The sequence below is a fragment of the Biomphalaria glabrata genome, chromosome 8 (genome assembly GCF_947242115.1).
Source record: "Biomphalaria glabrata chromosome 8, xgBioGlab47.1, whole genome shotgun sequence".
Classification (NCBI taxonomy): domain Eukaryota; kingdom Metazoa; phylum Mollusca; class Gastropoda; family Planorbidae; genus Biomphalaria; species Biomphalaria glabrata.
In genome coordinates, this window is record NC_074718.1 from 7,788,002 (window position 1) to 7,843,080 (window position 55,079).

Genomic DNA, 55,079 nt, shown 5'->3' on the forward strand with positions numbered 1-55,079 from the left:
TGGCCAGCACAACGACCAACCGCCTTTACTTTTCCCCAACTAATGTCAGGTACCCATTAGAGCTGGATGGACTCAAAAGTGGCTGACAAAGATCAGAAAATTAAAAATCCCAGGATTCAAACTCTCGAACTCGGTTCGGAAGCCAAGCGCTTTATCGCTCAGCCACAGTGCCTCCTTTTTTTTAAATATTTATCAGAAAAAACAAAACAAAAATAAGGTAAGGAATAATATAAAAATGTTTTATAGATATTTATTTTTAAAGTCAACACCTTTTTTTTCTATTTTGTTACAAAAGGCTTTTTTGTGGGTCCTGATGAAACCATGCTACACCACAACTCCAGTTGGAAAAGATTTACTTGCAAATGTCAAACATCCCTGCTTGACAAATTGACTCCTACACTGTGATGTCTGCATTGAAATCATCTCTGAAGAGCCACAATACATACTGGCACTTCTATTTTCTTTATCTTGATGACTGTTGACAGCTTTTTAAAAACTAAACATCTAGAAAATTCACTTCTGACATACTGCATCACCAGTAATTTTTTAAAGATATTCAACAGCTTCAATCAATAAATGATTAATTCAATCAGAACCAGAAGATCTATTCAATTGATTGGACTTGACAAGGATTTCTCAACAGTATGAATTCGCTGGTGCTTTTTAAAATTTTGAGACTTAGAAAATTCTTTTAGACATATGTGACATTTGAAAGGTTTTTCCCCAGTGTGAATTCGCTGGTGCGCTTTTAAATTACCAGCCTGAGAAAATTCTTTTAGACATACGTGACATTTGAAAGGTTTTTCACCAGTATGAACTCGCTGGTGCTTTTTTAAATTATAAGACTGAGAAAGTTCTATTTGGCATATCTGACATTTGAAAGTTTTTTCACTCGTATGAATCAGCTGGTGCTTTTTTAAATTTTGAGACTGAAAAAATTCTTTTAGACATACTTGACATTTGAAAGGTTTTACACCAGTATGAACACGCTGATGTTCTTTTAAATTATAAGCCTGAGAAAATTCTTTTAGACATAATTGACATTTGAAAGGTTTTACACCAGTATGAACACGCTGATGTTCTTTTAAATTATAAGCCTGAGAAAATTCTTTTAGACATGTTTGACATTTAAAAGGTTTTTCACCAGTATGAATTCGCTGGTGTTTTTTTAAAGCAGAAGGCTGAGAAAATTCTTTTAGACATGTTTGACATTTTAAATTTATTTCATTAGTATGATTTTGCTGGTGCTTTTCTAAATTATGATGCTGAGAAAATTGTTTTAGGCATATTTCACATTTGAAAGGTTTTTCACTGGTATGAATTAACAGGTGTTCTTTTAAATTATGAGGCTGAAAAAATTCTCTACCAGTATGAATTAGCAGGTGCTTTTTTAAAACTTGAGAGTGGGAAAATATTTTAAGACATATTTGACATTTTAAAGATTTTTCACCAGTATGAATTCTCTGGTGTTCTTTTAAATTTTGAGACTTAGAAAATTCTTTTAGACATACTTGACATTTAAAAGGTTTTTCGCCAGTATGAATTCGCAGATGTGCTTTTAAATTTTGAGACTTAGAAAATTCTTTTAAACATATTTGACATTTGAAAGGTTTTTCACCAGTATGTACACGATGGTGCTTTTTTAAATTATAAGACTCAGAAAATTCTTTTGGACATATTTGACATTTGAAGGGTTTTTCACCAGTATGAATTAGTTGGTGCTTTTTTAAAAACCGTGACTGAGAAAAACTTTTAAGACATATTTGGCATTTAAAAGGTTTTTCACCAGTATGAATTCTCTGGTGTCGTTTTAAATTATATGACTCAGAAAATTCTTTTAGACATATTAGACATTTGAAAGGTTTTTCACCAGTATGAATTAGTTGGTGCTTTTTTAAAAACCGTGACTGAGAAAAAGTTTTAAGACATATTTGACATTTAAAAGGTTTTTCACCAGTATGAATTCTCTGGTGTTCTTTTAAATTATAAGACTGAGAAAATTCTTTTAGACATATCTGACATTTGAAGGGTTTTACACCACTATGTATTCTCTGGTGCTTTTTTAAATATTGTGACTGAGAAAATGTTTTTAGACATGTTGGACATTGGAAATGTTTTTCACCAGTATGAATTTGCTGGTGTTGTTTACAACATGAGGCGTCAAAGTGTTCTTTTAGACATATTTCACACTGGTGATTTTCTATTTGATGGCAAGAAGAAAGCTGCATTTCTTTGTCTAAAGTAGCCTCGTTAGGATGGTTTTGTTTCGTGTCCTCCTTTTTGATAGTCATGAATGAACAACTTTCCGAATCCATTTCTCTTTTTGATATCATTTCCTGTATCTGCTTGAATAAACAAAACAAATAAGTAAGATATATAAAAAAAATACTTTTAAAAAACAAAATTAAGCTAAGTGTAATTGTATCAATTAGTTTGGATCAGACGTGTCCTAAAATTAATGTTATAGATCTAGAATCTAGACCAGGGGGCCACATGCGGCCCCGCAGAGTGTTTTTATGCGGCCCGCTGACACCTACAGAAATCAGGTGTGCCCACAGTATATACAGATTAAAAAGCAAATATATTAAAATAATATCTATATAAATTATTGAAACTGTCTCATTATAAAAAAGTTTCAAGTAAACAAAGATTATGCTTATTGGTTATACTTCAATACACTCAATTCAAGACAATCTCTTATCAGTATTTATTTAATGCTATGAAGAACTGTGTTGAATGTTGGGTGTGCTTGAAACAAGATGGCAAGTGTAACAACTGATGGAGCTCGATCTTTGATATAGTTTGTTTTTTGTTTTTATATAAAAAATATATCCCAACCATAAACTCTAAACAGGAAAGTTTGCACAAAACTGAATAAAATTTCAATATATTATTGACAACAATGACATTGTAATAAACCTCATTAGGACTAAGGGATGTTAACCAAAGGTATTTATTTAGGAATAAAATAATCCAATGTATCTGCTATCTTAGCTTAGGCAAGGCAAATGAGAAGAATATAAAATCTCAAGAAAGAAATTGTTATGTTACTTGAAGGACATTGACTGTGACTTTGTTACCAATATTTACAATAAAGAGTGGAAGACAGCTTTCATGTGTTACATGATTGCTATTGCGATGGGCTTTTTTTGCATATGAAATATAAGTACATGTTAAATCTTTTCAAACAAGGCTTTCCATTTCTACAAGGAAGCAAAAGATAGCAAGTAAGCAGATATATTTAGATTTGATGACCAAAATATATTTGTCTACTATGAAGAAATACAGCAGACTAAAGCAGCAGTTCTCAACCTGCAAGTTGCAACCCCTATGCAGTCGAATAACAAAATGCCAGTGGTCCCCTAAGACCATCATAATTTATTTTTTTTTACTATTAATTATATATATTAAAACATAAAATAAAACTGGACATTATGCACATTTTATTCCATTGACAGTTGCTTTTTTATTAATTTTTTCAATATATAATTGTATTTGAGATAAGATCAAAAATTGTGTTTCAAGTAAAATATAACTGTATTTGAGATAAGATCTCAAATGAAACAAGGGCATGCGACTAAGATTGAATTACTTAGCAATTGGGAAACATTGTGTGTAATTTTTAATATGTAAAACAGGTGCTTATATGTAAGAATAATGCAGGTGAGCAGGAAACCTGTGCTGGAATAGAATGAGGAATGGTGGGTAGAATGATCATTTGGTCTTAGAGGGAAGCAGCTGTTGTGCTTCTTTATATATAATAAGATAACATGACGTCTTTACATTATGTTGTCGTAATAAGTAATATGAAAATATGTTCTACTTATCCTACTTCAACATATGTAAGAATATATTTTGCCCAAAGTAGTATGGCTGAGTTGATAGATTGTCATGCTAATCACCTGAATGTTGCTGGTTTGATCATCATACAAGAATCAGGACATCATCAAATAAACACTTTTTAGATACCTGGTACATACATAGTAAATAGTGCGATTGCATCTTTTTACAGTATGAAATTAACAATAAGTAAAGATTTCTGATCTTGTTTGTAGGAAGTTAATATTTACCTGACTCTCAGACACTTTGGTGACAGTGGTGTGTCCAGGCATTATGATAGGTACAGGGTAAAGTTCGTTGTCTGCTTTCGTTGACACTTCCAGTAGTTTACAAGCAAGGGTCCATGGTTCATTACTATCTGTACAATCATTCATTTCCATCTCTTGCTTTACAGTAATTCCCTATAAGACAAAAATTTTAACATTAAAAATTAATACAAAATGAGAAATGGGAACAAAAAAGTACGGCGGTACCAACACGTTTTGAAGAAATTGTTACTTTTCTTGTGTTTTAACATATATTATTAATTTTTAGCAGTAAAAAGTTAGGAAATCAACTACTGAGTACCGGCACCTTTTTTTTTTTTACAAAAAAAAAATGCTGTATATATAGATATGTATACGAACAACAAATCTATCATGCTATAGAACTTTCTACTTTGCCTAGGCATTGTCTAGAATGTACTGAGTGCTCTATTTTCTCTATTTTCTTCAACAAACCTGAACAGTTTTGTCTTGTTCTTAAAAGTGTAGAATCTAATTATCTAATCCATTTTGATTATGAAATACTATCTGAAATACTATTTTTGTGTGCTGGTTAACTTTTTGATATCAACTCCATTTGAAAATGAGCAATCTTTCAACTAAGAACAGGACACGAACCTCTATTAAATTACCATCTTAACACCGCGACCACCCATAAACTGTATCCTTTTTGCCCCTTCCTAATCCACCTTAGGCAGACCTTATTACCACTCCAGCCCAACATAACCAACACCCTGTATGGCAATGCTGAACAACTGAAGGAAACAGCATAGTTATTAAGAAGTGGCGCATAGATCAAGACAAAATCTAATAGAATTGAGTAGATTTAGTAGACCTAGTTGAGATCTAGTAATCTAAGTCGCACATAGAGGGTAGTTTCTAGGCCAAAAACTCACTTCCCGACCTGAAATTTGATCGACCATCTAAATAATATAGACTAACATCAGTCATAATAAACTAGTCTATTGACTTAAGTCGACAGAACACCGTCAAGAAATTGGATGGCATTTCACCGACAAGCTGTGATTGCGCGTGCTTTCCCCTATAGCAATAGATCTAGTAATCTAGTAGGCCTAATGGAAGCCTCTATGCCCAACTAGATCTAGCCGCCTTGCTCGCGTTTTACCAGTTATGGCCTGAATGAAATTGGATAAAAAAAAATATTTTTTTTTTCAAATTCCAGACTTTTCCCAGATATTTAACAAAATTGCCTCGAAAAGTAGCAATTTTCCAGACTTTTTCAAGTCTGAAATCTGAATTTTGAAATTCCAGACTTTTTCCAGACCGCATACGAACCCTGTTATTACGAAATTTTAAAATGCCAATTTCTTTGATAAACTATGTAGTCGAATGCTGATTTAAAAGTTCATACAAAAAGTCTTTCAATGGGTGTCCTGGGCCTGATACCTTGTTACTTTTAATCAAGTATGTAGCTTTGAAGAGCAAAAAAATGACACTCCTTAAGGGCAAGTTTTGCTAGTCTGAATTGAGACTGGAGTTGAAAATCTAAATAGTGTTCATCCCCTTAGGTGAGCTACACAGTAAATCTTCACTTTAAAAGTTGCAATGTAGGGAAAGTATAGTGGAGAAAGTATACATTTTAAAACAGATGCCATTTTGTGTAGGTACTGCAACATAGTTTTGTGGACCATAATATGGTGATACACAAGAGGAATTCTTAAATGAAACATAGGGGTAATAATAAAATACCTGATGTCCGGAGTTTGAATCTGAAGTTTGAGCACAGGAACTGCTTTCTGATTGCTGTCTACACAGGGCTGATTGTTCTTCTTCAATCTTATCAATTTCTAGGTTTGACACCTTAAAGTATTGTTCTTCACATTGTTGTGCAAACAAATCTTTTTCATCCATTTCATCTTTCATTTGTTTTAATGTATAGCTCAGAGCAAGAGTAGCGTCACGACTTGTATCAGCCATCATGGTACTTTTAGTGGATCTCAACCTCTGCTTATTAATCTAATTGTCCTGGTGTAAAAGAAAAAAAAGTTTAAAGCTAATTTGAATTTTTTTTTAAATGTGTATTATCTATATATATATAATTCTTTTCATCACCCAACAAAACCATGCAAGCAGAGTTACCCCACATAACTTTGGCGACGACAGAGAGTGAGGCTCTGGGGAAAAAAAAAAAGGGGGGGGGGGTATGCAAAGTCACGGGTCGGCTCGTTTGTTTTAAAAAGTTAACAAAAAATTGTATGTTGTAGTCAGCAAACATTAATGTTGCATCATGGGTCTCCCCAGGTACCTTGTCGGCGGTAAATATGGTGGATATTTGGGAAATAAATACCTGGGGAGGACCAAAAAAAAAAAAAAAAAGTCACAAGACCTGGTACAGTGGCAATTTAAAGAACCACCAACCTGGTGTTATATTTATAGTACACAAAAAGATAGCTAATTGCAATATAAGCTGTTCACCTGTCAACAGCAGGATAATGGCTTTATGGCTGAAGATGCCAATATATTCTGAAATGTTTACTTATCATAATTAAAATACCGTCTGCTAAATGGTGTTTATTTTATTTGAGTCTATATGTTGTGGTGATATTACTCAGTAACCACAGTAGACATACGCAACAACAAATTTGGCGTGAATAAAAATATTTAATAAATACACGAATAACATTTTAATAATACCAGAAGAGGTTAAACCACAAGAACCACGCTCATTCAAATAAAAAACAGGGCGTTACATTTACTTTTAAGTCTTCTATCCTGATGGCTTTCTAAATTGAGTGATTTTACTAAAGGTGTTACTCTAGTCAAATGTAAATATTCGTTTGTTATGAATCTCACTGCTCTATTTTGTGTCTGTTTCAGTTTCTTAGTGTTTTCTTGATTGAGGGGTCCCAAACAGAGGATGCATTTCTATTATTTATTATTGGCCTAATTAACGTTTTAGTTTTATGTTCTTATTTGATTTATATAAATTTCTTTTAATAAACCCTAATGCTTTGTCAAGTTTGATTTTTTTCATAGTTTCATCAATATGGGGATTTCTTACAGTTTTTCATTTATTATAATACCTAAGCCTAAGTATTTTGCATTTTTAGTCAATGTTACTGGTTTACAATGAATAATATTTATTTTATTTTATTTTTTGTTACTCTTAATAACATCTAGTCTTAGATTATCGAGATATTCAGTACTCTTAGACTTAACTAGACTGAGGCACTCACTGCCACTGACCACTGACTCTTTGAAGAAAGTATTTAGCTATGTGAAAAAATAAAATGAAGTTCGCAAAAACGAACGACAATTTAGATTTAGCACTTTGATGTTTTTTTTTTACATAGGCAGCACGTGGAAATTTATTACACCTTTGAATTTTAAAGTTGTGTTATCGATTACTTTAGACAATAGCCTAATTAATGCTTTATGAGGAATTTTTTTTTAAAGTTAATTACATTTTTTTTTTACTTTATATTATATTGAAAATATCACTTTTTTGTTTTCACCAATGCAGAAGTTAGAATAGAGAACAAAGTAGGTTAATTTTCTTTTTCATATTAGATATCATGCCTGGCCATAATTCTACCAAGTTTTATCACTGTAAGTCTTTAGCACTGCTTACAAAGTGGAAAATGTCATTTACCAAACAAAGAAAATAATGGCCATGGACAGTTTTGGTGATAGAAAAATTTTGTGAACAAAAATAAAAAAATGACAGGCTTTGTAAAGCTTAATATATTCTGCATAATATAAATTCCATTAGTTTTTGTGTACTAAATACCTTAGCACGAATTGTGATGAATTTTAAAGCGTATTTGAAAAAAAAAAATAATTTTCAGACGATTCTGATCCTATTTCTTAAATATTTTGTTATTTTTAGCCATCAAAACGCTGTCATTTTGTCCACACCTCCCCGGGTCTCTCTGACATTTCTTGAAGCTTAAGACCTGATGTATAATTTGTTTATTTCATCAATGTTTACATTCTAAACAAGTGAAGTTCATAAATATAAATGAAATCAGATTTGTGAGCTAGAAATTTACTATTAATACTACATCTACTCTATTAAATTTCTTATTTAACAAGTACATCTATCGTCTACAAAACTCAATTCCAACTTTTAAACTTTTGCTCGGGAGGGGGGGGTCTTACCAGCTTAGCCAGCAACAAGCTCTCTTCTCTCTTGTTCCATGTTAACCGATGGTGGGTCAAAACGCTACAAAAAAAAATTCATAACTTTCTAACTGTTCAACATACAGTCATAATTTATACACCATTGGAAAGTTCTGTTAAAGTATTATTTTAATGATGTACCAATGAAAAATTATTTTTTTCAAAGATGAATTTTTATTTCACATCCCTAAAGAGTCTTAAGTCAGAAAAATATTGAAAGTCTTTCAATTTCTAGCTTTGTCAGACTAAGTCACTAATCTAAGTGTCACTAAGACACAAACGTCAAAAGACTAAGTAAGACTAAATAAAGTTAAGTCAAATCCAACTAGTAACTACTTGCTACTACTACTAGTCTAAGTGAAATCCTAGGCTAGACTAAGACTTCTGAAATCAATCTCAGAATCTGATAATTTTGTTTTGATTATCTTATATTAGTTAGATAAAATGTTGTAAAATGTTTTACATATTTCGGATGTTCCTTCAGAGTTGAAGATAGTTTACTTCCTAGTGACTAGTCCAAACCTCCCGCAGGACGACGGGGGATGGGAGCGGACAGGGTTTGAACCCTCGACCGTCGATAAATCCGAACGACAGTCCAGCGCGCAAACCGCACGACCAAGCAGCCATCCATTCTAGATCTAAATATGATACAGACGTTACTTCAAAAAAGAAGATGATCATAATATTGATAACAGATTAATCAAATAAAAATTATAAAATTTATATGCATGCACCAATGATTTAGTCATTTTAGTCATGCAGACCTTTAACTTACTTTACAGACTTTACTTTACTTAAAGTCTGCCAAGATATCTGATTAATCTTTTTTTATCTCACTCTACTCTATTGTTAATTTTATACTATAATTAAGATATAATCTAGAAATCTAGATATATAGAATCTAGAAATATATTTAATATTACCGTAACATCACATTTAAATAGACGTCAAGTCATCATTCATGCAGAATTACCTTCATAAGTGTAATTTAAACAACACAAATTTGTTATGAAAAAGAAGTAACTCTCCATCTAAGAAATAGAAAAGTAATAAGAAAAAAAAAAAGAAACAAGTATCACTGAACTAGATTTGATTTTTTTTCTCCCCTCCCCCACCCCGGCGAATTTTTTTTTATATATGTATTTATGTGTGTGTGTGTGTGTGTACATAATCTTTATTGCATTCTGACTCTTCATTCTTTCGGAAGACGTTTATTGTGCCCTAGAATAGGTTCTTCCATAAGTTAGTGGAAAAATTGTAGATTTCCCGCCAATACTAGCAAGGGGATCTGAGGGAGCACTATTTCTGATATTGAAAGCCAACAAAATGCATATTCTGAGGTATCTACAGTGCATTTTCATGCTATTAAAAAGATTTATTTCAAAAACCTAATGTGCTATTCTTACTGACTTAGACCCTCCCGCGCCGTTCGGAGCATTTGACATCAAGCTGTTTCCATAAAAATCTGTCACTGGTAATGTCTGAAGCTTCTTCCCACCTGCCATAAGGACCTCAATGAATGAGTGGCGTCAAGTCGTACTAGGATATCATTGCAACTCTTCTTATGCGTAATTCATTTTGTCGGAGAACATGACCCGCAAACCTCATGCGTCGCTCTCTCACAATCTTACTAAAGGGTCGACCTTGATTTAAACCCGATCTCTATAACTGACTCCTAAAATCTGTCTTAGCCATCTTTGTTGAGCCACATTTAGTGTTTTTCAATTTCGGCAGATGACTATTCACTGCAGTTTATTAAGGGAGCCCTGCCACTGGTAAAAATGTGTAACCACTCTTGAATACGCTCTTGGAATTAAGTGACTGTACTTTGCTTTAGATTTTATATCGAAAAGAGAAGTTTTATCGTCAAAATCATCTGTTCGGGGTTTTCCACCTCAAAATGCTCTGTAGGGGGATCTTAAACTCAAAACCTTCTGGAGGGGTTTTAAACTTTAAACAAACGCTATCTGTAGAAGAGGGGTTTAAACTCAAAACCCCCGATTGGATTGGCTACGCTCATATAATTTTAGTGTGTAATTTGCTTTTTTTTATATTGAAGAGGTATTTTTAGCATTAAACCCCTCTGAATGGGGGTTTAAGCTCAAAACCCCTTTTGGCAACGCTCATAGCATTTTGAGTGCGTAATTTCCTTTTTTTCTTACACTGAAGATGTATTTGTTAGCCTCAAACCCCCTGGCGGGGGGTTTAAACTCAAAGCCACTTTGGCTGCGTTCATAGATTTTAGTGTGAGTAATTTGCTTTTATTTATATTGAAGAGGTACTTTTTAGCTTCAAACTCCACTGGAGGGAAGTTTAAACTCAAAACCCCTTTGACTACACTCAAAACATTTTGAGTGTATAATTTGCTTTGTTTTTATTATTAAAGAGGTATTTTTTACCTTCAAACCCCGCTGAAGTGGGGTTTAAACTAAAAACTAAGTCAAAACCCATTTAGCTACGCTCATAACATTTTGAGTGCGTAATTAACTTTTTTTTATATTGAAGAGGGGGTTTATCGTAAATTTTGGAGGGGGTTTTTAAATCAAAATCTCCCTTATCTGTGCTCTTGGAATTAGGGGATTTTTGTTTGCATTTTTGTTTTGTTTTGTTTTATAGAAGAGGGGGGGGGGTTAACTGCAAAAACCCCAAGTAGGGGGTTTTAAACTCAAAACCCCTAGTAGGGGGGTTTAAACTCAAAACCCCTGGTAAGGGGTTTTAAACTCAAAACCCCATTGGTTGTTCTGGGGCAATTGATGGTTTAGTATTAAAATCGCACATAAAATAAACAAAATCAAAGCAAAAAATCATTCACTAAATTCCGACCCCCCCCCCCCCAAAGGGGAAGATTTCATATCGGGGGGGGGGGGTTGAACCTCAACCCCCCCCCCCCTGGCTACGCCCATGATATATATATATATATATATATATATATATATATATATATATATATGAATAGATCTATGAATACACATAAAACAAAATAAATAAATGTTGGTTTAATAATAGATTAAAGAAGCTTTGGAAACTAAGGCATAAAGAGTTTATAAAAAGTATATAAAAATTATTCACCTAACCCAAAAAGTAAACAGACAGCTGCAAAGTGAATACATAAACAATGTAATATCTAAAGATAACAACAAAACCTATGGTCATAAGAAAATGGAAACAACAGGCATATAGCGCCATTATAGGGAGAAGACAACTTAACACATAATGATAGTGAAACTTAAGCTAACATCCAAGTAGACAACATAGAAGATTTAGTAGTACAATAAAATGGAATCCAAAAACTATTAGCCAACATCAAACCAAATAAAGTGTCTGGACCTGATGGTATTCCAGCTAGCTTACTCAAAGAACTAAGCAATGAGCTAGCACCAGTGTTCAAAATACTTTTTCTTAACCAGGGCAGAGTACCAAGGGACTGGAAAGAAGCTAATGTCACACCCATACCCCTATTTAAAAAAGGAGAAACATCTGACCCAGGAAACTACAGATCAGTATCACTTACCAGCATCACATGTAAAATCCTAGAACACATAATATGTAGCAACATCATAAACCACTTAGACAAACATAATGTCCTCACACCTTACCAACATGGCTTTAGGAAATATAGATCATGTGAAACAACTAATAGGACTAATTGATGATTTTTCAAAAAGTTTAGATATATAGTGAACAAATAGATGCTATCCTACTAGATTTTTCTAAGGCTTTTGACAAAGTTCACGACCATAGTTTGCTTAAAAAATTAAAATATTTCGGCATTAATGGTCCACTGCATCAGTGGATTAAAGACTTTCTGATAGGGAGAGAACAAACTGTAATAATAAATGGCTCTAAATCAAAACCGATAACAGTAAACTCAGGTGTACCTCAAGGAACAGTCTTCGGTCCACTACTATTTTTAATTTACATAAATGATTTACCAAATTGCATTACTTCAGGAACAAAAGTCAGATTATTTGCAGACGATTGCATAATATATAGAACAATAAAAACAACACAAGACACAGATATTTTACAAAGAGAATTAGATGAATTACAGAAATGGGAATCAAATTGGAGCTAGTCTTTCCACCCAGAAAAATGTCAGTTGTTAAGAGTAACAAAAAAATTAAAACAAATTAATTCCACTTATCTTATTCATGGCAAACCAGTAACACAGACTAAAAACGCAAAATACTTAGGTGTTATAATAAATGAAAAACTGTCATGGAATCCACACAAAAAAATCAAACATAGCATTAGGATTTATTAAAAGAAATTTCTATAAATCAAATAAGAACATAAAACTAAAATGTTATTTAACCTTGGTTTGGCCAATAATAGAATATGCATCCTCCGTTTGTGACCCCTCAATTCAAGAAAACATTAAGAAACTGGAACAGACACAAAATAGAGCAGTGAGATTCATAACAAACGAATATTCACATTTGACTAGAGTAACACCTTTGGTAAAATCACTAAATTTAGAAAGCCTTCAGGACAGAAGGCTCATAAGTAAAGTAGCAATCATACATAAAACACAGAACCATAATCTTCAAATACAAAAACAAAATTTAATAAAATACTCAGAAAGACACAAAGATAAAGGCACATTCCTCGTCCCATATGCTAGGACAAATTTGTACAAATACTACTTCTTCCCTAGTGCTATTAGAGCATGGAATGGGTTGCCTGAGCTAGCCAGGAAAACCAGTGACTTGGCAGAATTTAAGTCATTGGTTAATATGCATGACTAAATGCATGACGCGTAGGACGTAATCATCTTCTTTTTTGAAGTAACGTATGTATTATATAAGATAAGAAGATCACCCCTTTCCCTAAATAAAGTATTCCTAATCAAATCTTGGCTTTTTGTTATCAAACAATTGTTATATTAATTACCAACACTTATTGATTGCCACACTACTAATTACCTACAATATTTGATTGGTACATTATCTAATTAGATCTACTTACATTCATTGAGCTATAAATTGTGTGCCAATTATTATTTTTTAATCTTCGTTTCTAGGACATTTATTATAAACTTGTTATTTTGTCCCTGATTGGATATTCTAACTCCACCACCCATAGCGACGTCACTAAAAACTTGACACTCAGACTTGACAGGTAGAAAGAGTTGTCTGCATTGATGGGCAGACGTCTGGTGACCTCATTCTGTTCCCTACGTGTTCAAGGTTATTAATGGTTGGAGATCTCGTGGCACACTTGGTGTTGCTTTGTGAGAGACATGGAATCTTTCCAACCTAATAGGCCTGATATTACGATACCGCTACTACAATAAATTTTAAAAAAATGTTTAAATAGATCTATATTTTCCGGAGAGGAAAAAAAGCGAAAATTAAATTTCTAACATGTAGCCTATTCTTATTACAAGTAGATGAAATATCCCCCCCCCCACCCCCAAAAAAAAAAAAAAAACAAGTCTAGATTCTTGGGGATCTGGAAATTTAGGCACCAGATATTTAGGCAACCGGAAATTTAGGCACCGGATAATTAGGCACTTTTTGACAAGCTCACCAGTCAACTTTAGGAGTTGGTGATGGAGGGAAGCAATGAGCGGAGAATCATCTCTACCTCCCCTCCCCTGAACCCTGTGATGTCTATATTATATATTATATAATGACTCAGCAGTCATTTTTTCCACACATTCTCATGATTGTCATTTTTCCCCATTTTGTCAGCTTTTCTTTAGTTAGAATCGTTATAGTTACTATTTATTATAACGTCACCGATAGTCAATAGCGGCGAATAGCCTAAGGATAAAATATACGTTAACATTTTAAAATTATTTTCAAAATTAAGGACGCTTATTAAAGAGTGCCTAATTATCCGGTGCCTAAATTTCCGGGTGCCTAATTGTCCGGGTGCCTAAATTTCCGGGTGCCTAAATTTCCCGGTGCCTAAATATTCGTAAATATGCGGTGCCTAAATATCCGGTGCCTAAATTTCCTAAATTCAGGTTCTTGACTAGATCTAGGTCCATAACTTAACACATAAAACTATCGTCCTCGCTTGCTATTTTTAAGATTCATAGTAAAGTGGATCTTGTTGCGTGCCCTTATATTTTTATCTTATATATTAAAAACATTACCTCAAAAAGGAAGATTACTACGTCCTACGAATTTCATGTTTGAATCTAGTACTAAGCGTCTGCAGTCAACCCCGCAGCGTGTCATACAGCCCAAAAGTCTCTCCGTGCTTCTACACAGCCATCGCGTGTGTCCATTAGCGCACGAGTTTCTCGTCAAAATAATGTCAACATTGGCAAGACTGCACTGGGTCGGAAATAAGGAAAGTAGTTCAAGACATAATAATAGGTTAATGAAGTCCTGCTGAGCACTGTAAAAAAAAAAAAAGTATTATCACAATACCACTATGTCCTCAGTGCTTGCAAAGTCCTTCCTTTAGAGAAAGCTACCAGGAAAAAGGAGAATATGCAGACAGAGAAAGCGATTAGGTTGAGAATGAAAGGTATACCTGACCCCCCCCCCCCCCCGCCCCCCAGTCCCAGTCCAAAAAGTCCGACACGCCTTTCCACAAAGGGGGCACGTGGCTGGAGTGGCGGTCCTTTGTGGCTGTTACAGAATAGGAATAGGAAGAACCCCCGTGGTCTGCGCGGTCTCCGCACGCTTTTGACTAGTGGGGTCTGAGAACGTGTGCAACTTATCTGGAGCTCCCGGGTCACGTGGTGTCCGTCAACTAATTAACCAATGTTAGCTTTGACGAAGATTCAATTCGTCCACAACCTTAATTAGTTCACCGGACAAGGTGTTTATCGACAAACAGCTCACGTGATAAATGGCGCGAAAAGCATACCGGGTCATTACTACGACGAGAGAGAGGGAGAGAGGGGGGGGGGGGGGTAAGAGAGGAAAAACGAGAGAGAAATAGGGAGCCAGTGGCGTGGCTAGGGTGGGAGAGGAGGTGTATTCACTATAAATATAACAGTGCCACTATACTAGGCAGTGTTAAATGATATTTTTATTCGTTATTTAAGATTTAATGGCACTGGAATATGTTATTTTGAAGCCACGTTTCCATTCAGTGTTTTCACTTATATATCAATATTATATATTTATATTATATTTATGTATACTGTAAGACAGGTACATAGTAATAATAAATCTTTGTAACTTCATTACCTCGTAGACTCTTCCCAGATATAGGCAAATGCAGGCCCTGTACAGGAAAATAATTTTTAAGGGGCCATACCCGATTCAATCTTCAATATTAATGCAATTAATAATATTAAGAAATCTAACAAGCATTTCATGTTAGCTAAGAAAGAAATAGAGAATTTGTAAATTTAAACTCAGTTACATATTTAATATGCATGTTTTGAAATGCAATGGACAATTGACTTCAAGATTAGAGCTTTGCATTTGTCAATGCATCGTAGGCCTACATTCATTTTCCACAGGTAGAGCCTGGTCTATAACAGTGTATATTCTTATACATTCCTTAGTTGTTGTTTTTTTTATTTTAAAAGAACTTTTGTTTTATCCATCTCTCTCTCTCTCTCTCTATTTCTCAATATATATCTATATAAATTTTTGTTAAGACCTAGTTGATTCATTCATCAGTTCCATGATAGAATGTCTTTCAGCGCCCTGAAGACCTTTCTAAATGGCCGTATAGTTTTAATTAACGTTTTCTAAACCTAGTTAGCAGGTCATCAAGGGGTCTAAATGCTGTAATTATCCTTTCTCTAATTTTCGTTTGTGATGCGGTGGTACCTAGGAACTTTCTGTAGCATCTCATTTGCACTGCAAGAATATTCCTCTGTAGCTCTGCAGTCAGTATTTAAGATTCACAAGCATATCAAAATAAACATAGTAAAACAAATGAAAAATGGTTCAAGTTAGACATAATTTTAAAAGCATGGTGGTCGAGTGGTAAAACGGTTGCTTCCGAAAAGAATGGTCCTAGGTTCGAATCTCAGTGAAGAGTGTTGTTGTTTTTTAATTTCGGGATTTGTTGAAAAATGTATTCTGCAACAACGGAGTTATGGTCTGCAGCAAATATTTTTGAATAACCATGATAAAAGACAAAACAACAACAACAAAGAAGAACCAGTAAAAAAACATGTATAGGCTATTATCCTACAAGAATGATACATTTACTAAGGGTGCCCTCTGTATCCTCTGGCAGTATGATAGTGTTTAAATTCGTCACCCATACTTTTTTCCATTGACGATTTAAATTGACGATCGTTTCATAATTTTTTTGGCAATAATGTTATTTGAGTAATGTCCCTTACCATTACCAATACTTATGTAAATCTATATCCACAATGGTACAAATACACTTGTTACAGCACACAAGAAACAAAAATAAAATTCCGATTAAAAAAAAATTCAATTTTACATTGGACTTTGGCAACCCCCGGCAAATGGTCATTCGACCCCCAAAGGGGTCGCGACCGACAGGCTGAGAACCCCTGCCCTACAAATACATAAAAAAAGGAAAACAAAAACTTTATAAAAACAACACTGAACGAAAATATCAGAACAACATAATTTTTTAACGAATTATTTTAAATATTTATTGAATTAAATAATTAAAGGCATGTTAGGTTTTAAAAGAATAAGATTGTTGTTGTTGTTTCATCATGGTTTTTATCATTTATTTGAATTTTTTTAATATGAGATCCTTAAGGTCCAGCTTTTATCCTCTCCACGTGTAGCTCAATGAGGCTCCAGCGCTAAAGCCTCCTCCTGAGCTGTACCCAGCGCTCACACCCGCTCTCCATTCTGCAGGCATAAATAAATCGAGATTAGAAGTGCCTCAAAAATGCATCAAAGCATGGTCTAATAGAGCCAGTAACTTAAATCTTGGCTTAATAAAGCTACCTTAAATCTTGGCCTAATAGAGCCACCTTAAATTTTGGCCTAATAGAGCCACCTTAAATCTTGGCCTAATAGAGCCACCTTAAACCTTGGCCTAATAGAGCCACCTTAAACCTTGGCCTAATAGAGCCACCTTAAATCTTGGCCTAATAGAGCCCCCTTAAATGTTGGCCTAATAGAGCCACCTTAAACCTTGGCCTAATAGAGCCACCTTAAACCTTGGCCTAATAGAGCCACCTTAAATCTTGGCCTAATAGAGCCACCTTAAATCTTGGCCTAATAGAGCCACCTTAAATCTTGGCCTAATAGAGCCACCTTAAACCTTCGCCTAATAGAGCCACCTTAAATCTTGGCCTAATAGAGCCCCCTTAAACCTTGGCCTAATAGAGCCACCTTAAACCTTGGCCTAATAGAGCCCCCTTAAACCTTGGCCTAATAGAGCCCCCTTAAACCTTGGCCTAATAGAGCCACCTTAAATCTTGGCCTAATAGAGCCACCTTAAACCTTGGCCTAATAGAGCCACCTTAAATCTTGGCCTAATAGAGCCCCCTTAAATCTTGGACTTATAGAGCCGCCGAACACCAAGAGTGTATCGGTGGAAATCACAAAGTAAACCACTGTATCGAATCTTATATAATAAGTATTGGTTAGGGATAAAGTTGATAGCTATTTGCAAATTATTCACAATAGATGATATTATTGAAGTAATATTTTAAGAAGTATAGTTCATTAGAATAATCAGAAATATAAACATGCTGATATTATGTTTAATATAATAATGTAGTTAACATACGTCTCTTAGACACTACTGGACGACTCTGGGAAAACAAAAGTTTTATAACAATTGACACAGCGCTTCATATTTTTATAATATTTACCAATTAGTTTAATAAAATATTCAATACAATTCATTAAATTTCGTTTTGGCGAATATATATATATATATATATATATATATATATATATATATATATATATATATATATATATAGGCCTAAATATATAATACCGTATATTGTTTAATGTATGTAGAATTATTGTGAGTAAAAAGTATATTAGCCTTTTATTTATCAAAGTTGACATAAACATATATTGACTATTGACATATTGATATGAACATATATATATATATATATATAGAGAGAGAGAGAGAAAGATAGATAGATAGATAGATAGATAGATAGATAGATAGAGATAACAGTATGTGCTGATTTATTTATATATTTATATTAAACTTTGAACTTACAAATTTAGTACCAAAACGGGTACGAGTAGGCAAGACTCTTCTGCTTAGATCATCGTCATCGGTTCCTTAACAAAAAAAAAAACATACTTTATTAATTATGTATTCAATTATTACTATTTTAGTTATTTATATATATATTTACCATCTGCGCATGACTTAGTGTCTCATCATTATGAGTTAACAATATCACAAAATATATTTTAATAAAATTCCTAATTTCATATATTGATGTTTATACATTTAAGACTTTTTTGATTAATTATTAGAAAGTGTATTTCTTTAATTACTATATATATATATAGGGTGAACCAAAAGGTGGTCGACGTAACAGAGGTACCCCACGGAAACGCTTTCAAGAACAGTTTAGGCGCCAACTTGCCTTAGCTGACAATTGTCATAGAAGAGACCACCTGTTTGCATGCGGCCTCAGAACGAGACTGCTGGATTTCAATCGCAAAATATGTAGGTTACAGCTGGGGCTGCGTTGCCACGGGAAATATTGCATACCACATTAATCTTCGGACTCGAAGACAAGCCTTATATATATATATATATATATATATATATATATATATATATATATATATATATATATATATATATATATATATATATATATATATATATATATATATATATATGCTAAGATTAATCCCTTATAGCACTGTCCAGGTTTAAGTTTTGGCTGTCTCCGTACAGGGCAAACACACCCGCAAGCACAATTTGTATAGGTCAGAAGATTAGTTGTATCGAATGTGTTATTGCGCACCCTGCATTCATTGAGGATGTGCTCAACTGTCTAGTCTTCCATGTGGCAGTGTCGACATCTGGGATCGTGATGCTATTTGGTCGTAGCCAAATAGGTTCTATCGGACAGTGTCCAGTGTCCGGAAATGTGCATAAGTAGCCTGATTCCTTCTGCCTAGCTGCTATCATTAGTTCTTTCTGTTTGGGAGTTTCAGGAACTTCCAGACTTCCACTCTTGTGATACAATGATGACTCTCGCCTCTTTATGATCCAGGCTCTCTGCCAGCTGCACCACACGACACAACCAGCTCAAAGAAAAGAACTTGACAATTCAGGGCCAAAAAAAAACGTAACACTTTAATAAATCACAGTCAATACTTGACTGAATGTACAAATATTTCTCCATTAAGAACCGTACTACCGTATCGACTCTTGTGCCGCTGTATCAAGCTCCACTCCTTTCTTCGCTTTGTCGCGGGCTTGAACTGAGTTTAAAACTGTTCAGAACTGACTTCACACACTTGACTCGGGGTTGATCGCAGATCTAGTTCAAGACGTCATCTCATACTCGCCAGTTGTCTTGACTCTACTCACCAGCGAACCGTAAAGAATCACACCGCTGAACTGGGCTGAACTGAACCAAACCAAGCCGTGTAGGGAACGGTCCTGTCTGTGACACCTTCGCTCTTTATATAGGTGCCCCGCTGGTCATTCAGACACCGACGGTACGGCACTAGACCAATTTGGTTGATCTTATGACTACATTTGACGTGACTGGTCTAAGTAGTGTTCACATTAGATGTTCCATGGAACTTCGCCATCATCTCGGTTTACCGTTGTCACTCTTCTTTAACTCTTTCTCTCCGTAATTATTTACCACATTTTGGTGGAATCAACGCTGGTATCGTCAGTTAGGAGAGAAAGAGTTAATGCTGGCTTGGGTGATTTAACCGAAGGAAATTTACGCACCTAATACTATTAACGTGTGCTTCAATCAAAACAATTTTTTTTTGTACATTTAAATTTTTGATTTACAAAAAGATATTAAAACGATTATTGCGAAAAAAACACAAATTTTTAGTAATTTTGAAATGTAACTGCTACATTTTTTTATTATTTAGTTTATTTGTTAAAGGTACACGGTAAGTAATAACAGTCTTTTTTTTTCATGTACTCTATTTGGAAGTATCGAAGTAATTAAATGTGACCTAGATCTTTGACTTTTATTTCTAGAGATATTTTCCCATACGCTATTTGGCATACAGTGTAATGCTCCTTCTTCCCTAGTGCTATTAGAGCATGGAATGGGTTGCCTGAGCCAGCCAGGAAAACCAGTGACTTGGCAGACTTTAACTCATCGGTTAACATGCATGACTAGATGCATGACGCGTAGGAAGTTATCATTTTTTTTTAAAGTAACGTCTGTATTATATAAGATAAGATAAGACAGTGTTAATGAAATGCATTTTATGCACTTACCAGTGACTTCCCATCTCTTGTTCAGACTGTTTCCATTGTTCGAGTCGTCCCTGTTGTAGGTGTAGATTGCCTCTGAAATACACCATCATAATGTTCACCTTATATCACCATCATAATGTACACCTTATATCACCATCATAATGTACACCTTATATCACCATCATAATGTTCACCTTATATCACCATCATAATGTACACCTTATATCACCATCATAATGCTCACCTTATATCACCATCATAATGTTCACCTTATATCAGGTAGTTTAATTGGATTGTGTTTGAGACGGGAAAATGAAGTCATTAATTTGGTGGTTCCTTTACTAAATTAGAATATATAGTATTTATGCAAAAATTAATCCCACGTTTAATTTTTTTTTCAGCAAGATGTACACATCCTGTAGGTTAAAAATTGTAAAATTTTTTCCCATCACAAAAAAATAAACAAGACCTGGTTGACATGTTATGTGGCTAGTAAAACGGCCGAACGGTTGGACTTTCCCATCGTATGCCAGGTATGAATTAACGTTTGGTGGACTCTGGGACGTCCTAAAATTCTGAAACTCAAACTCCAATTTTTCACAGGGATTACAACCGAAACTATTCCTTTTGGAAGACAATCTATCTTTATTGTATTTTGTAATATTTACTGTACAATTTCATGTCAAATTTCCTCAAGAATAATAACTATATATGTGTACAACTATTAATATATTATTGTATTTTTTCTATTACGTAATAAACGCGTGATTGTCTTAAAGGATGTGTAAACAGGATGTTTATTTACGCATTAGCTTTTATAGTTTTTTTTTGTGAAGATTCATTGGAGATAAAGACAAAAATCTTTTTTCGGTTTTGTAAATATTCTTTGAACTTTATGTTCAGTACTTTGGATATTTGTTACTGAAAGTTATATAATAGTGTATTTATAGTCTGTGATCAATTTTGTTTTTGTTTTTTTGGTTTGAAAATGAAAATGATATTGTTTTTTAATATACGTAGGATTTCTCTTTTTATTTCCATACATATAAATAAGTATCTCCAATATACAAGGTCGTCAGACATAAATTCTGAACAATACTGTTATAACCCTATACGCGACGCAAAAGGGTTCACTGTGTGTGATTAGCTAACATATGTGACACAAGCCAGTAATACAGTTTAGCGTGCTATATCGAAGGGCAAGGGACAGTACTGGCATTAACTTTGCACGTCAATAGCGCCCGTGTTATGGTCATATGATCATAAGCCTGCGCAGACCAGAGACAGTGTGTAAGAAAGCGGTAGATCAAGACCGGAGAGCGTTGAGACCGGGACTGTTAGTCGGCCATGAAGTCGGTCCTGGTGCAGTCCTCCACTGAAACGTACGAGTCCAGGAAGAGACGGTAGAGTTTATGAGTTTAGTACGGTGATATACAGTCTAACGTTGTAGTAGTTGATTGTGTTGTATTGGCTGTTTTATTTGACCCTTATTAAAGTACCAGATTATTTTGAGCCTTTTTGTCAAGTTCTTGATGCGTTGTGATGTGTTTAGCAGTGTTTACAGAAGGCCTGATTGGGAGAGAAACTTAACAATACATTCTAAAACATATATATCTCGCTAATAATTTGTTATCTACGTATTGGGTGTTTTTCTAAACTAATTTGTCCATAAAAATCTTTTGAGTGTATTGAATATAGTGGCTGCCTGGTTAAGCAGTATGTGCGCTTGATTGTCTTTCGGTCGTTCAAACCCTGCCCACTACCATCTTCCTTCGTCATGTGGGAGGTTTGTATTAGGAAGTGATTATCTTCAACTCTAAAGGAACTTCCAAAACAAGTAAAAAATTTTACACATTTGTTAGTGTCATTGCCCTGGGGACTTAACTGTTGTGTGCTGGTAGTTGGGTTTGATAATAAGATGACAAAACATAATATTTTAATAACTTTCGTTTTTTATAGGGAAAAATTGATAAATCTATTATTGTCATGATTAATATGCTGAAAGGCTAGACAAATCATGATCGTAAAAATTCTGCCTAAAATTCTTAGTCAATGGCAAGCAAAGGTTCGGATCAATAGACTCTGTGAGTATTGTTGGTGGGGGAGGGTGCGCACCACACGTTAGAAAGCTCATATGGCTCCAATGTCTAATGATGCTGGGCACCTATGATCTATAAGTTCGATAAATGCAGATCAAAGCCAATCATCTACACATTCAAATGATCATAAGTCATGGATTACATTAATTAAGTTAAATCAGGGGTTCTCAACCTGTGGATCGCGACCCCCTTGGGGGTCGATTGACGATTTGCCAGGGGTCGCCAAAGACCATTGAAAAAATGGATTGTTATTGTCTATTCTTCTATTGCTGTGTGTGTGTGTGTGTGGGGGGTCGCGGCTAAGTGGGGGATTGTAAAAGAAGGGTCGCCGAGCATAAAAGGTTGAGAACCGCTGAGTTAAATAGATGGAAGCAACTGGTGATATATTTAAACAGAGTAAACGCCTACAAAATAATGCTGTATCTTACCGGCTGTAAGAACAATTCCTTTTATAGCCCCAGCTGTGTATTGAACTGCTGCCACTAGAGTGTTGATCAAAGTCTCTGTGAATGAAATAAAACTCGATTTTAACCCTTACCAGTCTTTAATACTTTTTGAAGGAGCTGGCAGCCAGGTCTGAATTAAATTCGAGCTGATTCATTTAGTATTTTATAAGAAAGCAAATAAATCAAATAAAACATAATAGTTATTTATGACAAATGAAAACAGTTGTAAACGAAATGCCTGAATGTTTATTTTTGAAATTGTATTTGTGTAGGATACTTTTTGAAGCACTCACGCGGGTGCAATCCAGTATGACGTAACTGACCAACTGAAAGTAAGTTTCACAGTAATATAGCCTACTGTCTTACACCCACCTCCAGATGTTTTTTCTCACTGCAGCCTTAGTCTTTCTGCTTGGAAAGTTAGCTATGAAATGCTGTCTTTTGTTTAGTCTCTGGTTGGATCCCCCCCCTTTCCAACTCCCCCCCCCCTTCAACCCCCCCCCCTCCAATAAATGTGATTTAGAGATATTTAAAGACCGCATCACAAACCAAGAGAGACAGGTTTGCAGCAAAGATTGGACACCATGATAACCTGCTAACTATCGTAAAAAAGACCTTCCTTCAGGGAACAGTACCAGGAAAAAAAAAAGAAGAGGCAGACATAGAAAGGGAAGACAATATAAAAGAATGGACGGGCCTGTCATTGAAAGAGGTGCTAACTAAGGCAAAAGACAGAGAGGAATGGAGAAACACGGTCGACAAATCTTACGTGGTGCCCCAATGGTCCAACAGACTAAGGGATAGATTAAGGTAAAAGGTAAACTATCAAATAGGCCTATATTTTGATCCGAAAACGAGATTTGTTTTTTAGTCAAGTGCATCTACGGACATGCTGTTCCAAGTCAGGGTTTATGAGTTTACACTAAAATCAAAATCTAAAAATACAACAATGCTCAAGTCTTTCTGTATTTGGCGTATGGGAACTCAATCATGGGTAGAGCGAAATTTTATCGTTGTGTGGTCAACAGGGAGTATCTTAATTCTCGCATAGAGAAGGGGACTTCAAGTATATAAGACCATGCGATCTATAAGGCAGATGATGTAAAGTTTATCTATTTCTGTGGCCTACGACTAACGAGAGCGTCATGTGGCCAGCACTTTTGCCCAACTAATGCCAGATACCCATTAGAGCTGGATGGACTTAGAGGCGCCCAAAGATACTGAAATTAAAAATATCAGTCTTCCCAGGATTTGAACCCATCACCCCTGTTCGGAAGCAAAGCGCTTTACATATCAGCCACCAGGTATATACATTAATACTTAAAGTAATAATTATGTCGGGAAAATGATTAGTCTGCGGTTTATATGTCTGCCGGTGATCAAACCCCTTGTCGCTTATGCTCAACAGCCCAGTACACTGACATTTTGGCAGATTGCAACATTTGCCACACCTTGAAAAAAATTGATAAAATAATATATTCTTAAAAATAGCAGGTAATTCTAAGCCATTAATATTGGAACACAAATCTAGTTTAAATGTAAATGCCCAGTTTCTTACCGTTGTCTGCTTCCTTCAGCCTTCTGGACAGCTCGTTAAGAGTGTACAGTCCAGCGCTGACCTTTCGACCTTCTTGAACTAAGGGATCTGGATATGAAATAATTAGCATTGAATTGTTGAAAAAACTATCACTGACTGCACAATAAGTATTTTAAAAGAAATACACATCAAAATCTTTGTCCGTCAAATGGAAAGTAACGTAAGCAAATTGCATGTGTTTTAATTACATTTAAAATTTAAATTTGAAAATTAATATTTTTTTCAAAGCCGAAAAATAGTAATGAGAAGGTATAATTCGTGTTTTTCTGACACCATCATTTAAAATTAAAGATTGAAATTTATAGTATGAAATGAAAATTTGTCTACTCCATGTTCATGGAATATGAAATTGCCCAAGCATTGTCCAAGCTCTTGTGGAGCATCATCAGAGAATGCTGACCATGTCCTTAGAAAATGCGTACTATATCAAGAGGCCCGAAAAAGACTCTGGCCCCTAAACCCTCCTATACGTAGAACTGCCTGATCTGGAGATCACTTCAGTTCATTCAGTTCAGTTCATTTCAGATATAGGGTTTAGGATTACTTGCCTGAGCACTCCAACTTGAAAAATGAGAAAGAAGAAGAAGAAGTCCAAGCATTATACACACCGAGGATAAGATTGTCTCAGTTTCCTGTTTCATATGCAGAAACGTGCAATTTATCCAGCTTTGTGTACACAGAGTATATGATTGACCCAGCTTTTGTGTACACAGAGAATGTATTTGACCCAGCTTTGTGTACAAAGAGAATGTCATTGACCCAGCTTTGCGTATGCAGATAATGTCATTGACCCAGATTTGTGTGCAAAGAGAATGTCATTGACCCAGCTTTGTGTACAAAGATAATGTCATTGATCCAGCTTTGCGTACGCAGATAATGTAATTGACCCAGCTTTGCATACACAGATAATGTCATTGAACCAGCTTTGCGTAAGCAGATAATGTCATTGACCCAGCTTTGCGTACGCAGAGAATGTCATTGACCCATCTTTGTGTACAGAGAGAATGTCATTGACCCATCTTTGTGTACACAGAGAATTTCATTGGCCCAGCTTTGTGTACACAGAAAATGTCATGGACCCAGCTTTGTGTACACAGAGAATGTCATTGACTCAGCTTTGTGTACACAGAGAATGTCATGGACCCAGCTTTGTGTACACAGAGAATGTCATTGACCCAGCTTTGTGTACACAGAGAATGTCATGGACCTAGCTTTGTGTACACAAAGAATGTCACTGACCCAGCTTTGTGTACACAGAGAATGTCATTGACCCATCATTGTGTACAGAGAGAATGTCATCGACCCATCTTTGTGTACACATAGAATTTCATTGGCCCAGCTTTGTGTACACAGAAAATTTCATGGACCCAGCTTTGTGTACACAGGAACATGAGGTTGCGTAATTTTGATAAGACAATTTAGCTACTAATTTGGCAATACGTCTATAAACTCATAACTTGCTTACCTTCTAGAAACGTTGATAAAACAATTCCTTGATTGTATTTGGATGTGACCTCAGCCAATAGATTTACTATGTCTTGTTTCTCCACTGTAGGGAAAAAAAATGAAATAGTATTACATTATCTACAGATCTAACATTATCATAATGATTATCATAATTAGTAGGATATGACATAACATGACTCCAAAGAAAATTACGTTTCTTAAATATATAAAGACGCCAGAAAGCCACAACTTTTATTAGATCAAAACAAGAGAAAGAAGAATTACCCAAACGACAAGATTACCAAGAATTTTTTTTTTTTTCAATAAAAACTCAAAGGCGGACATTAATTGAACATTTTTTCGTGTTTGCTAATAACGTTAGATAGAAAGACACGTTTATATGTACCGATTGTACTACCGATATTGACCAAGGTCACACACTATTAGGTGTGATCAGTATAGCTTAGATATTACATTGTTTTGCTAAAAAATAGTTGTTGCTGTAGGACCGCTATTGTACTCGGGTTTTACGGAGGTAAGTTTCTTACTTCCCTTACCCTCTCCTGCCTCTTACAGTTGGCAAACCTAAAAGATAACAAACTTATAAGGTATTAATAAAAAATTTTTTTGTCTTACTTATAGTACATGATATCATACTATGCACTTATGCTAAATGCTATATTTAAGTGTTTTTCGTTTGTATAAGAAAGGGCTTACATATTTCATCTTTAAAAAATGGCCTAATATCAAATAGTAAAAAATCAACTGTTGCAACAAAACTTTTCAAGGTAGAATATATCCTAAAATACTTGATAACCTTTCTGTTTACATAATCATTATGTGACGGACTACATAAAACTCGTTGCGCCTTTCACCTTTACTTTTTTATCACTTTCTTTTTTATTCCTTATTTATCCCTTTTTAATCACCTTTATCCCTTTTTTAAAATCAATTTTTATATCACTTTTTTATCCCTTTTTATCCCTTTTTTATCACTTTCTTATCATTTATTTATTACTTATTTATCAATTATTTATTACTTTTTTATCACTTTTAACTAGCTAGATGCGTCAGCGAACATAACTATTACCGTATTAACTTGCTTTACCTTTGGCACCTTTTTCATTCAAATATTCATCCGCCTTATTTCTAATGTCATCCATTGCTGCTTCAAGTTCGGAAGCTTTAATTCCTGTTATAACAGAATGAAAAAAAAAGAAACAAAATGTTATGTTACATGTCTATCTTCATTAGATTATAGTACTTTAATCACAATAATAATGATCTTTAATTGTGTATCCCCGCTGGTTATTTTTTTATGCACCCAAATCAATACAGCAGTGAGAAAATATTTAGATCTAATCGCAAAATAAAATGAATTATAGTTGCTGCTTGTTTTGTTATGTTATTTCTGAAAAACATATTATTAATAATTTGTACATAAATATCTATCCTCCGTTAAGTGCTACTTATTGCGTGAACAATTTTAGAGAAAAAATATTTGTTCTGACCTTATTAAAAAGCTATATTTAAAAAAAAAAGAAGTCTAGGAATCATTCGCAAAGGATATTAAATAAATGTTACAGAACTAAAACCAACAAGGTTACAAAGACAGTTTGTGTGGAACCACAAACTCAATATCGGCCTCGGAAGTGGTCCACCCAGGAAGGTAAAAATGCAGGTTTCAATATTTTCAAAATAATATCATAATGAAATTCTATCGAAGGCAAATGACAGAGAAGAATGGAGAAAGAAGGTTGACAGATATTGTGTCCATCAGACCAAGGGATAGGTAAAAGTGACGGGGAAGTTTGCTAAAAAACCTGGCCTAACTCATGTAATGATTATCTTATTGATCTAATTGATTTGTAAAGGGTCAATCTCTTAATAATAAATCTGTGCGATTAGAAAAATTATCAAAGACTATTTTGGTTAAACGCATTTTTATGCTTTGTCCCTACGCTATGATACTGGCATTTGTCTGGACGAGTTGGGAAAGGAAAGAAAGACGTAGTTGTCTCCGTGAATGTTAGCGTGATCGCTTTTTTAATGTATTAAAAAAAAACGTTGTACGACTTCAAGTTGAACTCAGGGTTCAAATCTCCTCAAGGGGACTAATTCAACTTACACCACCACATCTGTCAAGTAAGATTTATTTCAACTGTCGATATCAAACAAAATAATAATTTCCAATATTATATTAACTAATTGCTTAATTTTATTTTTGTATGAATTCTCGAGCTGTCAAGTACAGAAAATAATTGTGCAAAATTTAAACTTCATCCGAGATTGGGTGTGAAAGAAATAACATGTATAAACATTTTACCAGACAGACGTTGGTTGATAAAAGATTTGTTTAAAAAAAAGTGTTGTAACTTCATGAGAAACTGCTTGCATAATGCATTTTAAAATACAACGGTTTACTTTAAGAAGATAAAAGTGTCATTTGCACAAAAGTTTTGAAATATCGAAAATATTTTGCTTATGAAGTTTCAATATTATTTCTATTTTTTGCGATCTTAATGGGATGGACGGACGGACCGATATATAACACAAAAATAAAATCGGCTTTTTTCGCATGGGTGAATGCTGAAAATTATATAAGCAATTAAACAAAATACATTTTTGCGAGGCAAATAAACATGGAAATGTAATCAAAAATAAGTTTAAACACGATACCCATGGTATCCCACGTCAAATGGAAAGTACGCTGGTAAAATATCATTTTACTTAGAACAATGTCAAACCTCTCATATTGATACATACCCTCCCTGGCCTTAGAAGTCGTCACGTCAATGGCTTGATATATAGATGTAACATCGTTTGGTGCAGGAGTTACATCTTGCCCATAAATTCCCTAAAATGTAGAGGAGAAAGTAGAAATCGTTAAGGTGTGCTATGAAGCAGTTCATTTAAATCCGTTTGAACCGTTTTAGGACAATCTAGAACGCGGCAAGGATGCATTCCTCTCCGCTCTTTATTAATCATATTTCTGCAGCATATTATGTTGGAAACTCTGTAAGTATTTACACATACAGTTCCCGACACTTGCGCTGGGTAGGGCACGTATCCCGTATGGGAGACGAACGTGTGCCAAAGGCAGTCTTTTTTGGTGAGCTAAAAGGTGGTCGACGTAACACGGAAACGCTTCAAAGACCAGCTTAGGCGTCGACTTTCCTTGGCTGACATAGAAGAGAGTACCTGGTTGCATGCGGCCTCAGAACGAGACAGCTGGAGGTCACTCACGAAGGCCGCGGGATACACATTTGAGACCAAAAGAAAATCTGCTGCCGAAGACAAACGCAGATGGCGAAAAGAAAATCTAAATTGACCACCAGCGGACAATGGTTATGCTTGCGCTGCATGTGGCAAAATATGTAGGTCACAGCTGGCCCACGGGAAATACTGCAATCCTCACTAATTTTCGGACTCGAAGACAAGCCAGATTATTATTATTATTATAAAATAATGCAATAATACTTCACATTCATGTTTTATTTCAAATACAAAATTACATAGGTGTAGACCGGGCGGTCGTTGAATATCAGCTGCATGTATTCATGTATGATACCTCGTGAAGTTATGAAAACTTCTTAGCTTATTTTATCTTTTATAATATAGACGTTACTTCAAAAAAGAAGATGATTACCTCTTTTTTCTATTTTATAACTTAGAAAACACTGCTTCTATTGAAGAAATTGACAAATCTCTATAGTATTCTGTTTCAGGTTTAATCAAACTTGAAAGTGTAGGCCTCTGCTTTTGCGTTGCCAGACACTGACATAGCCATCCCTCTTTCTTTCTCCTTTGTTTCTTTCCCAATCCAGCCCCTAAAACTTCTACAGTTTTGCTGATTATTTGCAGAAGATCACTGTAGCTGATGAAATGCGTGTTTTGGACTCTAGTCTTCTACCCAGAAGAAAGGTTGAAAATAATAGAGAGTAGAATAATTGAGAATCGGACCAGCTCACATCCCAACTAAAAGAAAAAGGACGCCTATTTTAAGCCTATCTCGACATGACCAACGTATAATTTTTCGACTCAGAACCGGACACAACAGAATGAGGACAACATATGTTCCGGAAGCTTAAAGTCGGGACGAGCCAAACCTGCCCTTGTGGAGCATCACCAGAGAATGCTGACCATGTCCTTCAAAGCTGCATACTATATCAAGAGGCCCGAACTAGACTCTGGCTCCAAAACATTCCTATAGAACAAAAAACCATACGGAGAACTGCTTGTTCTGGAGACCACTGCGCAGTTCATCTCAGAAAGAAGATTACTGACCTTAACCCTCCGACATGTAAAATGAGAACGAAGAAGAAGAAGAAGCTGTTTATAAAGGTTTACACTTTTCTTATGACAGTTTTAGTTGTCCTTTCGGTCAATATAGCAAAATACACTTAACATTGGACTTAAAGAGCTGAATCTTTGTCACTTGAGGTCGAGATTCTTTCTTAGCAAAATATTTGCTTAGTATACATGACTCCTTTGAATGTTTTATACTGACAATAGTTCAGATATATCAATATCGGACGTGAAGAATACCTTAAGAAAAACATTAATAAGATATATCTGTAAAGAAAAGAGTGTTAAATTCATAAATAAAAAAAAAAAAAATACTACATTTAATGAGAGGAATTTATTTTTGTTATCAAAGTTTAATTCTGAAAATAAAAAGATTTTTTTTTACCACGATTCCGAGGGCACAAACCAAAACTCCATAAACGACTGAGTTCATCATGGTAGGTTACTAACCAAGAGATAATGTTGATTGCCCACTATCAAGGTCTTAAATAGTAACATAGGTGTTACATCCAATTAAGCCATAGTGTTATAAGTCATTTTATTTCTGGTTTTGAGGTGTAATTGCAGTAAACCAATAAATTTTATGGTATTGAGTCTAAAAATGATTTTCTAAAAAAAAAAATATCTACTGAAACAATAATCAAACATTTTATAAATGTACCATAAAATTGTCGATTAAAAAATTATTTTACAGTTTACAAAAGAAACAAAAAAAGGACTTGTGCAATTTAAAATTTTGTGAAGATTCCTATGTTGTGTTTTAAGAAATCAAATATATTTAAAACCAAAAAAATAACTTGTGGTGGTCATCATGCAAGTCTCTAGCGCAGTGATTCCAAAATAAGTCTATATAGACCCCCGGGGTCTACGAAGACTTCCAAGGGGTCCACAAAAGTGAAAAAATAAATTGGGGGTCTTTGAGATGTCCACGGGGGTCTATGAAAATAAATTTCATTTAAGCAGGTCATGACTTTAATGTTTACATACCATTAACGTAACTCTTTCATACATTAATATATGATTTGTTCCTTGGTTAATCCTTTAAATATGTATACTGCTATTCGAATGAAAAATTGTTGTATATAATTTCAACACTTATTTCAATAACTTAATTTTGTCTACATGCAACCAATGTTTAACAAAAAGAATGTAGACTGTACAGCGTTGATTATTTAAAATTGGGATTAATTCCTTCCTTGTCAAACAAGCGGTTGCCTAAGTGCCCTTTTATGACAATATGAAACTAATTACGCAGCAGGATCATTTGAGACAATACCACCCTGACAAAATACATGCATATCTGAAAAACTTTCGAACACTCAAAGATAAAGTTCTGAATAGATCCACAAAATCTCTCTCAGACATCATATAGATTATTACACATAATGGTTTGGGAGCGTCTTACAAGATCTTTTTACTTATAGCGAAATACGGAAAACACTTTAGGTAAAACATTGATTTTACAAACTGTTCTAGTTGTAAAAACTGTAGTACACAAACCTACATCTGATATTAGGGGCGAAAAGACCAGATTAGACACAATGGTGACCTGTCTGATCACTTCCAAATAGAAAATGGCATGAAGCAGGGCTGTGTTCTTGCTCCTACTCTATTCGCTATCTTCTTTGGCGTAATGCTGGGTCAAACGAGGCAGCGATTGCACGATGAAATCAATATCAGTTTTCGTTCGGACGGCAATATGTTCAATCTTCGACGTCCACTATCCCATACAAAAACAAAAGAGATGGTCATAGCGGAGCTTCTTTATCTCTGTGGCGATGATTGCGCCCTGCTCCTGCTGGCTCACAATTTACATGATCTCCAAAACGCGGTCAACGAATTTTGCATACGCTGCTGCCTCTTTCAGTTTATCTATAAACCTCGGGAGGAGTCGGCACATATCAAAAACCCATGGGTATCCCACGCGCGCCGCTTTTTTTTTTCTTTTTAAAGTTTCCAAAATACCCCTCCCTTTTCCAAAGTTTTTAAAAGATAATGGAATAATTAGAATTTAAATAAAATATTTAAGTAATTTTGTTATTATTATTAAACCAAAAATAGATGTACAAATTGCAAAAATTCGGTCATAAGTGAGGTTCAAGTTCGGTTCGTTGGGTTCCATTTCGGTTCGTTTCCCATCTCTAGCTGACATAGAAGAGAGCACCTGGTTGCATGAGGCATCGGAACGAGACAGATGGAGGTCACTCACAAAGGCCGCGGGATGCGCATTTGAGACCAAAAGAAAATCCGCTGCCGAGGACAGACGCAGACGGCGAAAAGACCAATTGCAGACAATGGTTCTGCCTGCCTAGTGTGTGACAAAATATGTAGGCCACAGCTGGTGCTGCGTAGCCACAGAAAATACTGCATTCCTCACTAATCTTCGGACTCGAAGGCAAGCCTTATTATTACATCTGGGTTCCCGGTCACTTCATCCCCGGTCACTTCATCCCCGGTCACTTCATCCCCGGTCATTTCATCCCCGGTCACTTCATCCCCGGTCACTTCATCCCCGGTCATTTCATCCCCTGGTCATTTCATCCCCTGGTCACTTCATCCCCCGGTCACTTCATCCCCCGGTCATTTCATCCCCAATTAAATATTTTATATATAAATATGATTATGTAGAATGCTTTCTTTTTTACATTTTATGACATATTACTAATGCGTTTATAGTGTTTCCTCTTCCACTTGTATTCTTAATGAGAAATCTAATATTATATGGTAAATCTGGGTGTGTACTTATCTATAGCGTAATGATCAAAGGCCAAGGTGTAGTGCAAGTAGTGGGAATCTTTTGAGAGATAGAAGTGCGATTAGAATAATTATGACCGTGCCGCTGATAACTTATCATCAAAGGCCAAGGTGTGGTGAAAGTACGACCATGTTTCACTTTATTTGATTTTTCAATCGCTCTTTCTTGAAAATGGGCGAGTCATTTTTAGCCTTGTAATAAGGTTTTAATTTTTTCTAATAAAGGCGGTCTTCCTTATAAACATTAAAGTTACAAATTGTGTTATAGGACTTTATTTATATCGATATTTCATTTCTACATGTATATGTAAGTATGTATTTTGTTTATTGATATTCACTTTAGATATCGAAACTGGTGGGGGGCCTCTAGTTATGTGAACATACCCGTCATGATGAGGTTCCTATAGCCTTAAAATTAATTGTTTGAATGCTTATTGGAAATAATCTTGCATGTATATTTAGGGTGTGATTCTCTCTCTCTCTCTCTCTCTCTATCTCTTTCTCTCTCTCTGTCATTTAAATAAAAAAGGAATACATTAAATATTGCTCATTTAATGCTTTTTAAAATTACAATTTGTTAGATAAAATTATCAAATGATGAAAATATCAGGGGATGAAGTGACCGGGGGATGAAGTGACCAGGGGATGAAATGACCGGGGGATGAAGTGACCGGGGGATGAAGTGACCAGGGGATGAAATGACCAGGGGATGAAATGACCGGGGATGAAGTGACCGGGGATGAAATGACCGGGGATGAAGTGACCGGGGATGAAGTGACCGGGGATGAAGTGACCGGTCACCTACATCTGATATTATTAAAATAATTTCTTAAAGCAAGAATAAAGTTCAAGGGCACATCAGTGCTATAAGTTATAAAATTAAAATCTTTTTTATGTAATTCCTTACCTATGGTTGCAGGCTCCTTTCCCATGTTTGGCTATAGCTGCAAAGCAGCAGAGGTTTGAATTCAGTTTTTTTTTTGTGCTCTATGGGTTGCAAGCTAAGTCTAATGAGCCCTTCCTGCTCGAAGCTTACTTGTTTAGGCGCTAGTTACTCACCTTCACCCCTTCTGTTAGTGAAAAACAGTTTCTCGGACCCAATATTTGAGTCACACTTTAATCAACTATGTCTGTCTGTCTGTCTGGTGAAAAATGTTTACACTTTATTTCTCCCACACCCATTTCTCGGATAAAACTGAAACTTCGCACAATTATTCATTGACATAGACAAGACATGAATCAATTAAAAAAAACAAACAAACAGTTAGACAATTAATTACTGGTAATTCATTATTTTGTTTAATAGCAACAAGAGAAACCAATACTTCAGTGCTCAAGGATATGGCTAAATTTGTTGGGTTTAGTCAATCAAATAATTGTTAACGCTATTTCACCCTCATGCATTCTCCGATCAAGTTGATACTTTAAACAATTATTTATTGTACCTAACAAAACATGAATCAATAAGCAGAAATAATCAATTAGTCAATTAATTATTGGTAATTAATTATTTTGTTTGATATCGAATAAGGGAAGTAACTTCTACATTATTGAGATATGTTTTTTAAGGACGGGGTTTCCCCCCTTTATTTTTTTTTTAAAATAAGATTTTTTTATATTTTGCTTATTTATTGTGCAATTCCAGTAACACAAATCTTTAATAGATGTGTGGTGCCGAAGCTCATAATAGACACCATCATACCAGTCGGTACTACTAGTATGTAGGTCTACATCTACTATCACGTAGAACTACTCAAAGTATTATAATAACAAACTCTAAGGAAAAGACATTTTCATCCACACCCTTCCCTGCCGAAAAAAAAATTAAGCTGCGAGTCCGACTAATGTTAACAATATGGTCAGATATACGTAAGCTATACATTTTGAAGTCACATAGAAACCTGGTAAAAATCGGATTCTTTATAGATGCGCATGAACAGACTACGTTGGGCAGGTCACCTTGAAAGAATGTCAGATATCAGAGGAGCGAAAATCGTATACAGGCAAAAACCAAAAGACAGGCGACCCAAAGGCAGACCCCGAATGCGATGGATTGATGATGTGGAAGCAGATCTGCATCAGCTTGGGGTAAGTGCGTGGAGACGAAAGGCCCAGGAGAGATCTGAATGGAAGGATGTCTTGAAGCAGGCCAGAGCCCTCCATGGGCTGTAGCGCCACTGGGATGGATGGATATAGATGCGCATACACATTTTCTTTGTTGTTGTTTTTTTCGTGCATTGTTCTCTTGTACAAAATCATCAGTTAGTACATGATTGCAAGTTGGCTGTTTACTTATTATAAATCAAAGAAATTCAGTGTATTGATTACATGTTTACTCCCATACAGTGTGAATGTGAGAGAAGAATGGGAGGGACTCTATGACAACTGTGCCTTCAACGTTCTTCTATTTATCTATATGTTTAAAGTTTGCCGTTTATTTTGCAATTGAGGTTTTACAGGGTGGGGTCGCTAGCCCCCACGCCAAACCCTCCTCTTTTCTCACCTGGGCCTGGGACCGGCAGATGGTGGAGTTGGCCCTCAATTTTATGACAATTTTTTTTTTTTTTTTTTTTTTTTACGATGTTGACTTTTTACTTGTGATCCAATCACAGAGAGTTATCTTTTTCACTACACCTAGTAGGTGGTGAGCGCACCGAGGCAAACAAAAAATGTTCTTGTTCGACAATCCTGTCAAACTCACGCGACAGACGGAGATAAATGTACTGTTATTTAATCATACGAATTTTACAATCTAAAGTGTAACTTGACCTACAACAATACGATAATTGAGGAAGAATTATAAATGAAACAAAAACTGGAAACAAGTAAATTATTAACAATACTTTAAAAAAAAGCAAAAGCAAAGCTTATGTTAAGTGTATCAATTAATTTCAATCAGTCATGTCATTCCATTTGAAATAGATCTAGATTAAAAATTAAAAATCTGTGCGGTTAGTAATAATTTTTGACCAATTAATTTTTTGTTTTATCGCAATTTCATGTTTTTAGCGTCGTCAATACGCTATGATCCTATCACTTTGTCTGGACCAGTTGGAATGGGGTAGCGGGGAAAGAATGCGGTAAATAGGTGATCGCTCTTTAAATGTATATTTAAAAAAAAAAAGGAAGGGATCGACCTTCTCAGGCTTCTCAAGCCAACACGGTAACCACTCTGGTAGCGAAGAGTCTATGAGCATGGAAGATTGTATAGTTATCTATTGTTTCTGTTGCATGTTTTGTTAAATCAGACGACACTATAAAATAAAGGAGACTAATTCAGCTTATACCATTAACACCACCACCTCAGTCAAGTACTATTTTTTTCCTTTGTTTGAGATACCAAACAAAGTACATTTATTCCCAATAGTTAATTGGTTCTTCTTCTTCTTCTTCGTTCTCATTGTTATGTTCGAGTGTTCAGATAAGTAGACCGATACATGAGATGAACTGCGCAGTGGTTTCCAAATCAGGGAGCTCTCCATATAGTTTCCTTTCTATTGGGGTGATTTGGGGCCAATGTCTTATACGGGCCTCTTGGTAAAGAGAGCAGTTTTGGAGGACGTGGTCTGCATTCTCTGGTGATACTCCACATGGGCAGATTTCACTGGTTCCAATTTTGAGCTTCCGGTACATGTGTTGTCGCATTCTGTTGTGTCCGGTCCTGAGTCGAAAGATTAGACGTTGGTCTTGTCGCTTATAGTAAGCATCATCTTTCTTGTGATTTGGATGAGAGCTCGTCCATTTCTCATTTATTTTATTTACGATTAATTTCTTCAATTCTTCTGGATAGAGTGCAGAGTTTATTAGTGTGTTAGTTCTCCCACTCTTGGCGAGTGTGTCAGCCTTCTCATTTCCTGCTAGTTCTATATGAGCTAGTTAATTGGTTAATTTATTTTATTGATTCTTATTTTTTAGGTAAAAGTGTACAAAACATCAGCTTCATCCGAGATTGGGTGTCGGAGCAATAACGTGAACACATTTTCGGCCAGACAGACACACTGACAGACGGACAGAATGAGTTGATATAAGCTTTGCTAGAACTACAAAAACTACTACCTACTATCATTAGATTTTCTTATTTATCTCAATGAACACGCAATTATTTTGTTTTACATTAGCCCTTTATCTATAGATGTTAACTTTTTATATTGTTAACGACAATATATTCTTTTCTTATTTATTTAAGCGCAATTAATTTTTGTCATGTAAATACAAATTAATCAATAAAATTTTTGTTAATTTCATACATTATACAAGTATTTGATGGATTAGAGGATGAAATGACCAGAGGATAAAATGACAGAGGATGAAATGACCAGAGGATAAAATGACAGAGGATGAAATGACCGAGGATAAAGTGACAGGGGATGAAATGACCGAGGATAAAGTGACAGAGGATGAAATGACCGAGGATAAAGTGATAGGGGATGAAATGACCGAGGATAAAGTGACAGAGAATGAAATGACCGAGGATAAAGTGACAGGGAATGAAATGACCGAGGATAAAGTGACAGGGGAGGAAATTACCGAGGATAAAGTGACAAGTGATGAAATGACCGAGGATAAAGTGACAAGTGATGAAATGACCGAGGATAAAGTGACAGAGGATGAAATGACCGAGGATAAAGTTACAGGGGATGAAATGACCGAGGATTAAGTGATAGGAGATGAAATGACCGAGGATTAAGTGATAGGGGATGAAATGACCGAGGATTAAGTGATAGGGGATGAAATGACCGGGAACCGATATAACAATTGGTTTCCGAACCTAGACGTCTCCGGTTTAAAATTTTGGTGAAGACTTTGATGCTGAATTTTCGGATTTTTTAATTTTAATTAAATGATCATTTCATTTGTGTTTCTACATATATCTATTCTCAAGTAGAATCAACAACTCCAGTGGCGGACTGATAGGGTTAACGCGCGGACGACCTACTGGCACACATGACTCAGGCCAATCACACAGGTCAACGGCTGTCAATAGACAAGTGACAGTACTGCTAGTACATGCAAATATGACCCGTGTTATGGTCATGTGACCGAAAGTTTTCACGGACCAGAGACAGTGTGTAAGAAAGGGACAGTTGAGTCCAGGACAACAAGGCAGTAAGGACGGTGCGGTACAATGTGAGTCCTCGAGAATGTAGAATTTTGATTTTGAAGATGAAGCTTAAATTTCAGGATTTGAACCCTCGACCATCGATAAATCCAGTTGAAAAATGAATTATCCTTATTAAGGAGAAATCGTCTTTAAAGAAAACAACCCTGAGGAAAAAGTTAGGAGCCGGCGACTTTTAGGTAGATTGCAGCAAACAGTGCCTCCCCCTGTCAGAGCCTGCGACGCCGCTGATCCAAAACTGTATACATGTCGTTTGCGAAGAATTATAAGAAGCTTTTCATTTTATGACTCATGCTACCGATGTGCCCTTGAACTGTATTGTTGCTTAAAGAAATTCTTTTAATGGGGAGTGGGAAGCGTGGTCGAGAGGCCAAGGGCGCTTGAACTTAGCTTGGCTTGGCTACCTATGAAGGGAGCTCGATATTCGACACCCGACTTGGGCAGAGTTGTGTTTACTGAGCGCAGCAGATTGAACCAAAGCGCTCTGAGCACGCTATAAGCATGAAAGTAGCGCTATATAAAAGCCATAATTTATTATCTATTATTATTATTTATCAGATGTAAGTTTGTCTAAAACACTAAAACGGCTAGTAAAATCAATGTTTTACCTAGTGTGTTTTCCGTATTTTGCTATTGATATTGTAGAGATATTGTAAGACGCATACAAATCATCATCTTGACTATACGATGTCGAAGAGTAATTTTATCTTTGAGTTTCGAAAGTTTTTCAAATCTGTATCTATTATGTCAGGTCGCCATTGCCTCAAATGATTCTCCAGCGTAATAAATAAGGTACTTAGCAACTGCTTGTTCGACCAGGAAGGAATGAATCCCAATCTCAAATAATCAACGCTGTACAATCTACATTTCCTTTTGTTAAAAATTGTGTTACATGTAGACAAAATTAAGCTCTTTAAATAATTATTGGAATTACATACAACAATTTTTTCATTTGAATAGCATGATAAATATTTAAATTTCTTCTTCTTCTTCATCGTTCTCATTGTTATGTTGGAGTGTTCATATGACTAGACCAATACATGAGATGAACTGCGCAGTGGTTTCCAAATCAGGTAGCTCTCCAAAGAGTTTTCTTTCTATTGGGGTGATTTGGGGCCAATGTCTTATACGGGCCTCTTGGTAGAGAGAGCAGTTTTGGAGGACGTGGTCGGCATTTTCTGGTGACACTCCCCATGGGCAGATTTCACTGGTTCCAATTTTGAGCTTCCGGAACATGTGTTAATATTTAAATGATTAACTAAGGCACAAATAAAATATTAGTGTATGAAAGAATTACATTAATGGGATGTAAAAGTTAAAGTCACGACCTGCTTAATTGAAATCTATAACCGTAGACCCCCGTGGACATGTCATAGACACCCAATTTATTTTTTCACTTTCGTAGACCCCTTGGAAGTCTTCGTAGACCCCTGTGGGTTTATATAGAACACTTTGGGAACCACTGATTTACATCGACCTCTTTTAAGCTCGCCCCAAATATATATATATTTTTTTTTAAATTTAATACATTTTTTAAAACATCAAATATGCGCTAAAGGCGCTAAAACTTAAAGAATATTAAAACAAAAATGTGATTTTTCTCATTAATAAACCCTATTGTAGGTATCATACAGCATTTATTCAATAACGATCTGGTATATATGACATTTATTTCAAGGACTAATTTTCAAAATATCTCATTTTAATTTAATTCGGATTTTCAAAAATAGCTGACACGTGCAAGAAATGAATGCCTGATCCGAGCGGGTTGAGTGCTGGACTGTCATTCGATTGTCTAGTTCAGTGATGCCCAAACTACGGCCCGCGGGCCGGACGTGGTTCCACCAGGCCCGCCGCAATGTCGGCACTAAGTGTAGAAATCTACCTTCCAAACAAAAAAAAAAAGTTGAAAAAATGTATCTTTACCTACGCTTGGGCTCTCACTTTTTCTCAGATGGATTGGTATCATGATCTTTAACATTTGTGTGTTTATGTACATGATAATAAGCCAACATATTTATTTTATGAAGAAAGTGTCTGGCTGTTTGAAAAAAAACAACTACATAAAAACAACATTATAAAATTAATATGGTGGCATTCTAGGTTTGAGCCGCGAAAAAAAATGTTAAACCTTATGCTTAGATATTGGCGGATCCATGGAAATTTATCAAAAAGAGACCACAAAATGAGCCGGTGTTGCTCACATTTAAGTAGAGACATAATGATAGTGTCTATCGCGTAAAAAAAAATAATTGTCAAAAAACCAATTAATTAATTAAGTATTAAATCCATAGGTTTCTACCGAAATAGTTTCAGAACAATTTCATTTCATTTTATAACTTTTCGTTCATGTGGCCCGCGAGACGAGTGTAGGAAATTATAAAGGCCCGCGGGCCGAATTAGGTTAGGCATCACTGGTCTAGTTGATCCCAGGTTCATACCCTGTCCGCTGCCTTTCCTTGTCGTCCTGCGGGAGGCTTAGACACGTAAAAACATTGGACAAAACAAAAAAAAAAAATTAAAAAAAATATTTCACTTTTGGTTGGTCGTGTAGTATTCATTTTTCTTTATTTAATATATATCTCGAATTTTTAAAAATCTTGTAGGTATCAGAGCGAGGCTTTATCTCCACGAGTAGGATACAGACGCTCCAACATTGAAGCCAGCACCTTGGCTATAACCGCCGCTCAAGCCGGCTGACCAAGCTGTGGATATATATGGAGAGAGATAGATAGATAGTGTACAGATAGATAGATAGATAGATAGATAAATAGATAGATAGTGTACAGATAGATAGATAGATAGATAGATAGATAGGTAGGTAGGTAGATAGATAGATAGATAGATAGATAGATAGATAGATAGATTGATAGATAGATAGTGTACAGATAGATAGATAGATAGATAGATAGATAGATAGATAGATAGATAGATAGATAGATAGATAGATAGGTAGGTAGGTAGGTAGATAGGTAGATAGGTAGGTAGGTAGATAGGTAGATAGGTAGGTAGATAGATATATAGATAGATAGATAGATAGATAGATAGATAGATAGATAGAAAGATAGATAGGTAGGTAGTTAGGTAGATAGGTAGATAGATAGATAGTTAGGTAGGTAGGTAGGTAGGTAGGTAGGTAGGTAGGTAGGTAGATAGATAGATAGATAGATAGATAGATAGATAGATAGATAGGTAGGTAGGTAGGTAGGTAGGTAGGTATATTGATAGATAGATAGATAGATAGATAGATAGATAGATAGATAGATAGATAGATAGATAGATAGATAGATAGATAGATAGATAGATAGATAGATAGACTTATTAAAATGAAAAGACTATATTCATTTTTGCATTTTTATATCGACTCACGTCGCTTAGATAGCCTTCGAAGAACCTGTAAGTAAAAATGTGGTCAATTTTTTAATATTTATAAATATTTCAATACAATGATAAATATTATTACGAAATAATGAATATGTTTAAATTGATGCATATTTATTGCGATGACTAATAAAAAAAATATAGCATAATAAAGACTTACATTTTGACGTCTTACACCGTCAGCCCAGTATGGACCCCGATTACCACCGTCAAAAGGTCCTTTAAAATAGAAATATAATTTATTAGATGAATGTACTTGATCAGAACTCTAAAACTGAAATTATTTTTTTTTTCGATGTCTGCGCATGTCTTCGGCTTCCATTCTCTCTCAAAGGTGTGTCTATTTATCTTTGTAGAAAGTTCTCAAGCTTTCTATGTCTGTTAGAATCCCTTTAGCGGATAGTTGTTTTTACAAAGCTTGTACTCACTCTGTCTGTCTGTCTGTCTGGTAAAATGTTTGTACACGTTTTCTCTCCAACATCCAGTCATTCTCGGATCAAGACAGTGGCGTAGCTAGCCATGTGCGGGTGGTGCGGGCCGCTCGGGGCAGCAAGTGGTGAGGGGCTTCAAACTAAAGATACATTTTCTTAGTAAAAAGAACACATTCTAGTATGTATTTAGTTTCAGGCATTTTGAAAAGAATTCACTTCTTCTTATAAACTTTAATGACCACTGTGCAATGACAATAATATATCAATATTTATTCGAATTATCTTTTGTACGTTTCTCCTTCACGAGGAGCTGCCGCACTGGGCATCATATAACCTAGCTACGCCACTGGGTCACCAAGATTGAACTTTGCACAATTATTTATTGGTTTAGATAAGACATCAATTTAACAAATTAAACAATCAGTCAATTAATTTATGTTACTTAATTATTTTGTTTGAAACCAACAAGGCAAATTAATTCTTCAGTATTCACAGATACGGCTAAATATGTAGGTTTTATTCCCTTAGATAATTGAACACAATATTCCCCACACCCATTCTCAGATCAAGCTCAAGCTTCGCACAATTAATCATTAGCATAGTCAAGACATGGCTCAATAAAATAAAAAGTCACCAGTTACTCAATAAATTACTGGTAACTAATCATTTTATTTATACCAACAAAGGAAACTCATTCTTCAGTATTCCTTTTTTTTTACCTTTACCTATCCCTTAGTCTGTTGGACCGTTGGGGCACCAGGCAAGATTTGTCGACCGTCTTTCTCCATTCCTCCCTTTTTTTTTGCCTTGTTTGGAACCTCTCTCAATGGCAGGCCCGTCCATTCTTTAATGTTGTCCTCCCATCGCTTTTTCTGTCTGCCTCTTCTTCTTTCCCTGGCACTGTTCCCTGAAGGAAGGTCTTTGCGAGCCCCGTAGATCTTGTAATGTGGCCAAAGGTTTTAAGCTTTCGTCTTTTTACAATAGTTAGCAGGTCGTCATGGGCTCCGATCGCTCTTGGTTTGTGATGCGGTCTTTGAATGTGATGCCTAGGATCCTTCTGTAGCATCTCAATTCCATTGCTAGGATCCTCCTCTCAAGCTCTGCATTCAACGTCCACGACTCGCAAGCATATAAAAATGTGGCCATGACCAGGGAGCGCATCAGTCTGATTTTGGTGCCGAGGGCTAAGCCCTTATCTTTCCATATTATTTTAAGTTTTGAAAGGGCTGCTGTGGACTGTGCTATTCGGGCCAATAGTTCGGGTTTTGTTCCCTCATCTGAGACAATAGCTCCGAGGTATTTTGAAGCTGTTAACACTAGTTAGCTTTTCACCTCCAATACTGATGCCTCTTTTAAAGCCCTGATGGCTATTGGTCATAATTTGATTTTTTTCGGCATTTATTTGCATGCCATATGCTGCGGAAGTCTTGTCAATGCGCATCACCAGGTCAGCTAGTTCTTCTTCTGCTAGGCCGTCAATGTCATCTGCGAAGCGCAAGTTAGTAATTCTTCTTCCTCCAAAATCTGTTGGTTTGAGTCCCCTTACTTGTTATGTATCGCATATTCAATTTATTTCAAGTTGTACAAGTTACAATCTAATACAACTACAGCGGTTACGTAGTCTATCATCAAAACGGTGCTACAACCCAAAGACCGTCCACAACACATAAGAAGAGATATTTTAGTATTAAGTAACTAAATATGCCGATATTTCGTGACTGGCATTATTCATTACTGTGGATTATCATTTTTAATATGATTGTGAACTGAAAGATTAGTGGATGTTGGACGAAAATTATGATAATAAATTCAATTTGAACTCACTCCCCATTGATCTCAGACAGACAACATGCTACACCACTTTTAAGAAGAACATTAAGACCTATATGTTTAAAACTTTTTTAGATTAACTATTGCACATAACAATGGGTACGTTCTTGTAATGTTATTACTGCGCCTTAAGCCTACATTTTGTTTGTTAACAGCGCTTTATAAATAAAAATTATTATTATTAAACAGCTAAGTTTAAAATCCAGGTTGTTACTGTTACGTTTCATAATAACGAATATTTTTTAAAATAAAACTACTTTTAAAAATTATAATACATATTTGGGAATGCGCTAGTTATATGATAAAACTATGCTATAATGTAATTAAGCACGTACCAGGTTTTGTCAATCTCTTATTCGAATTGTTCTCATTATTGGAAACGTCCATGTTGTACGTATAGATCGACTCTGAAAAATACGCAATTATAATTTATAATTTCACGTTATATCAGAATGTCTTAGTGGACGATCATAAGTCATTTGTAATTGAATGGGTTGCCTGAATCAGCCAGCAAAACTTATCAACCTCAATCTTTGTGTTAAATGAAATAATGACCTTATTCATATGGCATTAAAGGTGGCTACCGTGCATTGCTAGTACTATTAAAGCATGGAATGGGTTGCCTGAGTGAGCCAGGAAAACCAATGGCTTGGCAGAATTTAAGTCATTAACACGCATATCTAGATGCATGACGCGTAGAACATAATCATCTTCTTGTTTGAATAAACGTCTGCATTTTATAAGATAAGAGATATATCTTTCTATAGCAAAAAAAAAACTGTATCTCACCAACAGTGAGGACCATTCCTCTTATAGCCCCAGCTGTGAATTGAACTGCAGCCACTAGAGTGTTGGTCGATGTCTCTAAAAATAAAATGAAACTCGATATAAGAAAAATAGTTATACTTCAAAAGATCAGATCTGATGGATTATTAACGTGACTGGGATCTATCGATAACAAAACGAATTTTTAAAAGTCATAGACTTCGTTAGTAGATTAATAAAATTACAATAAAATGTCAACTGCAAGTAACACTATTAATTCAACACACTTACGAGAGTTTGCAAGTTATACTACCATCTCCGTAAAATATAACAATCCTAGACCTAACCTATATGTAATGTATAGATCTGAGTGAGTAAAATGATAATATCGTTTTATTGTTTTATATTATTTTATGATCGAAACATAATGACAGTTTAACCTGCTTGATTTTACTTATAAATAATTAATATCAGAGGTAGGTGTCCAGGCACGCACGCACGCACGCACACACACGCACGCACAAACACACGCACGCACGCACGCACACACACACACACGCACGCACACACGCACACACACACGCACGCACACACACACACACACACACACACACCATTTTTGTTTTCAAGCACACAAAAAATTCGACAGTTTCAACTTATATCTGTAACGAATTTCCCGAGTTCCAAACTGACACATTCCCAGTAGAATAGTAGAGTTTATTGTAAACAATCTTGAAATACTTTATACTTCCATTTGTTTCACTTTCATTCTCTTGCTTGACAGTTTCAGCAAGTATGGGGAGAAACTCTTGCAAACTTGTAGAATGACTAGGGAAAGTCTATTACCTTCCCTTTTAATAATGTTCTTACTTAAAGTAAATAAAATCATTTGTCAACTGGGTTATTTAGTGGTGTAGCTAAATATTGTTATCAAGGGGAAACAATAAAAAAAAATCATTTTATGAGCCCTCTAAAACGTTTTGTTGGATTCGGGCTAGTTAAATTAGTAAGTTTCCCCTTTCAGACCTTGCGATTTATAGGGCTGATGATGTAAAAGTCATCTGTTTTTGTGGCCTACGGTTAACGAGGGTGTCATGTGGCCAGGACAACGACCAACCGCCTTTACCTTTCCCCAACTAATGTCCCCATTAGAGCTGGGTGGACTTAGAGGCGCCTAAATATCCCGAAGTTAAAAAATCCTAGTTTTCAGGACTCGAACCCGGGACCTCGGCTCGGAAGCCAAGCGCTTTACCACTCAGCCACCGCGCCTCTCTAGTTGAATTAAGGGGAATTAGTGGGCAAAGTTTTTCCTTGACCTCACCTCCCTAGCCTCTTTTGTCACGTTTGTACACTATGTACAGTTTGTACAGTATGTACAGTTTCAATGTCCTTTATTACTATTTTCCTTACAACAGTCTAGTATTTCTGAACAACCCAAAATTAAAGAACGTTTTTGGACAGTCATAGGAGCGCGGCAAGGATGCATTTCTCTCCGACTCTTTTTTAATCATATTTGTGCAGCATATTATGAAAGAAACTCTGTAATTATTTACACATGCCGAAGGCAGTCTCTTTTGGTGAGCTAAAAGGTGGTCGACGTAGCAGAGGCGCCCCACGGAAAGGCTTCAAAGACCAGCTTAGGCGTCAACTTTCCTTGGCTGACATAGAAGAGAGCACCTGGCTGGATTCGGCGTCGGAACGAGACAGCTGGAGGTCACTCACGAAGGCCGCGGGATACACATTTTGAGACCAAAAGAAAATCTGCTGCCGAGGACAAACGCAGACGGCGAAAAGAAAATCTAAATCGACCATCTGCGGACAATGGTTCTGCTTGCCCAGGCTGGATGTAGCAAAATATGTAGGTCACAGCTGGGACTGCTCAGCCACGGGAAATGCTGCATTTCTTGCTAATCTTCGGACTCGAAAACAAGCTTTATTCTTATTAATGTCCTAAAAAAGGTTGGTCTCAGGTTTGCAGACAATTTAGCATTCATCGGAGAAAATGCTGACCACGCAGAAAATCTTACTGTAAAGATAAATACTGCAGCTAGAGCAGTTGGAATTGAACTCAGAACTGAATTAAGAATAGGCTTATTACTTTGTGTTGAAGATAATACAAGATGGTGTATACTGTTCAGTGTCCTAACATTACAAGAAGTGGACTCATTTTGATTGCTAGGTTCAAACGTAGAACAAGAGATAGAGGTTCAATAAAACAAAACCCGTTTAAGTTTGGCATCCGCTGGAATGAATAAACTGTGGAAAATCTGGAAAAGTAACATTAACTTCTAAGTAAAAATAAAACTGTATTATTTCTTAATGTACTATGACATACTATACAGTTATCAAATTTGGACATTAAAGCTGACAGAATTCAAAACTTACAGAGCTAATGCTTCAGAAAAATGCTGGGTATCAGATACCAGGAAAACAAACAAATTGGCTTGTACTTTATGACCGTTCAGATATTCACCTTCAGCATAGTCTGTAAGGGAACCACACACGATCTGATGACAAACTTTCTCCGTTCCTCTCTGTATTTTGTCTTGAATATAATTTCTCTCAATGATAGGCCTGTCCATTCCTTGCTATTGTCTTTCTATCGATCTCTCTACTTTCCTCTCCTTTTTTTTTTCTTGTTACTGTTCCCTGAAGGAAGGTATTTGCTAGCCCTCAGGACGTGATAAGGCCGTAGAGTTTAAGCTTCCGTTTTTTTGACAATAGTTGGCAGGTCTTCGTAGGGTTTAATTACTGTAATAATCGTGTCTTTAATCTCTTCATTAGTGATGTGGTCTTTGTAAGTAGGATCCTTCAGTAGCATCTATATTCCACTGCACGGATTCTCCTCTCTAGATTTGTAGTCAGCGTTCAAGATCCGCAAGCGTATAAGAATTTGGCCATGACCAGGGAACGCATCATTCTGATTTTAGTGTCGAGGTCTATGCATTATGTAACGTCGAAAATCACATATTAATCCCCTCTATGAGCTCGAGATCTATATGAAACCATTGTACTGAGCTATGAAGTAACAACATGTACCTTGAGCCCTAAAAGAAAGCGTGTAAAAATGCATTGCATTGAGACAGGGACGTAGATAGTAATTTTCCATCGTTTAGGTGCCCGGGGTCTTGACCTCTTCAGGGGCCCTGCATTTTGCGTAAGATTTAATTTTTAATGTAAAAACAATTTGGGGGCCCCTTGAAGTGGGGTCCCGGTAAGATTTTCAAGTTCTTCCCCTCCTCCCCAACACTAGCTACGCCACTGCCTTAAAAAAATGATAGAAGCTGCGTTTCTCCATCTTTGAGGCAATATCCCCTACGGGAGCAAGAGAGGCCCTGTAATAAAACCCTGATGGCAAAAGACTCAAAGGCAGACCAAAAAGAATGGGGCGACGCAGTGTACTAGATAAAGTGGAGAGGACAGAAAAGAGCCATTAAACGACCGACCTGGGACACCGTGTTTTTACTTGGGCGCTATTTACCCCAAGAACTACAAAGACAGACGACGGTGGTAGTGTGAGTGTCAAAAGACTCATCTAAGATAAAGTGCAGATTGTTACCATTTCCTTCTTTCTTTAGTCTTCTGGACAGTTCGTTAAGAGTGTACAGACCAGCGCTGACCTTTCGATCTTCTTGTACCAGGGGATCTGGAAAATAAAAAAAACAAAAATGTCGAACATTTTTAGCAGGAATAGGACAGAACTTTGCTAAATGAATTGGGAGAGAGAAACACAAAACAGAACTAAAACAGTGACACCTGAATTTAAAAAGTACAATGATCAGTTTGATTGGATGTTCAACTACACTTAAACGGTCAAAAAGTCGTAACTAGAGAAAATGAAAGTGACCAAGCTTTCTATTATACACAGATGATGAGATTGTGCCATTACTAGATTACTGTAGGCTACAAGCTTTCTATACACAGAAAATTCGCTTGTACCAGTATCATGTACAGAGAAACTGAAACTGGTCAAGCTTCATTCACGCAGATCACAAAATTGTCTTCCATAATGGTAGGCTACATTGTACATGATATTGCCCCAGCTCCTTGCACACAGAGAATTACTTTGTCCCAGCTCCTTGCACACAAAAAATTACTTTGTCCTAGCTTCGCGTACACAGAAAATTACTTTGTCCCAGCTCCTTGCACACAGAAAATTACTTTGTCCCAGCTCCTTGCACACAGAAAATTACTTTGTCCCAGCTCCTTGCACACAGAGAATTACTTTGTCCCAGCTCCTTGAACACAGAGAATTACTTTGTCCCAGCTTCTTGCACACAGAAAATTACTTTGTCCCAGCTTCTTGCACACAGAAAATTACTTTGTCCCAGCTCCTTGCACACAGAAAATTACTTTGTCCCAGCTCCTTGCACATAGAAAATTACTTTGTCCCAGCTTCTTGCACATAGAAAATTACTTTGTCCCAGCTCCTTGCAAACAGAAAATTACTTTGTCCCAGATTCGCATACAAAGAAAATTACTTTGTCCCAGCTCCTTGCACACAGAAAATTACTTTGTCCCAGCTTCTTGCACACAGAAAATTACTTTGTCCCAGCTCCTTGCACACAGAAAATTACTTTGTCCCAGCTCCTTGCACACAGAAAATTACTTTGTCCTAGCTTCGCGTACACAGAACAAGGACTCTAGACAATACAAAACAAATATAGCTTTTAAACAGCGTTACTTTCATGCTTATAGCATGCTCAGAGCGCTATGGTCCAATCTCATTTGTGGACCAGTGGGAGAGGGGGAGGGGGTATCTGGGAGAACGTTTTTATGCTGCCGTTAGGTGCTCATGAAACATCTCTGCTTGAGTCGGGTGTCGAACCTCGAGCCCACTTCATAGAAAGCCAAATCAAGTTCAAGCGTACTTAGCCTCTCGCAGTAATAGGTAAGTACATTCCAATTAAATCTGTTTACCTTCTAGGAGTGTGGATAAGGCGATTCCTTGATTGTATTTGGATGTGACATCAGCCAATAAATTGACTATGTCTTGTCTTTCCACTGGAGAAAAAACAAACAAATCATAAATTCATTAAAAAAAAGATAAAGGTAATGCGAATTGTAATTGTATCAATAAGTTTGGATCAGTCACGTAATTAAAAATTGGTAACAATAGATCTAGAGTCTGAACCAACAATAAATATGTGTGATTGGAAATATTTTTTTAATTTTTTTTTTTTTTGTATAGCGCTATTTCATGCTTTTAGCTTTCTCAATATACTATGATCCTATCACTTGTCTGGGCCAGTTGGGAAAATGGGGGGGGGGGAGAAAGAAAGAGATAGCTGGGTGAATTTTACCGTAAGTAGGTTTAAAAAGTATTTACAGAAAAAAACGGGAAGGGGGGGGGAACGATCAGAATTCGAGCTCATGGCTCAAGCCTTTTAAATCCGACATGTTAACCACTCTGCTGGGGAAGTGCTTATGAGAAGATTATCATTCTATAGTCATCTGTTGTTTGCTTCAAACTTACTTTAAGGCGGTGACTTATAAATGGGACTAATTCAGCTTATAAAACACGTTCGTCAAGTAAAATTTCTTTTCCTTGTTCGAGATACCAAACAAAATAATTAATTACCAAAAATTGTTATTTTTTTAATTTATATTGATTTTCGTGTTGTAAGGTAAAAGAAATAATTGTGCAAAATTTCAACTTGATCCGAGATTAGGTGTCTTAGAAATAACTTGCACAAACTTTTTACCAGACAGACAGAGTTAGTTGATATAAGGTTTGTGAAATCATTGCAATATTATATTATATATTGTTTTATTTTCTTTGTACATTATATTAAGCTTGACAATATTTGACACTATATTTGAAACTATATCGAGTTATATGAATATAATATATATATATATATATATATATATATATATATATATAATTGAATAATTAGAGGTACGACGGCCACAACAGCCCCTGGTGATTACAGATGCCCAACATGTGACCGCACATAGCTGTGTATCACAGATTGGCCTCTCTAGTCACATGAGATGTTGTAACGGGAAAACTTCTACACATGAACACACATAATGCCAGAGAGAGAGAGAGAGAGAGAGACGATGGCTGAGTGGTAGAGCGCCTGGTGTTTAAACCTTAGGCTGTCTGTGAAGTTTTTTGGGTTTTGAATTGGAAAATTTTTTGCGGATCTTCCTAAGCTCAAATAAGCACATGACGTCAGGTCAATGGGCCAGTCACATTACACTCTCGTTAACTTTCGTCCAGAGAAACAGGAGATTTTTACCTCATCTGTCGGATTAATTGACAGGAGACGCCTTCGTTTTTTTTATTTACTTTTTATTTCATTCTTTCCTTTTTCCACAGGACCTCTTCTATTCTTATGTGCGTGATAGAAGAAGAGACATCAAACGAGTGAAATAAAAAGTTCGAGATCTAATGTGACGAACGGACGGACAGACAGACGACACGATGGAATAAAGAGGGATATAAAAAAAACAGACGAAACTTATTGTTTTATTTTATAATAAAAAAAAAATAAAAAAAAAATTAGGGAATTCGCTGTCATTCCTTTTTCAAGCAAGATTAATTAGCGATAATTGATTTTTGATATGTTTACCTTTGGCACTTTTTCCATTCAAGTATTCATTCGCCTTGTTTCTAATGTCGTCCATTGCTAATTCAAGTTCGGAAGCTTTAATACCTGTGAAGTCATAAGACAAAGAAAAATGCCATAATTACTTTTTATTCTTTCCTATGTCTGTCTGTCTGGTAAAAAGTTTGAACATGTTTTTTCTCCCATTTCCCGTTTTCGGATCAAGTTAAAACTTTACACAATTATTTAATGTACCTGACACAACACAAATCAATTTTTAAAAAATTGAATTAGTAGTTAAATAATTGTTGGGGATTAATTATCTTGTTTGATTTTGAAAAAAATGGGAATGAGGCTACTTAATGAGAGATGTGGATGTATATATGGATTTAATCCCCTTAATATGTTTTGACATTCTTGACCAAAGCGGTAAACACTCTGCTAGCAAAGAGATTATAAACCTAGAAGATTGTTTAGTTATCTATTGTTTCTATTTCATGTTTTTGTTCACTAAGCCTCAGAAGGCAACCTAATATAAAGGGAACTAATTCAGCTTATACTATTACTTCATTAAAGTACTATTTCATTCCCTTGTTTGAGATACTAAACAAAGTAATTTATTACCAACATTTAATTAACTAATTGGTTATTTTGTTTTATTGATTCTTCTGTTGTCTGGTAAAAGAAACAATTGTGCAAAATTTCAGCTTGATCCGAGATGTGTCGCAGAAATAACGTGTACAAATGTTTGGCCAGAAGACAGACAAACAAACAGACAGAGTTGATAAAAGCTTTGAAAAAAAATATATATTGTTTATTTAAAAAAATCAACTTAGACTTAGCGAACAGGGAAAATAGCAAAAATAAGTTTAGGCAAAATAACAGGACAACCTCATTACATCTACAGCGTTGGTTGACGAAGACTCCTATTACCACGATCAACTCTTTACTTAATTTGATATGAATGCTTACCCTCTCTGGCCTCTGTAGTTGTTGCGTCAATAGCTTCATACACCGACGCCAAGCTTGCAGACCCGTCTGATGTTAAAAGAGCATCTTGTCCATTGTTTCCCTAGAATCAGAGGATGGTCTAGAAAAAATCTTTCTATGTGGCTAATGAGTTTGGGGCTGTGCTATATTATTGTATCAGTTGCAACGGACTGCACTTAATTAAGTTTTTTTGTTTATTTTTGTTTAGGTGATTAGGATCTCGATTTGTTATTGTTCCATTTTTATTTCTGAAGAAACAAATTAACTGTCACTACATTTCGTTGTATATCGAAAACTTATTAATATAGAAATAGAGGCATAGTGTACAAAACGTTGGCCGGGGCAATGATCTTTATTGGCGTCCACCCTCCCCCATTAAGGGTAGCGCCCGGGGCATCGTGATCACCTTCCCCACCCCTGTATTGAATGTTTTTTTGTTTTGTTTTTTTTCCTCAGAATTTGCGCTATTCAGTTTTAGCTTTATCATCATAGGAATGTATTCAATAAATCTACAATAAAAAGAAAAATAAGATTCTGAATTACATAAATAAGAAATATTTAACATTATTCGGGTAAACGTCATTTTTATTAAAGTTTAAATGTAATACTTAAGAGACAAAGTGGATATTTACCACTATTCCCAGAGCCCAAACCAAAATGCCGTAAGAGAGTAAGCTCATCATGGTAGTCACGTGACTTATTAGACTCTCGACCAAGAGATATTGTCCCTTAACTAGAAACAAGGTCTTAAATAATAACGCGGGTGTTATACCTAATTAAACCTTGATGGTTTTACATGTCTTCAACACTCTTTGTTTTCAAACGTCATAAAAGTAAACAATAAAACTTTGCTTTGGTGGTTATGTTTACATATTCGGGTCAGCCCCAACGTAAATACGGATTCTAAAAATGATCTTCTGAAAAAAAACAAAAAACAATCATTGGAAAATCCATACAAGTCATATATAATATACTATTATATAATATTTTACAAAGCTTATCATCAACTCACTCTGTCAGTCTGTCTGGTGATAAATTTGTGCACGGTTTTTCTCCCACTACTTATCTTGAGTTAAGCTCAAATTTTGCTCAATTATTTCCTTTACCTGACAACATAAGAATCACTAAAACAAATTAACCAATTATTTAATTAACTATTGGTTATTTGTAATTCTCTTTGGTATCTTGAACAAAGGAAAGAAATCGTACTTGACAGATGTGATGCTTAGAGTTGAATTAGCCCCCTTGAGGATTCTTGCACCTTGAACATTTTAGTGCATTAAAAAAAAAAACGGTCATGTTCACAAGCATTCCCCCATCTTCCCTCCCCCTTTCCCAACCGGGCCCCCATAAGGGGTGGAATCATAGCGTATTGAGAAAGCTAAAAGCGTAACAAAACCATCGGTATAAATATTTATAATCGCACGTATTTGTCATGCAGACTCTAACCTAAACACCAAAACATCAAATAATAAGAGATTTCATGATAATTATAAGAGAAGTAGAAAGTCTTGGTTTATGGCTAATATTACCGAAAAAACAAAAATTCCACCACACAGTGTTTCAGAACGTAAGCCTTGAAGTGTCTGCTAATGTTTATAATGATCTAATGATGATTTTAAAAAACAAATCTTTCTATTGCGGAGCTGCTGGGGCAGCGGGGCTTTTGGCGTTTGACGATGAGTCGTCATTGAATTAAAGTAATCGCCATAATAAGTGCAACTTGTATTCAAATATGAACCAGGACGGAAAGAAATATCTTATAAATTTGTATGTTCTTTTTTTTTCCTACACTAAAATGATACTAGAATGAGTTGTGAAAGTTGTGTAGCAACAGAAAGTAGGAAAACAACAGAAAGTTGCGTAAAAAGCAGAAAGTTGTGTATCAACGGAAAATTGTGTAACAACAGAATCTGGACCCAACAAAAAGAAGAGCGACATTGCGAATGTTGTTTTTTTTTTTGTTTTGTTTTTTTAGTTGTTGGTTATGTTATTGGGTGGAGTTCCCCTCGTGAATTTTGATCCGCTGACGCCACTGCCTCATCGATTATATTGTTTGTCATTCCTTGCTAATCAAATATTTATTCGACTCTGTTCGTGCTTTGACCTGTTGATGTTTGGCATGTGGATCGCTAATGATGTGATGACGTAATCGCAGTACGTGTGTCACGTGATTTGGACAGGATTGTCCACTAACTTTACGCCTAGATACCACACGTGGTACAATAAAAAAGTATTTTCTGGATTGCTTGTTCGGACAAACAGGTTACGTTAGGGAAACATTACAACATGGCCTTGTGACTGTCATGGTAGCCTTGTGACTGTCATGGTAGCCTTGTGACTGTCATGGTAGCCTTGTGACTGTCATGGTAGCCTTGTGACTGTCATGGTAGCCTTGTGACTGTCATGGTAGCCTTGTGACTGTCATGGTAGCCTTGTGACTGTCATGGTAGCCTTGTGACTGTCATGGTAGCCTTGTGACTGTCATGGTAGCCTTGTGACTGTCATGGTAGCCTTGTGACTGTCATGGTAGCCTTGTGACTGTCATGGTAGCCTTGTGACTGTCATGGTAGCCTTGTGACTGTCATGGTAGCCTTGTGACTGTCATGGTAGCCATGTGACTGTCATGGTAGCCTTGTGACTGTCATGGTAGCCTTGTGACTGTCATGGTAGCCTTGTGACTGTCATGGTAGCCTTGTGACTGTCATGGTAGCCTATATTTCAGTAGGTCTTTTCTTATATATTTCAGACGATACACAATGTGTCAATGTAGTCATGCATGCTAACCAATGACT

At 35.8% G+C, this 55,079-nt stretch overlaps 3 protein-coding genes across 11 annotated transcripts; all 3 read right to left on the reverse strand.

Moving 5' to 3' along the window:
- Positions 1-234: 234 nt before the first annotated feature.
- LOC106067105 (zinc finger protein 271-like) lies at positions 235-14,504 on the reverse strand. 9 transcript variants are annotated; one of them, XM_056039464.1, is made up of 6 exons: positions 9,170-9,257; positions 8,710-8,884; positions 8,226-8,289; positions 5,814-6,089; positions 4,071-4,241; positions 235-2,345 (listed from the first exon to the last, which is right to left on the reverse strand). In XM_056039464.1, the coding sequence occupies exons 4-6, from the start codon at positions 6,042-6,044 to the stop codon at positions 609-611; spliced, it is 2,139 nt and encodes a 712-aa protein (XP_055895439.1). In that variant the 5' UTR covers positions 6,045-6,089; positions 8,226-8,289; positions 8,710-8,884; positions 9,170-9,257; the 3' UTR covers positions 235-608. The 9 variants fall into 9 exon arrangements, with proteins under 9 accessions (XP_055895439.1, XP_055895445.1, XP_055895440.1 ...); XM_056039470.1 differs by lacking the exons at positions 8,710-8,884; positions 9,170-9,257 and adding an exon at positions 14,353-14,443; XM_056039465.1 differs by lacking the exon at positions 8,710-8,884 and having other exon boundaries at positions 9,220-9,295.
- Positions 14,505-16,780: 2,276 nt separating this feature from the next.
- On the reverse strand, positions 16,781-30,960 carry LOC129927807 (uncharacterized). Its single transcript, XM_056039176.1, has 10 exons — positions 30,843-30,960; positions 28,916-29,006; positions 27,258-27,341; positions 26,169-26,252; positions 24,665-24,751; positions 23,089-23,163; positions 20,583-20,654; positions 18,357-18,421; positions 17,904-17,928; positions 16,781-17,014 (listed from the first exon to the last, which is right to left on the reverse strand). Exons 1-10 carry the CDS (start codon positions 30,891-30,893, stop codon positions 16,929-16,931), a joined length of 720 nt encoding a protein of 239 aa, XP_055895151.1. The 5' UTR covers positions 30,894-30,960; the 3' UTR covers positions 16,781-16,928.
- A 9,906-nt stretch (positions 30,961-40,866) lies between these two features.
- Positions 40,867-53,041, reverse strand: LOC106067104 (uncharacterized). Its single transcript, XM_013226225.2, has 10 exons — positions 52,917-53,041; positions 52,267-52,366; positions 51,319-51,402; positions 49,658-49,741; positions 48,297-48,383; positions 44,762-44,836; positions 44,308-44,379; positions 41,872-41,930; positions 41,700-41,724; positions 40,867-41,035 (listed from the first exon to the last, which is right to left on the reverse strand). Exons 1-10 carry the CDS (start codon positions 52,965-52,967, stop codon positions 40,953-40,955), a joined length of 720 nt encoding a protein of 239 aa, XP_013081679.2. The 5' UTR covers positions 52,968-53,041; the 3' UTR covers positions 40,867-40,952.
- Between the last annotated feature and the right edge of the window lie 2,038 nt (positions 53,042-55,079).

Bases quoted from the DNA above. Each gene is read 5' to 3' on its own strand.
- LOC106067104 (XM_013226225.2), bottom strand. From the start codon at position 52,967: ATGATGAGCTTACTCTCTTACGGCATTTTGGTTTGGGCTCTGGGAATA. The intron at 48,384-49,657 runs GTAAACAGATTT...TTTATTTTCCAG, and splicing joins CTTATCCACACTCCTAGAAG to ATCCCCTGGTACAAGAAGAT. The intron at 41,036-41,699 runs GTGAGTCGATAT...ATATATCCACAG, and splicing joins TCGAAGGCTATCTAAGCGAC to CTTGGTCAGCCGGCTTGAGC.
- LOC129927807 (XM_056039176.1), bottom strand. From the start codon at position 30,893: ATGATGAACTCAGTCGTTTATGGAGTTTTGGTTTGTGCCCTCGGAATC. The intron at 26,253-27,257 runs GTAAAGCAAGTT...TTTTCCCTACAG, and splicing joins GAATGAAAAAGGTGCCAAAG to TGGAGAAACAAGACATAGTA. The intron at 24,752-26,168 runs GTAAGCAAGTTA...TTTCATATCCAG, and splicing joins TTTATCAACGTTTCTAGAAG to ATCCCTTAGTTCAAGAAGGT.
- LOC106067105 (XM_056039467.1), bottom strand. From the start codon at position 6,044: ATGATGGCTGATACAAGTCGTGACGCTACTCTTGCTCTGAGCTATACA. The intron at 4,242-5,813 runs GTATTTTATTAT...TTTGTCTTATAG, and splicing joins ATTCAAACTCCGGACATCAG to GGAATTACTGTAAAGCAAGA. The intron at 2,346-4,070 runs GTAAATATTAAC...TGTTTATTCAAG, and splicing joins CCAAAGTGTCTGAGAGTCAG to CAGATACAGGAAATGATATC.